A 72089-nucleotide genomic window follows, 5' to 3' on the forward strand; every position below is an offset into this window, starting at 1 on the left:
CACTGACTGCTGTGGACAGGGTCAGCAACAAATCATATATTAGTCACCTAAAAGAGCTCCACCTAAAAAAAGAAAAAAAAGAGAAAAAAATCAGTATCAGTCAAGTTGCGCTATATTTACAATATTTTCACTTCTTTACCTTGCTGTCAGACAGCCTATTTCGACAGGAAACCACCATTATATAAGCTAAATATCACTCTCTCCAAACCAACTAAATTCTATGGGCAAAATCTCAAATTTTACCTCACAGGACATGGAAATTGTCACACAATAACACAAACTAATAGATTGAGACAGGAGTCACTCCCATTACATGCAAGGTAAAGTGATTTTGCCTATGGAGTTTGGTTGGTTTGGAGATAGGAATATTTTGGCTTATATAACGTCAGTTTTCCATCAGAAAAGGCTGTCGGACAGCAAGGTAAAGCAGTGAAAGTACTGTAAATATATAGTGTACACCTAAATTGATATAGATTTTCTAGGTGGACATTTTTAAGTGGCTAAAATACTTTTTATTGCTGACCCTGTCCAGGGCAGTTCATTGTTTAGCTTCTGCGCTGGTGCCCCTCTCTGCTTCTCCTTTCTGGCAACATGCTCACCAAAGTTAATACTCTGACTATTAATAGGTACTTCATAAAACCCCACAACAAATAACCTGAAAGTGCCCCTTTAAAAATGCAATACATCCTCTAGTCCCGACTCCTCAAATGCTTTTCTTTATTACAAAAGATACTGAATTGATTACCGTTGGGTTTTGTACTGTTGATTGAATAAAACAAAAAACATTTGAATTCATATCTGTAGACTCTGGGAAATTAATAACTGGCAATTTTCACAATTTTCAATTTATCTATTAATATAAAAAAATAAGTGTCAGATTAATGAAAACAATCACTAGCTTCCAACCACTGGATTTTATACAATGGCTGTCCAGTTTGAAACTTTTCCTAAAACAATGTTTTGCTCCTGAAGCCCAGTAGGTGTGTCAGTCCACTCCACTGACTGAAAGCAAACATATCACTCTGTGGCTGAGAATAACACTTGAGCTGCACAACAGAGTATTTAGACAGGCCAGAGCTCTCCAGCACAGAGATCATGCAGCCACTTCACTTTTACTTATATGTGTGAGGGCTTTCCAAAATGCCAAGAGCTAAGGGTGGGCAATCTTGTCATCAAAGTAGTAGTTTAGAGTGTAGGCCTCCTCTGCACCTCTCCAGTGATGACTATATAGTACACTACAGCAATACTGAAATGAGAGCATATGCTGGCAGGAAAGCAAAACGTACAGTGTTTCCTAATAGTGTGTGTGATGTGTATGTGACATTGAGTTGCATTGCTCAGATGATGGGTAAAAATATGACCTTTACGACACACTGGTCAATCTACTGTGGCTGAAATGTTGAGGCCACATTAGGATACGTGTCCTGAAGAATACATACACTAATTGTAGATGCTTCAATTCAAATTATTCAAAGCAGTCTACCAGAATATGGATAACTTTCATCATGATGGATGTGTTTATTTATCTAAAAACAGATAATCAGGGACCATTATTTTGGTTTTGTGTATAAAATAGAAGTTTGTTTGGTGAAAATGAAAATTGTGATCCAAAAGTTAACATTCCCTCTAATCATGCATTATATTGCCAATGCAATTGCAATCACCATGTTTTGTTTTGTTTTTTTTACCATATGGTGCAGTCCTAATTCATAACCACTTACTATTTTACAGGTAAAAATGAGAAATAAAAAACAATAACGCCAAATTTATTGTGGTGAACACCATCTGCAACGTGAACATTAAGAGGCTTCGCTGATTATTGTCTATTTTTTTTAAATCTTAAAAAAAAAAGATTAATTTTCTGGTCTCTGAAGTTATTTTTTGTTTCAACCCTATTTTTCCCCCTAGTTTCTATCAGCAGAGATGATCCAGTTCACAGTAAAGTGAACTGCACTTCTGATGCAGAAAACAAGCAAGATGCATGGGATTATTATGAGATTACGATTAAAATGAAAATAAGTTTTTAAAAAAATTAGGTATTTTTCCGTGAAAATCTAAAAACCTGTTAAAACACTGTTTTTCCAGCAATAAATGATACAAAACTACTAAACTTAAGGAGGACCTCTGATTTATCAATCTACTTAAGATGCTAATGTTACGTAATACTTGATGCGGACAGCTGCAGCTTTAAAAACCTGCCAACATTTAACTACCATGTGAAGATATTCATGTTCATGGGAGTTTTACAAGGTATGTAAAGAAGTAAAGCGTCAGTCACAACAACCACAGACTCAACAAACCGCTTCAAATTCAAAATAATCTGTCATGAGGGTTTGCTGCAGAGGCCTAGAGTAGCACCGTTAGCCTAGCTGACCGAGTTAGCTTGATTTGATTGTTGATTTGACGTGAGTCTGGATAGTTTCAGTTCTTCAGAGTTGCTTTGAAATGTATCTGGAGCTGTTGTCACATAATATGATGTCAAACACTCACCGACTGAAGCCGTCAAAGCTGCCTGTTGTTGGGTTTCCTTAACGGAAGCTTCCGTTCATGTCGGATGTCATGGGCCGCGATGGTGACATCTCTTCAATCAGGACGTCCATAGAAATGCGTCAAGTAGATCAGTATAGATCAATATATGATAGAACGGATATAATGTATCGACTAATAACTAAATTCAGCACTTTTGTGCTTGTGCCCATTTGGTAACTCCAAAGAAGAAAACAGAGGAAGCAGCATTAATCAGTTTGAGTTTTTTTTATTATTATTTATTTATATATTTTTTTAAGATAAAGTTACAATTCTCTGATTCCAGTGAAAATATTTTCTTGTTTCTTTAGTCATCTATAGCAGTAAACTAAATATTGAATTTTAGATAAAAAACAAATCATTTTGGTGTTTTATGTAGGCTTTTATGTTGTACTTTTACTCAAGTACAAAACAAAATGCAGGACTATTACTTGTAACATCAAATCCGTTATAACATCCTTATCAAACTAAAGTGCTGTGGTTACACTAAAGTTGGGTAAATATTGAAGGGTATTATAAGGTATTTTTCTCCCCAGATAACGGGGGAGCGTCTAAGTGGCAGTTACTAACATATGGCAGGGTGTGGCTGATATTTTTGCAGTACCAGTAATGTAGCAAGCACAATGCAAAAAGTTCAGCTAAGAAGTTAGACTGAAAGTGGCATATTAGCTAAAGTGTGTCATTATACTTTGGTTAAAATCCCTGGTTGCATGTTTTTGACTAATTAATCCATCAAATTAGATAAAGTATTCCATAAGTACTGTATGTTCTGTATGTAAGAACCACAGCTGTATTTTAAATTTACTCAAGGTATAGATAAAACTTTAGTATCCTATTTTATTCAGCCGTCCCAGAGAGAACAACAGACAAAGGCCTGTGCAGTAAGTAATATTTTGCTCCTAAACAACATTTATTACATGCTGTTCAAACAAATAAAAATCAACTCAAACAATAATTGATGACATAAACTGTTATAAATCCATATTAACTATTAATCCTCCTCTTTTAATTCAGGGTATGTGATCAAGCTGTTAATCAGATTTATATTTTAAAAAAAGATATCTTACAAGTAAACAAAGGGGCCAAAGGGAAAGCCAGCTCCCACCACTTTAGCTCAATACCACCATTTCCTCTGTAATTAGTCATGTCGCTTATACACCTCCAGCTGTGCCTTAATCAAAGAATGTGTGTGGAAATATAATTAGCATGTTAGCATAATGCACATAATAAAGAAGTACAGTACTTGCAGTTGTCTTGATCTCAACATCAAAGAGCATGTTGGTTCCTTCTCAGGGCATTAGTATCATACAAATCTTATTACTCTGGGTATTGAATTACTGGATTTTAGTGGCTACTTGGAACAAGTACAAAGGAATGTCTCGACAGTAGTCTCGCCTTCCAATGAAAAACGGCCGTTACATAAAGGGCAGATGCTGTGAGAAGATGGTGAACCAACATATACTGATAATGTGTGGCCGTCTGCTCCTCGGGACACATCAGGGGGAATTTAGTTTTTTCGGCTTCTCGGCCCTCCAGCCGCCGTGACACAAACCTGCCCAGTGCAGACAGTCCCTTGACCTCAATATCTAAAATAGCATCCAGTCCATTACTGTGTCCTCACTAAGCTCTGAGACTCCACGGGGTGAAGTGCAACATCAAGTTCTTGTGTAGAAAGTCCTGTGAACATCAGTAGTCTGAACACAGCAGCAGAAGCAGCAGCGGCGGCTGTGGCGGCAGCAGCAATCCAGCCTAATCCAAATGAATCCGGGTCTCCCAGGTTTGTTCATCCTGGTTGGAGGGTGATGACTGCTCTGCTCTGCTGGGGTGCTTATCTGCTGTCAGTGGTCGGTGGCTGTACAGGCCTTGTGTTATCAGGGCTCAGCCTGCTCAGGGATTGGAGGGCCCATGGAAAGTAAACATAGAACCTGTCCTTTGCTTATCTATCGCAGGAGGGAGAGTGTGTGTATTATGTGTGTGTGCATGTGTGAGGGAGGGAGAGATGCACAGAGGGAGAGAGAGAAGCTTGTTTCCATGGCAACCTCCTCCTTTAACCCCCACCACCACCGCCACACACCCCCTCCCCTCTAGAGGAGAACCCTGGTGGTCTTTGTGTAATGCGATTCCACTAGAATGCACTGTGGATTAAAGCTGCACTGCCTTCGGGCCCTAAGCAGGGCAACAGTGAAGACATTATTACCCAGATCAAATGCTGTAATCACTAGGCACTGGGGGCTTTCACATCCATTGCAGATAAAACCTAGGACTGGCAATACTCAGGTGATTAGGGGATTATTATTCTGCATTTCAGCACGGTGCCAGTCCCTCGCTGTTGTTATAAAAAAAAAAAAAAAAAGAGAAACCCTGATTCTCTGTGTGATGGATGGGGGAGGGCGGAAAACAGAATACCAGCCAAAAGAACCAGCCAGGATTCTGGTGGACTGTGATCAATGCCTGGCAAGTAAAGCAAAAATGAAGAAAAAAAAATCACACAGTGGTTTGCATGTGCAAGAAGAAGCCCACATATTGGCATTGCAGCCCCCCTCCTCTTGATTTTCTGTAGGGTCTTTGGCTCAAACAATCCAAGCAGCAGAAGTAGAGAAGTGGACTATGTTATTATGTTTAGAGCTGCTGTAAAACACTTAGGCCATTCTAGTGTCTTAGTCTACACTGTAGCCCGCTAAATAGAACAGAGCAGCATGGGCTTTTGCATGAGAACCCACTGAAAGCCCTCCATTGAGAGGTAGATCAGCGGAAGGCGAGACAATGACCCCCTCAGTGTCCAGCAATAGGCACTCGGGAGGTACAACCTTTCATCTGCAGATATTCCACTGTTTGATTAAGTGAGGAAGAAAATTCTACTTGAGCGAGGAGCTTAAGCTACAAATGCACAGAGGAAGTACACACTTGAGCGATGTGGGAAAAGAAAGACTATAGCCTTTAACAAATGAGCCCGTGAGAGCAGAGCATGGCGGCTGGCTCCATGCTGAAAGCATCCGGCCCTGCTTTTATAATCTAACAATAACATCTCTGAAGAGGCAGCCATATGAAGGGCTCACAGCTTCGTGCACAGAGTCCTACAAGAGCCTTGCTCTGGAGTGCAAGGACTGGGCCATTCACCTCATCCTGCCCAAAAGTACTCAACTACCAAAAGACCACTCAAGAGAACTCGAGAGCAGTGTTTGCGTCATATTTCTGAAGTGGTACTGCATAAAAACTCGGCCTTATTGTATCACTCTGAGACAGTTGTGTGGTTTCAGCGTTGCCACCATACATGGATGCAACCCCTTAAAAAAAAGTGACGCCTGACAGGGACCACAGTCGATTATAGTACGCCATGACTTTGAAAGTTCATCCCTCAAATATTAATGCAAGCTCAGTAATTTTCTGAGTTTAAGCCACTGCCAGAGGTCCCTAGCAGCCTTCCTAACAGCACCCAGAATGTCTGCCTCTCATGTTTGCGGATCTCCTGAGACAGTTGTCAGCTCCTATCTGGATGCATTTACGGCCATTTACTGATGTACTTCCATTTGCTGTCAGGGAGAGCCCATGAGTAAGTCTGTATGTGCTGTAGATGCAGAGTAGAGCGAGGGAGAGTCCTCACCAGCAGTGCACAGAGCTTGAACACTTTGAGGACACATTTCTGGTTTACAGTAGAGCCAAGAGACATTCAACATGTTAATACATGCAGTGTATTTCCCTCAGTTACTGGTGCAGCCAACAGCTTTAGCTGGTTTACACTCCCTGTCCCACTGCTGGTTGTACCACAAAGCAAATATTAATCTGTATCTATTAATCTAAAACTGCCTCACTTAAAGGAATAGTTAAACATTTTGGTAAATAGGCTTACTCATTTTCTTGCTGGAAGTTGGATCAGAAGATTGACACCATTTACCATATTCACATGATAGCCATTTACCTCGTACGTCACACTCAGAGTGGAAAGCTCAAATACTGTTATCAAAAGGATAAAGTTATACTGCTGTATTCTTGGTTGTAAGCCATATAAACACACAACATTTCTTTCACCACTTCTTGACTGATCAGCAACTGTGAAAATCATGTTTTACAACATATTTGTTCTCTCATTTGCTACAGCTACATTACTTTCAGCCACTTCCTAGCTAACATTACTGTTTGATAGTGTTATACAATATGATAGGAAAGGTGTTAATTCTGAAATGCCAGTGGTTTAAATCATTTACACCATTCCTATCACATCATGTTACACCATAAAATGGTAATGTTAGCTAGGAAGTGCTAAGGTTAGCTGTTGGCTCAACGTAGCTAATGGGTTAGCAAATATGTTGTTTCAGCTTGAAATATGGCCCAGCGTCCCTCCAGATTTTCACAGTCCATTGTCTTTTCAGTTGCTGATCAATCAGAAGGTGGTGAAATAATAACGATTTGTAGGATTTTGTACATTTATAGGACTTGAAACCTGGAAATCAGCAGTACAGTGGTATTCTCTTGACAACAGAGTTTGAGCTTCCCACCCTGAGCGTGACATGAGAGGGAATATAACATGAATATAACAAATGGCTCATGTACAGCAAATATGAAAGTACAGCCCCCAGCCAGTTAGCTTAGCTTAGCATAAAGACTGGAAACAGCTTACCTGCCACTGTCCAAAGATAACAAAATGTGCCAATCAACACATACTAATTAACTGATTATACCTTGTTTGTTTAATTAAAAAAATGTGTAAAAATGGCACATTGTAATTTTATGCTAGGTTCTGTGCTGGATTATTTATTGGCCAGGAGCAGTGACTTTACTGCTGCCAGACAAAAAGCAGAGTTCCTGGTAAATTACTAAACTTACTTATAGGCAGATTTCGTTACTTTCGGACTTAGAAGAGCTAGGTTTCCCTCTGTTTTCAATCTTTATGCTAAGCTAACATGGCTGCTGGCTGTAGCTTCATATTTACTGAACATGAGCCATGGGATTAGTGTCAATCTTCTCATCTAACTCTTGGCAGGAGACCGAATAAGCATATTTCCCAAAATATCGGATTATTCCTCTAAAACATGCAACAGTAGTAAGGCACCAGCGGCACTATACAAATTCAGTCAAGATGATTTTTATATAAAAACAGTTTATTGATTTATCAACAACTGCCAACTGTACAATCCTTAGGGATGATGAAACGTGTATGCTACACAGTCTAACTTGTGTTTATGCAGAGACCATTCCCGTCTATGAGAAGATTGTAGTTGAATATTATGAAATACTGAAGAAAGCAAACAGAGCATACCCAAAATGTCAGATGTGGTAATGGCTTTGCCTGCCACCTTTATGAGTAACCATGTAAGTCCTGCAGATCAGTCACAGAGAGTCAAACGAGAGAGGCAATAATTAACTCCTGACTGATGACTAAACTTTGCTGAGTGGAGAAATGAAGATTCATACAATAGTCGAGTCAAGAGACTGAACTCAAGTCACAGCTGCTTCTCCATAAAATCCATCAGACTTCTGTTGATAGTTATCCATTTTAATGTCACTGAAAGCAGCCAGTGTTCAGCGATAGGTCTTCATTTCAAAGTTGAATTTCTGCTGACTGGGGCCAAAGGATAGACGCAACTGGAAACCCTGATTTTCTCCTCCTTCACGTCTGAAAAAAGGGCCTTTCCAGAATTCTCCACTGCTAAAATCCATGGGACAAACGTCTGTGTTCTGTGTTACAGCAAACAGCGAAGAAAAAAAAAATGCCGTTGTCAGGGAGAAAAAAAAAAAATCCAAATTAGATTTCCGAAAAGGTCATTCTGGACAACGAACATGAAAAAAAAAGCAGAGGAGGGAAAAACTGAAATAGAATATCCTCTTACAAAGTCCTAATCTAATTTCCATCCCCAGAGGGGACAGAAAATCACGGAGAGAACAAGAAAGAACCATCACAAGCGTAACTGGACACCAAAATATAAATCTATAAAAGGCCTTTTATTACTCCATTATGTACACTTTTCACAGGACCTCCAAGGAGAAGCTCCAGAGCGAAGCGCCGCTTCTTGTTGTGTCATGGAACTTTATCTCCACATTAAAAAGGACGAATAAAAAAGAAATATCCAACAAACAGAAAAACAGCAAGACATTATTTTCTTCTTAGTGCCTTAGGGAACTGCACTTGCTGTACAAGTGTTAGTTGTATGAGTGAGGAAGGGCAGAGCCGAAGGTCACAGCATCCAGGGGCCACAACAGCACCAATAACGTCCATTTCAGTCTGGCACTGCCAAACGTCCTGCCCATCCACCCCGGGGCTGCAGGCAACATCCATGCTGTCTGTGTGAGGGAAGGTAGATGGAGGAAGAGTCTACTGTTCCTGAGCACGAGCATGCTCCCATCCAAAGCAGTCTGTTCTAGTAGATCACTTCATATACAGTGGCCTTCTTGTCACCAGAGCCTGTCACAATATACTTGTCGTCTGTCGAGATGTCACAGCTCAGGACAGATGAGGATTCCTTGGACTGGAGAAGATAAAAAACAGTTTAGTTTTGGAGGCAGTCAACATTTTCATCTACATTTTGAAGTTAAATGGAGAGGATTAGCTGACTACAGGGCAAGATTAGATTGCAATGACATCAAGTTCTGGCTTGATGCCCCTCAAAAAGACTTCTTTGTCAGGTCAATAATTCAGGTTCAGTTTTCACTGATAGGAGAGTCCTGTCAGACAGCGGTCGCTGTGCCCTTCCTCTCAGAGACAACTGTGCATACTTTTGGACTGGCTGCAGACAGAGTGTATTGATCTGCATACCTGGAATATGCTGGCGCCATAAGGAGTCCTCCAAGCATTCAACAGATTGTCCTTCCCAGTGCTTACGAACCATTTACCTGCAAAAAACAACAACCATGCAATCAGACCTCTGAGGACTAAGAAGTGGGGGGAAAAATTCAGCAAATCAAGAGTTGTCAGGTCTGTAACTTTGAAAACACAACAGGCGTTCAGACTATAAAGAGGGCACTGTAGTTTTAGCGTGAATAAAATAAGACAGGCTAAAGCTGTATTTCACTTTTGGTACTGCAGCCTTTATTCACTGACAAACTAACCTACACTGTAGATTTACTACCAGAGTGACAACTTCTCTGCACACTTTTTCCTCTGCTTCCACTGTAGTCTCCATCACTCTCTAGGCCTGTTTGCATTGGACAAAAACCCACTAAAACTCACTAACATCTGGCCTTTGTCTTTCCCAGTTAAAATGACTTTGCCATAGTCAAGGCTAATTATCAGCTCCAGCTTATCAGATGGAAAACGGTGAATAAACATCCTACTTTATAGCCTGTATTATGAAGCAGCCAAATCAGGAAGTGCTGGGTTTTCAGCAGCAGTAACTTAACATTACTCCTATACAGCTGAAAGCAAACATGAAACACTAAAATAAAGCAAAAACCTCAAAGTACAAATAGCGATGTAGGAGAGAATCTAGACTTCAAACCAAGAGATTCAGTTAGAAGCTACAAACACAGTCTTTTAAAAAAGTGGTCTACAGTGTTTTCACATCATTGTATAGTATCGGCTTGCTTGTAACCTCGATGCACGTGATACTATCCATGATGGAAAGTTATTAAAAAGCATATAGGGTCAAGTTGAGCCATATCATGGACTGGAAGAGTGGCTTTATGCTGAACAGTCCCTCATTTAGTGTGTGTGTGTGTGTGTGTGTGTGTGTGTGTGTGTGTTCATACCACAGTAGGCGAACTTGAGGGAGAGGACACAGCTCTCATGCAGGTGGAGCTGATACTTGTCGGGCTTTGAGTGGTGGAGCACCTCCACGTTGCTGCTCTCCATGCCCACAGCAAGCCACTCTCCAGTCGGACAGTAGCCCAAGGAGAAGATCTGGAAATGGGACAACAGAACAGTAAATACTGACAGTTCTGGGGCTAAAAGGAAGCCGTTCTCCACAGTTTTGGTCTGTGGATGTGTGTTATCCGTCTCCTCTATGTTACTAGACTGTACCTGTGAAGTGAAGTCATGCTGCTGCAGCTGTCGACCCTCCCTCAGATCCCAGGAGCGAACAGTGTTGTCGAGACCGCCAGTCCAAAGCTTAGTGCCATCATGGGATATGTCAATACAACTTGCACCATCCGTGTGACCCTGGAACTGCCTGCAATCAAAGACAGAAGGCATACAAACATTTATTGACATCTCTTTTTAAAATGACTTGCACAACAGCAAAGCCCACACAGTGTGAATAAGTGTTTTCTTCCGACCTAACGAGAGTCTGGTTGTGCAGATCCCAAACGGCAATGTTTCCATCACTGCAGCAGGAGAAGCAGACTTTGGCGTCGGGGCTGATGGCCAAGGCGTAGCATGCCGGGGCTGAGGAGGTGAGCTCAGCCTTGATGCGGGGTGTCTGAGAAGCCAGATCCCAGATGGTCAATGTGCTGGCCTCGCCTCCAACAATCAATGTGCGGCCATCAGGCAGCAGCTTACAGGAGCGGATGTAGTTATCCCTGTTCTGTTGCACGGAGGACAAAGCGAATCAATACGTGTTCAAGGCAGTGGAACTAGAGAGAGATTTAGGAACAAGTCAGTGGGAAAGAGGATGAAAATCCTTCTGTCATAATAAACCAACCTGAGGGTATTCTCAAACCTAAAGCACAAGATGTCTGTAGTTTGTCGCGTTTACATTTTCAGGGCTGCAACTTAAGATTATTTTCTCAATTAATCAATTAGTTGTTTGGTCCATATATCAGAAAACGCAAAAATATTCAGACCAAAAATGCTTAATCGATTATCAAAATAGTTGCCGGTTAATTTAGTAGTCGATTGATAATAGAGCTCTAATTTTCGTTATCAACAGTGATTATTTGTTTAGTTCATAGACTGTCAAAAAAATCTGAAAAATGATAATTGCAGTTTCCCACAGCCAAAGGTGACACCTTGAAATTGCTTCTTTCGTCCTCCCATCAGCCCAAAACCCAAAAACTGTTCACTTAATATCATAAAATGAAAATGACTCATAAAAAGTCTGGATGGGCTCAAGATTTCTGCCTGTTAAAAGGAAGTTTCTCCTCAACCACAGTCGTCTTAGTGCTTGCTCTTGGTGGGATCTTTTGGTTTCTAAAGAGTATGGTCCAGACCTGCTCTGTTCGTAAAGCGCCATGACAAACAGTAACTCTTATGATTTGGCGCCATGCAAATAAAACTGACTAGAACAGCAAATCCTCATGTTTGAAAAATTACAAAAAGTTATTAAAATAGCTGGCAATTAATTTTCTTTCGATCAACTAATCAATTAATTGAGTAATCTTTGCAGCTGTTTAGTCAGTAATGTTCACATTTCAAGCCAACTGGAATTTATCTGAACATGTCATGCAAAGTTTATCATTTTCTGTCTTGGTTTTTGGCAGAAGTCCTTTCTTCTTTTTCACACAAACACTGAGTAAAAGCATCAGCTGTGTTTGTGTACCAGTGCATTTACTGTAAAACTGTCAGTGGGATGTGTGCCTGTTGTGGTCCTCATGTATAACAAAGGATTATCCCAATGGAGGTTGTGTATAAACAGTTCATTACCTTTCAAAACAACTGCACAAAAACAATACAGTGTAAAAAAAAAAAAAAAGTTGTTGAGATGTGAATCAGCGGCAGTCCTCACCAGACAGTCCAGTTGGGACACGGGGCTCTTGCTGCCAGGTTGGCTGATGTCCCAGATTTTGACACAGCCCTTGCCACCAGTGTAGACATGACGTGTAGGGTTGCTAATGGTAACGGCGCACACAACCTCGCCATGACTGAGCGTGTTGATCTGACGGGCGTGGCGAGGGATACCGGGGCCGATCAGGGCGTCGGGCGGGAAGGGCACAGGCTGCATCTGACCGTCTGCACTAACGTGGAAGGAGTAAGCCCTGATCACAAAGACAAATGTGTTAGTGTTTTGTAATAGGAATAATTTCACAATAATTATAAAAAGAAAACAAGAAAAATGAAAGAAACACTCAGACAAAAACAAATAGATCGACTAAGGCAAGCAGACAAAACATAAAAGAATACAATATAAAAATGAGCAAGAATAAATTATAAACAAATCAACACGGCTGCATCTGTAAAATAAGTACAATTTCATCCATCCTTTACAATATATTCTTCAGACATCCAAATATTATCAAGAAAGTAAAATCCATGTGGTAAATAAGTAACTGAAGTGTTCAACCCTTATTTTCACACTCAGATGATAAGTAAGAATAAAAAGAGCATTTTTATTGATTTTTTTTTAACAAAGTACATTTATTAAGTCTTGAGAGATTAAGATAATACACCACTGGTTTAATGTAGGTGGTTGTGGTTGTAGCTATGCAGTTGTGAAACATGTTTTTGTAATTAGAAGTAGGATTTCTATTAAATATTTCTGATTTTGGACACTTACGGTTTGCCACCAGAAATGGATGTGAGGCTGGCTGGAAGGCCTGGAGCTCTCATGTGGGTGTGAGGATCAAACCCCTGAAAAATGACAACAAGCAAACCTTTAAACAACAGATTGTTACTGACCAGTGATCACAGTCAAATCCACAAGGTGTTATTCTAAAACAGAATAGTCTGACATTTTGGAAAATATGACCTACTCATAGAAAAACAGCTCCGTAGCTCTACTAGAAGTCTAAAACTCCACGGGGAGTTTTTAACTGACAGATACGAGAGAGGTATCGATCTTTTCATCCAACTCTCGGCAAGAAAGTGAATGAATGTGTTTCCCAAAATGTCAAACTGTTCTTTTAACTATGTGCAGTGCTTTTACTTGACCCCAAATACAGCTATATAAAAGGGCAGGAAAGGGTGTTACCATGGGGGAGCGTCCGTAGGCTGCAGCTGCTGCAGCACTCATCTGAGGGGAGATGTGCAGACCAGCGTACACACCAGGACTAGTCAGGCCTCCATTCATTTCATGATGGCCCATCATGGCGAAAGGGGTGGGGTAGGAGCCTGCGATGGACAGAGGGGTGCGCAAAGCTGGGGCTGCTACAGACAAAGACAGGAGAAGGATACTGGTATGTGACATAACCGTACATTGGGAGAGGATGGAAAAAGATTATCTCCGTTGCTAGAGAGGAAAGAGAGCGGTACCAACCGAGAGCCTCCATGCCTGGTGGTTTGCCCAGGATGGGTCTGAGCCCGGGAGTGGAGCTGGTGCCAGGAGTGGGGGCGTCGTTGCGGGGGGTGGGGGTGTTGGACTTGAGGCCAGGCGTGGAGGATTTGTCATTCTGTCGAGGGAACGAGAGAGCAGGCACATTCACAATCCCGGAAACCAGGCACTGTGCAGACTGACAATTTGAGAGCAAACTGAACTTAATCCAATCTAATTCTGACAACCCTCATAGTCCTGCAGAGCCATAAACTGCTATTTATTCTAAAACCTATTATGGCCACAATGGAGATGGGGCCGTTTTTATCCCCTTACTGCTTTGGCTTTAATCTTTTAGTGAGGCAGAGGGAAAAAAATCCTGGAATAGTTAAATACATTGAGCTATTAACAGAGAAGACCTGACTGATCCTGATGCGGGACAATATTATCCCTGACGTTTAGTCATGCACTTAAAGCACCGACAGCCATTCCTAATCCACTACAGAAACCGTCCTAGATTTATTTGCACATATCCCTTTGCTCTCTCCGCAATTCTCATTTAAACCCTTTCTGTCCTAGTTTGTGCGTAACACTCAGTGTCTTACATGACTGAGCTCCTTGGCCTTGGAGGATGGGGTGCTTCCAGAGGACGCCACCGATGCAGGGCTGTTGGGTGTGTCCTTCTTTGGAGGGCGCGGCTTATCGATGCCATTTTCAGGTGGCGAGTGGGCTGGGCTGGCCCGCGGAGTGGCAGGGTCCTGGAGAAACACAGCGATAGATTTTGATGATCATTTAATGGCTTCATCTCGGTGCTTGTCAATATGCCATTTACAGTTACATGCTGTACTTCTCACCTCATTAGACACATCTACCACCAGGTCATCACTTTTCTCTCCATCACTGTCCTGTAAAGATAATTGGCAAATTAGTCACCTTAACAGATCTTTTTTCCAATGAAACCTTGAAAATACATCTCTGACCACAGCAGGGTCTAAAGGATACTTTGACATTTTAGCAGACAGGTTTATTTGCCTTCTTGCTGAGAGCTGAATGAGACCAAGAAAACTAAAAACATTCTATGCTTTGCTTGGTGCCAGACTTCGGTGCCAGTTCTACTGAAGCAAATTAAAACCAAACATCTCTATGTTGTATGACCTTTGCCTGTAAACAATTCAAGAACACTATAATAGTTTATTTGCTGTTGGTCTCGAAATAGTATCCAAATATGAAAAGTTACACGTGAAGTGTCCTTAGAAAATACTGAGTTAAGATAAATAGGTATTGCGAACAAAATCTGTATTATTCCTTCTCTCTTCCTTGTATTTCGATCTGGTGGTTGCTTTACTGTGATTGAGAGGCTAATGATAGCAATTTTATTTATACACAATATACTGTATGCCTGTTGTTTTATAGCTAAGGCTTAGTTTATAGAGTATCAATGCACAATTAATGATCAGAGGAGGTTGATAAATGTCTCACTTGTGATATTTTTAAAACATAAGCTAATTGGATACTACTTGGAGACCAACATCACATAAGAGATTGTGCTTCATTAGAAAAAAACAGTATGCTATTTTGCTAGGCATTTTGTTTAATTTGTAGAAGTATTTCTTCATCAAAGTTCATACAACACAGATATGTTGGATTCTAGTGTGCTTCTCCATGCATCTCCCATAGGCATTAATAGAAATGGCACCAAGCAGAGAGCTGCATTATTAGGTTAAGATGTAGTGATGCTTCCCTCTTTTTTCCTTAGATGATACTGGAGCAAAGAGCAGTAACTTCCTAGAGTCCTTTTGTGATGGCGAGGTTGCCAGGCCAACCATCGGAGACTCAAGGAGGTTACTTTTCCCAGCCAAAAAATTGTCCTGCACATAACCCCCTATAAAACCCCTATATAACTTGTTAAATAGCTTTAGAGCTGTTTTTTTAACCTTCAGTCATTATGCTAGGTTAAGCTAACCAACTCCTGGTTGTAGCTACATATTCAATGGACAGGCACAATATGGTGATAAGGACCCTTTTATATTACTCTCAGCAAGAAAGTAAATGAGTCGACAATTGACTCTACCAAAGTCCCGCCCCCTTTTGGACAATTAGTCAACTTTCTCCTTTTCTGTTTGCTGTACTCAGGTATGCTAAGTGCTAGGCTAAAATATGCTGAAAAGAAAAACATTTTTTGTAGGTGAGTGACATATAGTCACATCTTATGTTAGCTAATGTTAGCAAAATGAGAATAATTAGGTAGCTAATCTACATCAGTCATTATTTAGTTTTGGCCCGATATGTTGCTTTTACAAGAAAAGGAGAAAGTTGTTGAAGTTTGCTTAACTGTTATTGGAGTATGGAGCAAAAAGAGGCGGGACTTTGTAAGAGTCAGTTCTTTTCATGACTTACATATCTGCTCATGCTGTCCTTCTCTTCCACTTTGCGTTTCTTAGAATCCAAACTGTAGTCAGAGGAGCTGCGGTGCTTCTCACTGGATGTGCGTAAGCTTTCTGATGGGGATATTGAGTTATTCTGCAAAGAGAAAACCCAGATATATTTTATTACCATCGTAAAGGGGAGCAATGAGTCATTCATCAGCTACAAATTCACAGTGAACACGCTGGGCCAATCCAAACAGTAAAAATGCCTCATTCACACAACCATGGATGCTGCGGACTCTTAAAATGCAGCTGGAGGCCAGCTCCAAGCAGTACCCTGACACCAGCCAAGCCCAATCTCACACACAAGCCCGTCCCTGGCCAAACAACAGAATGGGCCGTTATCTGAACTGAAAAGGAGGAGGGCTTGTTTTCTGAGCTGGGCTCCCTCCTCCTCGTAACTGGACAACAAACAGCCTCACAGGGACATGAGCAGTGTGTTGTGGCCGAACAGAGGGCCTTTTCTCCGGAGGCAGTCAGGCTAAGCGCGCGAGAGAGGAGGGAGAAAGAGAGAGAGACTGTATGTTGTGGGCACTGGGCATTGATTGCCGCAGCGCGCTTGGGCACCATGTCAGCTCAGGCTTTGAGCTCTGATAAAGAAAGAGAATCTATATCCTGCCAGTGGGCACGGCAGCGTGGGACTGACTGGTGCTTCTTCATGGAGCCTGCCTACCCACACAAGCTGGGACAGCTCACTCCAAACACCAACAGAATGGGAGGAACTAGGCAGGTGTCCAGCGGCTTTCACAGGAGTTCGCCATTTGCCTGTAAACTGCCAAGTTCTCCTGATTCCCTCTGTCCCCTCCTCTGAAGACCAAAGCAACAACATGGACTAAGTCAGTGGCAGCCCGGAGAAGTGAACAATGGCCGATGGACTAGCAGTCTGGGCAAAGGGCCACTGTCTGCATAATGGCTGACCTTTAAAGAGATGCTTAGCGTGACTCATTAACCAAAGTCACCACTCTGCTATCAGATGACCTGGGACAAGAGCACAGAAACAAAACAGGCCTGCTAATCGCCCCAGGAGTTCCATTTCTTCAGACATGACTGCACCCATTCAGCTGGCCCAGCCTGCAGAAACACAATCTCACAGGCCCATCACAAGCCATCAGAGATCGCAGCCATTCAAATAAAACGCTTTAGCAGGTCCAGCCAGACGGGGTGGAGAAAAAGAAAACAAAACAATTCTCCATTTGTGTTCATAAATATTCATCACATGCCAAGGAGGAGAAAGAGTGAGCTGGTAAACAAGGGAGACAGTAGAAGGGATCAAATAAATCCCTTAAGAAGGGGAAGTCCAAGTCTTTCTTTAATTGTGATGAAATTACAAGGCTTCTAATCTCTCCAGCATGATACCAGTCATTTCCCTTCTGGATTAGAAGCACAGGACTTATATTCCAAACCTCATTTCCAATTAATCATTTTATTGGAAGCAGATTACAACAGTGCATGAAATCAGCGGTGGCATGCTGTTAGCAGGAATTTTTACGTGCCACAGTGGAGATGAAAATGTGATGAATTATGAAACCACCAAGCCCTGTAACAAAAAATAGTTGTGGGTTTGGACACTCACCGTGTTCTCTGTATCGCAGATATCAACAATGGCGGCCGAGGCGGTGATGAAAGCAAGTGGAGCAAAGAGAAAAACAAGTCAGTTAGCATATCATAACAGATGCTTCTGGCTGAACGTGTGAGAATCAACTGCAGGGCACAAGGCCCCTCTTATCACCGCCGTGTGTTGGAGCTGTTGAATAGCTTATGCAGTCATGGGCTGGGAATGTACCAGCTCATTACCCAGACAGAATGTGAACAGACAGGATGTGCTCCTCACCTAAGGGCCCTACGATTCTGCTCTAGAGAGTGAGAAACGCGCTGCACTAAATTGGTTTTTCCCTGTTTAACATCTATGCAATAATGTTTAAATGAATATACATTTCAATTCTTCTAAATAAACTGGTTAAAGGGATAGTTCGGGTTATTTGAAGTGGGACTGTATGAGGTACTCATCAATAGTCAATATATTAGCTGGAGAATATGCAGGTCAGCACACCCTAAGTTTGGAGAAGCAGAGAGGAGCGCCAGCACGAAAGCTAAGCAATGAACTACTGTGGACAGGGTCAGCAGCAAAAGGTATTTGAGCCACTTTAAAAGAATATTAGAATAGTTTCACTACTTTACTTTACCGTTTGACAGCATTTTCTGATGGGAAACTGCTGTTATAAAAGCTAAATCTTGCTCTCCCTTAACCAACCAAACTCCACAGGCGAACTCATTTGGGCAGCTAATGCATACTGAACACCCCCGAACTGGGGGTATGTCGACCGGCATCTACTGTAGCTGACTTCTGACTATTAAAGTACCTCATACAACCTGACTTCAAAGACGCCGAACTGCCCCTTTCAGCACTTACTGCCTAACTGGACAAGAACATGCTTGAACTCCTCACCTCTGTGTTCCAGATCGTGGTGGTTCTTCTCATCCTTCACTGGGAGGTGGGCTTGACTGCCCAGGGCGCCTAGCGCCAGCAGGCCTGATCCGGAGCCCGTCACAGGGGGGATGCCAGGCGGCTGCAGGCCCGAGGGGTGAGGCGGCAGCTGGACGGGAGGCCCGTGAGCAGCATGGGAGAGGTGCTGTGCCTGGAGCTGCTGCTGCTGTAAGTAGACAGGGAGACAGACAGACAGACACCAAGTGGGTCGGAGGGAGAGAAGGCAAGGAGAAACCACATACTAAACGTGAGGCTGATCATTTAAAGCCTGGATGATATTAGCACATTCACACATCTATTACTGTCAGGATCAGACAGCAATCCCCCTCAGTGCTATTTCCATACCAGGCCAGGGTGGCATAAGCCCCAGATCTGTGCTGAGGAGAGCAGACGTTATGACTAACGATCAACTGCTCAACACGTCTAATGCATGAGACGTGCAATCACACAGCATTAGTACAGCATGATGAGTTGAAAATAAAATGAAATACAGTGAGAACCTCTCATAGTGATCACGTCTGTCAGGGCCAAATTGATCACTGTAAGCGGATGATAATTATAACCATTTTTTCTCTTTTTCTCCATTTCTCATGGAAATTATTGATTGACATCACACAAATATAATGTAATAAAACTGACAGTGTCGCCATTTACTGAAATTTACTGACCTTTTCAAAATATAGTACAGCACTTTTGAAATGACTATAGTCTACATTACAAATTCAATTAAGATACTGTAAAAGTTGAATACACTGTAACAGCAGTTCTTAAATGTTTTCACATCTAGGACCCCTAAACTGACACAAATTAGACCACAGAGCCCTGTTTGATAAGATTTTGTCCCAGGGTCTCTCATCTGATAAAGTTTTTGCTTTCAGAAGTCTCATTACAGACAGTGAGCAGAGTGTCCTCTGATTTTTTAACACAGCTGTGCTGCTTTGGGCAAGAATTCTAGTTTTGTCTCATATCTGTCACTGTTCAGGGTATTAGTTATGCTCAAAGTTAAAATCGCTTTACTTCTAACACTTCTGCACTCCACTTTGTTTAGTTATAGAACACATAAGTAGAAACTAGAGAGTTTATACATAAATTAAAATTACAAAATTACAGTTCCAAGGGATTCATTAAGAAATTTTAATCCTGATTCTGCTTCCTACACATACTGCACTAGTTTCAACTTAAACCGTGTACTGCAAACACCATATATACCATATATAAACCTGGCTATCTATTCATGAAAATGAAATAATCATGTGACCGGTTTTTGACCTGGCCCCTCAAAGAACCGAAATCGAGAATTGCTATGAAGTGAAATCAATAAGCAGAATGTGAATCAGAACTGTTAAAATGCGAACAACACTGAGTCTTAAGCAGCAGCAGCCTCATGCAGCAGCTGGAATTACAGTTGTTTTAATATTGTTTTCCATATGTTGACGTACAAAAACCCTCAAAATGAGCACTCGAAGCAGACCACTGTATTACTTTAAGCAAATTATTTAAACAGTAATTGTATAAGATTTATTCTCTCCCAAGCTTTTTCATCCACATAAGTGGTTAATGACTATAACTGTGGTCTCTGTAAGAGGTTTCCACTGTAATTTTCATTCTAAAATCAACAATAGACAGCAAATCAAAGTTTTATTCAATCACCGTTTAACACAGATGAATTTATTTCACATCAGGTAAACATTTCATACTGCAGCACCACAACACTCCTATGCCATCAGTGAGTTGAGCAATCCTCTTAAGGAACATGAAGCTGTGTAGGAATCTGTCAGCCTGTGGGCTAAACAACTTCCTGCTTTTTAAACACTTGGAAAACACAACCAGCGTCTATTTACTCCTCTCATATTCATGTTGCTGGATTAACAGAACATGAATCATTTGCACACCCAAACTTTAAGAGACCGAGGGAACACTAAGTGCCAGAAGCTGGCACTCCTTCCCTCTCACTCTGAGTGTTCGAGTGTGTATGTGTGTGTGTTTGTGTGTGTACGTCTGGAAGGCTGCTCCGGGAGCCAGGACCAGGGGTCCCATGCTGGCACTCAGTCAACCCTCCAATATTCACCATCAATATTTGAAAGGCACAGGGAAATGGATGGGAGTTAAAAGGCACTCAGCATGGAAGTAAGCAGTTTAAAGCAAGGTTAAATAATACTTAGCTGAGACACCAATAAAAACATCAGCAATTTATTACCCGTCTACGAGCCAGCTGAATAATTCAGCTGCTGTTACAGCATGCACCTCCTCTCTTTTACAAGACAGACTTCAATCAGTGACCATTTATGGCCATTTCAGGAAGATTATGACTGGGGAGGTGGTACAACACACAGAACAACGTGGTGGAGCTGCCTAACACATGGTTAAAAATACATTAAAGGAGCAATATGTAACAATTGTGCATCCAGAAATGAGTACTGCAGTCTTAAACATCGAGTTAGAGCCATAGATGGTATATTAAATAGGTTGAAATCCTATTTGATATATGATCTAGTTTCCCTCGCCCCCTCCTCAGATGAAAGGAAGCTGAGGCAGGCTACAGGAACAATGCAGGAGTGCAAGATGAGTGCAACATTGTAATCCGACAACTACAAACAAAAGTCCACTGCTACAAAAATACACACTCTGGAGAATAGATTTGAAATTTCAAAAGAGAATCTGATGACATATTGTGGTCATTTTATGACTTATTGTAGTAAATATATTGCAGATTTCTCTGGTAACTCAGTAAAAAATCTACTCTTGAGTTCTTACTTATCTCTTTTTAAAAGAGAGATACTCAATCACAAGGCGCAGACAACTGAAATATGTCCTTAAAAATTATATCTGGAGGGTAATTTTAATTGCTTATTGCCCTCTACTGTATCTGCCCTGAAGGTAGGGAAGACCAGATTGGAAAATAGTGAGGTTTTTAACTTGCAGCCTTGTCCTTCGCTCCATAGTGCAGATGTCAATCCAATTACAAAATGTACAAAGGACACAGAGGGAGAGAGAAAGAGAAAGAGAGAGCGAGTGTGTTATAATATTGTGTCCATGAGGGAAATTAAGGAGCCAGTTCATTGGCAGGGGAGAGCCATCCTTGCTCATTGTGTTTAATGAGGCACTGATGGGTAATATGCATGGTTGATCAGCAAGAGCCCTCATTAGAGGGCCATAAATGAAGACAATAATAAATAAAGAAAGGAGTCTGGCCTATTTCCTCTAATTTAATATTCCAAGATAAAGACCTACTCTTTGCCCCTTTTTTTCTCAGACTGAGTGTAGCTACAGAAAAAAAACACACACACAGGCAAAATTGAGCAAATGTATTATAGTACTCTCTAGTGTACTAAATACACTAACTATTGTGAAACGCACAGCACTTGGACAGAGGAAGTGCCATGCAACATGCACAAGCCCTTCAAGCCCAGACGTGTGCACACACCAAGTACTTTGACAACAGCATGGCACATACAGATATGTGTGAATGCCACTGACCATGAGAGCAGGGTAGGCAGCCTGCTGCTGCTGAAAAGGAGGACAGAAAACGGTCAGGGCTACAGCTGCTCTACATGTCCGTTCTCTATTAATATATACTGCAAATGATGGTGTTGCAGACAAAAGGAATCTCATTTACCTTAACACCCTGCAAAGGGATAGTTCAGACACCTATGAAGTGGGGTTTTATGCAGGCACCAGCATGGGAGCAAAAGCAATGAACTGCTGTGGACATTGTCAGCGGAAAAATTTATATTAGCCTTTTAAAAAAGGTTCACCTCAAAAAAAAGAAGAAGAAGAAGAAGAAGAAATTAGCATTATTTTCAGTGTATGTTATATTATGGATATTTTACTGCATTACTTTACTGTCAGACAACCTTTTTATAAGCTAAATATCACTCTCTCCAAACCAACCAAACTCCATATGCAAAATCAGTATTTTTGCCTTGTAGAACATGGGAGTTGCTGGTCTATTGCTGCCTCATTATGTTTGTTTGTTTGTGTTATTGTATGACTTAAGTGTTTTAAAAGGATAGTTTGGATTCACCAAATTCACACAATAACACAAACAAGGTAACAGATTGAGGCAGCTGTAGACCAGCAACTTGTGTTTTGCAGCTTAAATTACTGGTTTTGCCTATGGAGTTTGGTTAGTTTGGAGAGTGATATTTGAGCAATACTTGACTTAAATATTATCATATTCTAAATATACTGGACACTAAACTGATATTAACTATTTTTAGGTGGACCTTTTGTAAGTGGCTAAAATACCTTTTGTTGCTAACCCTGTCCACATACATCCATTACTTAGCTTCTGTGCTGGTGCTCCTGTCTGTTTTTCCAAACTGGGGGCGTGAAGGTAACACACCGACCATGAATAATTTCCTCATTCAACCTTACATCAAATCATCTGATCTGTCTTGTTAATGCAAAGCCACTGGGTGGGGTTCATCCAGAAGACCACTCACTGAGAGGAAGCAGGGCTCATCTGAACTATACTCCTTGGCTGCCTTGAAGATTTTGTGTTTTCTAATCAAACAGGAAGCACCACCTGTCAGGTTCATCTCGACGCAAGCAGATGCCCTAGTTGCATCCTATTAATGGCCCTCAGCCCCATCAATAAGGCATGCAGCTGGCTCCTGGATGCTGCTGCCTGTCTGCCTGGCACGCTCTTTCACCCCACCTTGGTTTACAATATGCATGAGGATTTTGGCATGCCTACAGAGCTTCTCCTCAATGAATAACTAATGGAGAGGTATTCCTAAAACATACAGTAGCTACATTTCCACCTCCTCTGACATGAGCAACCAACCAGCATGACTTGGGTCGAGGCTGGGTGCCAAATGGGACCATATACTGAAAATCATGAATGGGCTCATCCAATATTTTATAAAATGTAGATTCAATTTAAAAATATATCCAACAGAGAGCTACAAGTTCAAAAGTACAGCGATATTCCAGTGTTGTATTGTTCTCAATGAGACGCATGAAAGGAGATTCCTTCAGACAAAATCCTCTTAATGTGGGATTCTGTGGTCTAATGTGAATCTTTTATGGGGGTTGTTGACATGAAAAAGTTTGGAGACTCCGGGATTTAGTTAATCAATTAGTCAGTTGAAAGAAAAAGAATTGCCAGTCACTATTTTGATAATAAATTAATTGTTTTTTCAGCCAAAAAATGTGAAACTAACTATTTTCTTTGTTTTTTATTGAAGTAAATGAAGAGTCTTGGTTTTAGACTGTTGGTTGGACAAAAGAAGCAACGTCAAGAAGCAAAGTAAGATTAACATTTTTCACACTTTACAGGCTACACAATGAATCAATTAATTGTGAAAATAATTGGCTGATTACTTGATACTGAAAATAAGAATTAATCGCAGCCCTAGAAAATCACAAACACAAAAAGGAGCTACAAATCAAGTCTTTATGTACAACATCTGCTTGCAGCTGCTCTGCCCTGATGAAAGTGTAATAATGCATCCTCTTCTGTCCAACAGATAAAAAAAACAAAACAAACCACTCTCAATCACCTACTAAGACACCTTCTCAGAAATGTTCTAGGGAGCAATTATCCTGGAGAAAAGGTCACAAAGGGGTCATTAATTGAATTCCAATATGTGCCTCCAGTCATCAAGTCAGCCTTTTGGGCCAGCCTCTTCTGCATGCTAAAGACTGCAAGATTCAACTGTAGTAATAAGATCACCGATCGCCTGAGCGTTGTATCAGGGGTGACACCAATCACTTCTGCTTTTGGAGTGCAGGGTTAGTCTGGCTGATCAATGAGGAGCAGATGGTGTTTTGAAGCCATGATGAACGCCATACTTTACTGCTCGGTGCTGCGGTGAGCAAGAGAACGGCCCAGCAGAGCTGTGATGGCTGACTGCTGTCTGTACCGTCTCAGCTAGCTCGCAGCGCTGGTTGTGTTCTGCTAACCCTCAGCCTTTTAATTCCCACAGCTATCCAGGTCAGCAGTGAGGGATGAGGCTCCTCGTTAAAACCTTAGCCAATTAAAGCAATACAGGCTGCGAAGGGGATCTCAAGAGCTCTCAGGCTCGCATTTATAAACACACAACAAGGCAGTGAAGACGCCACAGAGACCAAAGCCGGAGCAACAGACCAGCTCTCTAGAGCCACACATGTTGTGTATATGGTTTGAATATATTGGTGAAGAATATAGCAGAAAAATGGAAAAAAAATATATATCAACACATTCAAGAAGAGGCAAATCTGCACTACAACTTTGGTTGGTAGTGTATCACATTTTTCGGGCGCAGATCCCAGGGGAGACTTGTCCACCCTAACTTGTAAAAAACATGTAGTTACCCCCCCCCAATCTGTTTTATAAAAGCAGCTTCCACTTTTGAAATAATCCATACATAAACACTACACTTTGTCACTTTCATCTGGTGAAAACAGGCACTGTGCCACATCAGTTCATTACGGGTTACTTAATGATGTTACTGAGTGAATGTAGATCGAAGTGAATCAGAAAAGAGTCTTAGTGATGATGTAACTAAGAATTCCTTTTAGAATGGAGTTTGGTTTAGCAGTCAGCCCCTTGAAAAACTGCCAGGAGCAGAGTGTATTTTAATGTGAATAATTCACATAAACTGAGCTGACCTACCATCTAATAATGAACCTTGTAAACAGCATAAAGTAGCGTAGGATGGAGCCAAAAACTGACCTGTTTTTTACTTGTCTCAGTTTGTAGTTAAGGGTAATATATTCTGCAAAAAAAGGTGAGAAAATGCAAAATTTCAAGCCATTTTTAAGGTTTGAGCCCAACTCAAACTCTTAGGTTTTACCAACTAATGTTTTGGGTTTAAGAAAAGTAAATCATCTCAACAAAAGATTTTACATCAGTAGTTTAGTTTAGTTAGTTAACTTAAAAACTTCAGAGTCTGAATTTGATTTAAAACTCAACAATCTAGTGCAGCAGTCTAGTGCAATCGGCACCAAAAGCAATCAAAATAGAGACAGCGACTCTTTTCCACCCCAGGTCCGAGAAGATAAGTCCAGGACTAAATTTTATCTCTGCCTCCCCACTAGATTGTAATGAGATCTGCGCCCTTGATCACATCCTATTCACTTAACAGTTCAGACAACTTGCATAAAGAAGACATGGACATGAAAAAGCACTATCTACAGTGATTATCTTTGTGCAGGTTTGTCCCTAACCAAGGTCAAATAAAAGAATAAAAGGGGGTATACACACGGTGAGAGGCAGATTGGGAAGTCCACGTACCCCGATGATAGCATTCAGCTCGGTCATAGTCACCTGCTTAGCCCGCTCCACTGCCTGAGCAACCTGCTGTTGGTGCTGTGGGAAGACATTTACAAAAAGATGATTGCCAGCAGCTATCACACACACCCACACTCACGTATCTGTGAGTTTCACACTTAATTTTAATAGTGCTGCTGCAATTTTAAAAGTGAGGGCAAACTGCCACACACTGCACAATGTACAATAAATAAGTGACTTTATTTCAGCGCTAAACTGTGACACTGTTTAAGAGCCACATTCAGAACTCACCTCTTGTGACAGGAAAGGCATAATTTGAGCCAGAATTGCGTTGAGCCGTTTGGCAATCTCCGTCTGTGAAAACAAAAAGAGGAGCAAAAATGAGAGTGTAAAGTATGAAACAGACAGTGACTTCATATAACCCCGCCTTTAATGTTTACACCGATTAAGTCAATTACTGCGGCAATCAGAACTGCTTGACTCAACATCCTCTAAACAGCGTGATATTGACATTTGAAATATTTAAAACATTAGGAGAGCCCAGGGGGATGGAGCACAGCTGTGCTGAGAGTGCACTCCATGCTAAACGGATATGAGCAGGCAGAGTGCTGCTGTGTTGAGAGGATCCTCTCTCACTCTGCCCTCCTTCCCCTCATCTGCAACTGCGGTGTCCTGCAGTTAACCTCGGAGTTAAACCACACAACCACACCCTACTAACCAGACAGCACTGTTTACTTACATGTGACGGTTTACATTAGGGGTTATAACTGCAGTTTGAGCAAACTTTACAAACCGTAATGACCTCGAGGGTAATGCACCTCAAATCTATGATCAATACCATTAGAGGACAACTGCCAGCCTGTCAACATTAAAGGGATAGTTTGGATTATTTGAAGTGGGGTTGTATGAGGTACTTAGTCCACAGTCAGTGTATTACCTACATTAGATGTCGGTCAACATGCCCTCAGTCTGGAAAAGCAGCAAATGTAGAAAGCTAAACAATGGACTGCTGTGGACGTGATCAGCAACAAAAGGTATTTTTGAAGTCCATTAAGCCACTTGAGGTCCACCTAAACAAAAGTGCAAGTGTACACTGTATTTAAAATATTTTCAGCACTTAATCTTGCTGTCAGACTGCCTTTTTTGGACAGGAAACTGCAGTTTTTTACCCCAAATATCACTCTTTCCAAACCAACCAAACTCCAAAGGCAAAATCAGTCATTTTACTTCACAGAACACATGATTTACTGGTATACCACTGCCTTGATTTATGTATTTATTTTTGTGTGGCTTTGGTGATTCTTAACTATCCTTTTAAAACACATAAGTCACACAGTAACACCTAACTAATTGATGCAGCTATAGACGAGCAACTCCTGTGTTTTGCGAGGTTGGTTGGTTGGTTGAGTGATATTTGGCTTATATTATGCCAGTTTCCGGTTGGAAAAGGTTGGAAAAGGTTGGAAAAGGCTGTCTGATGGCAAAGTAAAGTGGTGAAAATATAATAGATATAAAGCACACTTAAACTGATGTAGTTTTTTTTTTTAAGTGGGCTTTCTTTAAGTGGCTAAAATAACATTTGCTGCTGACCCAGCAGCAGTTCATTGCTTTGCTTCAATGCTGGTGCCCCTCTCTGCCTCTCAAAATTGGGGGAATGCTGACCGCCATCCACTGTATCCAATACGCTGGCTATCAAGAGGTACCTCATTCAACCCCACATCAAATAATCTGAACTAGCCCTTTAAGAGTGCAGAATGCTAGAGCTCTGCCTTTCCAAGACTGAAGCCTGGGCCATTTCTCAGTGCAATCAGCTGCCCAGCCAACCACCCTCCCAACCTCCCATCCATCCACTGAGCCCTGCCTCCATTCTTCTGCTTGTCTACCAACTGCCATGGCAACGGCTGCAGCCCTATCTTGCTGGGATCATTATGCAAATGGCACCTCTGCTTGACCGTAACAGGCTTTAAAATCATATTACGTGCTTGGAGGCAGGTCATTAAATTGAATTTTCAGCCTGTCGATCACATGAACGGAGCAAATGAATGGTGGATAAAAAAGAGCAATGGGAGGAGGTGTGATGATACACCCCCTCTCCCCTCCACCCTCCTCCCCTGTAAAAACACTGCACAGCCGGCTTGTTCTGCCTCCTTCTTCTTCCAGGGGATGGGGAGATGAGACTCTCAGGTTCAAGCTCTGCGCTGGGAGCAGAAAAATAACAGTGCCAAAGCTACATCATCTATGGAATTTATGAGCTGCAGTTCAACCCAAGGCCACTGCGGAACACAAACACATCACAGGGATTTTCTCCCGATTTTTCATTTGGAGCAGCACACACAATGTACTTTGCAGACCGCCAGCTTATTTATTACACATGGCAGAAATGCCAGGCCGTTTTGGCAGCCCAGACATATTACCTCTGAGCAGAGCCAGAGAGATTGGAGAGTAATGTCCAACAGAACGAGACCTGCTGACCCAAGCTGCAACATGGATAGCCACTTAGCCGCGCAGGCCAGCAGCACAAACAACAAGCTGAAGATGAAATATTGCATGAAACAAAGTAAAGCCTGAGATCACAGGCAATAATGTGAAACAAATATATGGTAGTGTGTAGGGCTGAACAATTAATGGACATTTTATTGAAATCACAGTACAGCCTACTGCAATTTTCAAATCGCAGGAGGCATAATATTTGTTAAAGGCCAGCAATGTCCTGGCCTACACATCAAATTCTACAGACTGAAACCTCCTACAAGGAGTCTTTAACTATTTATGAAACGGTTTCAATCTAATACTGATGCCTCTGTATGACCTTCATAAGCGAACGAGACCATTTGTGAGAAGACTGGCTGTTTCTGTATAGTGATTCTTAATGATTCTCCATGAAATCAGATGAAACAAGCCTGTTTTTACATTTTTTCAGACAAACCTACAGTGAACAGTACATTAGTTAGTTAAAAGGAAGAAGGGGGATAATTTTATTTTTAATGTTATGTTTCGAGGCTATGGTGGAGGAAACAGTACCACTTTTGTCCACAGAAGCCTCCACTGTTGTAGCTTTAAGAAGAATCATTTTATTATGTTTGTCAATGAAAATTATAGTAATGATGTGGCAGGTATCATTCCTTTTAATATCACAAATTATATTGCAATTGACCAAATTCTGGTTAAAACATGAGCTAAGCCTAGCACACAGCATATCTAACTACAGGAAATGGGAAAGGAGTAAGTTGACCGAGCTTGCTTAACTTTTATTGGAGAACAGAGCAAAAATGGGCAGGACTTCAGAACGGTCAATTGCAATATCACTCAAAATAATCACAGTTAGATACTGTTTCTAAATAGTTCAGCTCTTGTAGCATGTATTTTAAAAGTACAATAGTTCATAGTTGATTCTGACTTGATTGCTGTCTGCAGGCAAAGAAAAACTCTGAACTCCTCTGACATGCAATAAATGTGACCTACAACCAATAAAGCAATGAAAGGGTTTTATGAGCATTAGTATTAATACAAAGCAGTAAGTGCTCTTGCAAGAGCTCAAGAACGCCCTCAGAAATGGTTGAAAAGCTAGTGAGCCTGTATAATCCATGTTTGTTGAGATAAGCCATGTCAATAGCAGTCGAACATTTGACAGGATTTGTGAAAAGGCCTTGAGCGCACAGTCCATTCCTCTGTAGCTTAGTGTCATGGTGACAGCTGGCTGGGAGAGGTCAGGAGGTGGCTGATCTACTGTGCCCTAAACAACTGGCAGCCTCCACACTCTCACAACACAACATGCAAATACATGGAAAAGGCATCAACTCAGCTCACCGCCGCTGCTGTCAGAATAGATACAGTGCAGTGCTGGGAGGATTTTTTTTTTTTTGTTCTGCTGGCAGATAAAAATGGGGCTGTTGTCACTTTAAGTAGATGACAGCTTGGCCCTTGAGAGGCCAGCTTTGCGCTGCTGCTACACAATTACAGGTACTCGGACCTGTGTAGCACCACTCTAAGAGCACTCTCAGGCTGGCTTGTCAATGGTGTGCAGAAAGGTATTCGCCTGTTGCTATCAGCAGCGGGAAAATGGAGTTGAGACACTGATGAGTATTAAATACAGAGGGAAAAACCACTGGTAGCTCTGGTCACATGATCCATCTATAAACAATACTTGACTAGTCAGATTTAGAGGGCCTCCAATTTGTCCAAGATGACAGCATCGCACCTTTCTTGATTTTTCTAGTGGGAAGAAAATTAGACTAGTGCTTCAGCGGCGGCTCATCTAAACCAGAAAATGAAGCGTGTTTCCACTAAACTGAGAGCTGCACGAAGCCTCGGAGCCTCTGTTAATGTGAAGCAAGTCCAGAACACATTTCTAATTGGTGTTTGAAGTTATCTGTATTGATCTGGCATAGGCCAAAAGCCTGCCTTAATGGACGCATGAGTCATTACTATGATTAACCTCATCAGCTACGGCAGTAAGTCAGGTGATTTTCTTGGGTAAAGGACGACTGCGATCGTAAAACAATAAACTTATTCTAACAAAGACAGCAAAAGCCATACTGCTTATACTCTCAACAAAACTATAAATGCAACACTTTTGTTTTTGCCTCAAATTTCCACGAGTTGAAGTAAAAATCTGAGTTCGTCTTTGCACCCAAAAGGTTTATTTCTGTCAAATTTGTTAAAATCCACGCATTAGAGATTAAACAGCCTGATTATGACACAGTTGGACTGGTCACAATAAAAGGCCATTCTAAAATGTGAAGTGTTATCTTATCTTGAAAAAAAAAACAACACATTTATTAGGCACTGAACTATGGCTATCTCAAACAGGGCAATAGATATCAAAAGCATACATTACAGCCTCCCAGTCATGTTTATTACTGTCATAAACTTTAGACTCTTCTACTTTGGGGTAACTGTTGACTCTTTGCCTCCACCTTCTAATGGATGTATTGCTTGACATCCAAGCCACCATAAAGGATGCATGGAAGTATGTTGGCAGTGATGGTTACATCTTTTGAAATGGATGTATCTAATTTAGTAAAGGTGACATAAATGAGCCTTTACATCTTTTATTTTAGAAATACGCACAAAAACAAAAGTATTGCATTCATATTTTGTCGAATGTGTAAGTGGACCTGACACCCAACAGTTCACAAACTGTTATTATCACACTCCAGTCCAGTCCCACATGACAGACTGGGAATATGGGAGCAGTGATGGCTTGGAGAGCCAGTTCCTCCAACCACTTTTCACAGCACGCCTCTTTTGTATGAACACTGCAGACAGTCCGCTGGCTGACCGAGTTTGTTTTGGCCCCGGGTATGGCAGATAGTTTGCTACTTAGCAAATGATTCCCACTGCAGCCGCGGGTCTCATGTCTGCGTTACGACTACAGGTAACAGCCAAATCTGATGGAGCCTCACTAACCAAAACCCCGTGCAGCAGCAGCAGCAGCTCTTAGAAACAAGCACCAGATGATGGTAATTACTGGCTGACATCACGCAGCAGAAATTAGCCGTTTGTATCTACATACTGTCACGGCTGATAGAGAGGGATCAGATAACACTGCCACATCAGTCCGTCGGAGCTGTGCCGGTGTGTGCATTCTGAAATCTGAATTATGTCCCTGCACAGTAATGAAAAAGGCACAGTTAGAGGAATGGATTTCCTCACTATGGAATAAATCTCCTGGCAGGAAAATAATATGCCTATGTGCATCCAATAATCCATCCCAACCCTGCCTGTTAACCACTCCCCATCTTCTCCTCCTCCTCCTCCCCTGTCTGAGCTGTGAGCTGGGGGGAGCTGCACGGACGGGGCCCACACTGTTTGCTCACAAACATGCCGTTCAGCAGGTTAGGGCCCCACTGATGAATTATTCAAGCGCTTCCATCAGCTCTGTTGAGGTTCCTGATAAAAGTCAGGCGCTAAAATGGATCAGTCGATTAACCTGTTTACACAGAGCCGGGCTGCTGCCCCTCCCCCAGTTCTATTCTCCGTCGTGTCTCCTGTTCCCATCCCCCTCCTCTCTTTGCTCTGGTTGGCGATAAGTGCCTGACAGAAGCTATCAGAGCAGCTCGAGGCCTGACAGACATGTGGCAGCGTGACACACAGCCCAGACGCTGATGGATCACCCCACCACACCAATCCACCATGCCTCCAATGCCGTCATTAACCAGGCTGGGCTGTCGCAGGAGAGGGGACAACCTCACCATCTTAAGAGCAGCGTGCAGGGGAATGTCAGGGTTACTCATTCATACAATCTCTGTTAGCATCAGTGTGATTGATCTGTGGAGCAATACAAGATAGTATCTTTCGATAAAGATAAGGGGACAATAAGTGACTAAAGGACTTTTACCCCCCTCTTGTAATTACTGTTCATCTAAAAAAGAAATACTGGCCCATCAGCAATCCTCTCCCTTTAATCATTAAGTCAAAGGCCGAGCCTGCCAAAGTCTACCTTTAATCTTATCAAAAGGCTGAGACAAATCCAGGCTTTACACAACTCAAAAAAGGGCCACAGTGATTGTACAAGTGTAGGTACAAGTTTGCGATTGTATTGCCTTGTTTGTGTGCAGTAGATCCGTCTGTTTACAGCCTATTACTGATGCTCAGTTCAGTTCACAGCCTATGAGCAGCTCCTCCTGGGTCTCACATCCCCTGACGCTGTGGAAAACCACTGAGCTGAAAAATATGGAGGAACATGATGGTACCTACCTGTTTGTGCATCTCTATGTTCAGCCCGTAGGACATCTCGTAATACTGAAATGAAAGCAAAGATTTGATTGCAATTAATGAAGTCAAAACAGTCGCGTTCACAAACAAGCTGTGCAAACATTTCTTATATTAATGCAATTACTGTAAAGGGATAATTCAGATTATCTGAGGTGAAGTTGTATAGGGTACGTATTAATAGCCGCTGTATTACCTACAGTATATGCTGGTCAGCACGCCCCCGGTTAGGAGAGGCAGCAAGGAATACTTGCATGGAAGCTAAGCAATGACCTGCTGAGGACATGGTCAGTAACAAAAGGTATTTTAGCCACTTTAAAAGGTTCAACTAAAAAAAAGAAATCAGTATCAGTCAAAGTGTATGCCATATTTAGAATATTTTCACCACACTACTTGGACATCAAACAGCTTTATCTGACAGGAAACCTCACAGCACATACTGTAATGTATGTTTTAAAAGAATAGTTTGGATTCAACAAAGTCACACAATAATGCAAACAAAGTAACAGATCGTGGCATCAGTGGAGCAGCAACTCCTGTGTTCTGTGAGGTAAAAGTACTAAATTTCCTCATGGAGTTTGGTTGGTTTGGAGAAAGTGATATTTGGCTTATATGCCGGTTTACCATGAGAAAAGGCTGTCTGATGGCAAAGTAAAGCAGTGAAAAAAAATCTAAATATAGTGTACACTTAAATTGATATTGATTATTTTACATGGCCCTCAAGTGGCTAAAATACCTTAGTTGCTAACCCTGTCCACAGCAGTACATTGGTTAGCTTCTGTGCTACTTTTCCAGAGGGTACTGATCAACATCTACTGTAGATAACTGATAAGTATAGATAAGTACCTCATACAACCCTCCTTGAAATAATCTTAACTATCCCTTTAAAAAGTGTATTTGGTGTAGCGTTTGTTTTTATTTCTATAATGATAATTTCATGTAACTAACATCACTGCACTAATTACATCATCAAATAGTTTTTTAACATTTTGACTGAGACCTAAATACAATCCAGCTCCTGTGAAGCAAATGTAATCAACTAAGGTCAGACAAAAAAAGGAGTTCTTTGAGCAGCGGACAGCAAATAGCCAATAAATCGATATTTGGTTGTGTAAAGTGTGGGGGCACAGAGAAGAAAGGGGTTAGATTTATTGATCACGACACCATCTCAAGTCCTCAGATCTCCAGGATGTCTATTTACTTAGCGTAACGCGATTGCTCAACACTCTTGATATTTCAAGCCAGGTCAGTCTGTCTGGCTGAAATGTAATCCATGGAGCCCACAAGTGGCAGCCGGGGCAGAAATGGCTTTCCAGTCAGCGTCTATTTGATGAGGCCAATGCATTATTCAGTCCATTAGCTTCTTCGAAAATTACTCTCAAACAAGAGAGCCATTCTGTCTGAGATCAGAGCCCCACAGCCGTAGCGTAACCCGACACCCGGTGCTGGCTGTGGGATACTTCCCTACATGTTTACCTAACCTCCTCCCTGTCAGGCTGACATGTTGTTTTCCTGTGAAAAGAATGTTTAACTTAAGCCTGCATGTATTGGTTTAAGTCATCCCTGGTGTGTTTACCTGGGACAACAGAGTACACTTCCACAGAGGAGCCCTCTGATTGCGTCATGTCTGAACTGAATTCCTGTGTCATATAAGCAGTACACCTATGTTTTTCTAAAGGGCTGCTAAAATAAAAGCTAACAATTTTGGTTTGCACAGAAACTCAGTGCAAAATAAACTGCAGCGTGCTCCACATCCTCCATTTTGTTTGCCATGGTGCATTTTTCCCACACACTGGCTGCCCCACCATCAGCTCACACCTAATTTATGGCCATGCATATGTCTGAGCGTGGAGTCTCCTAGGAGAATAATCAGATCAGCACACACAGAGGGCAACGCTGCAGTCGACCCTTGGAGATCAGGGGCGCGCTATAATGGAGCCTCAGCCCACTGCCGCCTGCCTGCCTGCCTGTCAGGAAGAGCTCCTCCTTAACAACCAGCTACATCCCAACTCCCCCGGGGGCTTTCACAGGCCTGTACCTGACACTCAACCCGCCCTAACCACCACACAGGTGATCACAATGGCCTGTCTCACTCCACCCCAACTAGATCTCCAACAAGCCTTGCAATTTGGAACCATAATTGCTCCCTATTGTAACGTAATCTTACCATGACATAGTGGCGCTGCATCTCCGTCTTCTCATTGGCCAGTTTGTCGTACTCCACCTTAAGACTAAAATAGGAGACAAGGTGTCAATTTCAGACACTTAACCAATTGAGAGCGGTATCTTTTTTCATTCCTGCACAAGTCAACAACTAAATATTAGCCAATACTTTAACTATTGACACCGTGTCATGCTTTGGTGATGAGGGTTGCAGCTAAAGATTATTTTCATTATTGACTAATCAAGACATTAATCGATTAGTTGTTTGGTTCATAAAATGTCAGAAAATTGTGAAAATTGGTCATCTAACATTTCCCGAAGTCCGAGCTGATGTCCACAAATGTCTTGTTTTGTCCACAGTCTAATTCAGTTCGCTCTCATAGAAAACGTCACATTTGAGAAGTTGAAATCAGAGAATTTTGACTTTTTTTTCCCTTAAAAATGATCAGTTGATTATCAAAATAGTTGCCAATTGATTCAATTGTTCCATTCCAGCTCTAAATATTAGCCGTAACTTTAACTATTCAATGGAGAGTAAATGTGACATTGTGTCATACTTGGTGATTAGGGCTGCAAAATAATGACTATTTTCATTATTGATTAATCAAGAAAATGATTGAAAAAATTAATCAATTAGTTAAATGTCAGAAAACAGTATAAATGTTGATCACTAAATTCCAAAGTTCAATGTGATGCCCTCAAATGTCTCTTTTTATTACCTTAAGAAGACATTCAGAATATAATCACATTTCAGAAGCTGAAATTATAAAATTTGGACATTTTATCCTTAGAAAATTACTCAAAGTGATTAATCAGTTACCAAAATATTTGGTGACTAATTGATTTATCGAAAAATTTACAAACTGTAACTTTAACTATTCAATAGAAAGTAAATGTTGACACTTTGTCATACTGTGGTGATTAGGGCTGCAACTAACAAATATTTTCATTATTGATTAATCTGTAAATCATTTTTTCAATTAACTGTGTGGCCATTGTTTCCCAAAGCCCAAGGTGATGTCCTCAAATGTCTTGTTTTTTTCCCAAACCAACAATGTTTAGTTTACTGTCATAGACAAACTAAAGAAACCAGCAAATATTCTCATTTGAGAAGCCGAAATCAGACAATTTAGACATTTTTACTTTAAAAATTACTCAACATGATTAACTGATTATCAAAATAGTTGCAGATTAATTCAATACTTGACGGCTAATGGTTGCAGCTCTACTGGTGATCCACTCTGTAATCATTACCTGTGATACTGGGCTTGCAGGAACTGAAATTCATCTTTAATCCTGTCACAAGACTCTGCTACGGTGAATTTGAAGCCAGGCTGGCCGGGCTGATGTGGAGCCTGAAAGAAGATTGTAACAAAAAAAAAAAAAATCACATCAGTCCAGTAACAGCAGAAAGTTTTATTCATCATTTTCTTCCTGTATTGTGTCCCATGCTGCTGAGGGGAGCTGAATAGTCCTCACACATTAGGGCTACTTTCAAGGTAATATCTCCTCCTCTGCAGTAAGTAAGACATTTCCACACCAAAGACGTGGCTCTGCTTCACACCTCCACAAGCTAATAACACAACATGAATAGGCTTTCACATTGAAAATGAAATGTAATTCCAAAAAAATGAATTAAAAACCAGCACCACCTGTCCTCATGTGCAGCACAGTCATATGTTAGAGTATGGCTGAGTAAATATCTCCAGGCATGCAAACCATCTGCATCCATTTACCACTAAAGTGCATATTCTGGTGGTGAAGCTTAAATGCATTGTAATATATAGAAATCTGATGGTGGAAAACGCTTGTAAGGCAGATTTCAGGGAGAAGCAGCACAGTCAGGCACCATGTCAACATCAGTGTTGTCAGATAAATATGTGAGCTGTAGTACAGAGTGGAGAGGAAGCGCTTCTTACCGGATGTCGGCCTTGTGGATACATCTTGAAATGTATCCTTTGTTTATCTCTCCAGTGTGCAGGTCCTTTGGCAAAATGGTTGAAATGTGCTCACGGCAGCCACACCAGTCTCAGCAGACAGGGGTGGGGGGTAGGGGGAGGTCGTGAAAGCCCTGTATGTTGAAAAATGACGCGGTTTAATCTATAGACGACAAAAACAACAAAATACAGCGCATGTTGTTTGCTCATAAAGTAGTCAAAACACCAAAGTAGTTCCAGTCTGCGCGTGTAAATTGAGTATTTGTAGAAAAGCAGCAGTAGTCCTGCGCTTCTGTCTTCTTGATGACCTTATTCGGTCAATGGTCAGCGATAGACGCGATATACAAACAAAATGTACTAATCAAACTGATGCAAACACACCACAGACTGAATAAAGAGGCTACTTTCTGTGCGTAAAATCCAAATTCTCGCGTAAAATTCGCTTGTTTTGACTCTAATCTTGACTGATGTTCGTCAAATGACCAAAAGCCCGCTGTAGGACGTCTACAGGCAGGCCACAGCCGACAGCAGCTGGCTTCCACCTACTGTTTGACTCCGCGGAAAGCGATGGAAGCGGTGCGCTGTTGTGCGTACGTACGCCCCCAAAAAACTCAAAAAGAAACCGTCAGCTCTGCTAGATACATACCCGTGCGTGCGTCCTAGCCGTCCGTCCGACTTTTGTTCCTGGAGAAAAAACAGAGCGGGCTATAATTCATGCGTTTAATCCCTCCTAATGTAAGCGTGGTGGTGGACGCAGATCTCGACAAGCATCCTCTCTTCTCTCTCCGGAGCGCACCCAGCCAGACTTGGGAGAAAATTTGGTGCGGTCGGGCTCGATTAAACTACTTTATTCTCCGCCGAGGAATGTGCGCCTTTTGTGGCTGGTTAATCCCAAATAAAAAAAAAGAAAAAAATAAATTCCAAAATCTGTCTTCCGACTCGAAGAGGGGTTGGAGATTCTTTAAAAGCGTAACATGGTACTCTCCACAATCTCGCATTTCCCCCAGTTGTCCAGCTTACCCCGGTTGCCACACACAGGCAGCAGGGCTGAACTGCCGTGAAAGCGCCTATCTGTCCAATCGGATTACTCGGAAGGAATACGGCCACATCTGCCTATCGGAGAGCGACGGCCCCCACGTGGGGTGCAACGATACATGACATCATCCCGCGGATCCACAAGGCATCATCCGTCCGTCCGTCCCACCACCACCATGTACAACAACAACAGCAGCAGCGGCGGCGGCATTGATGCGCCGACCATGATATCCAAATTTGACAGAGACAGCGCAAATTCCACATCCGCGCTTCATTAGGAGGGGTTTTTGCCTCCAAAATAATGATTTTTTTTTTTTTTGATGGGACCACCACCAGCGGGACGGTGAAGGAGGGAGGGAGGTGTGAGGTGCAACAAGCATGGATTTTTATCCCCTCAGAAGGAAGAGGAGGGAAAAGGGAGCTTGTTAGTATATAGTTAAAACATCAAAAACATCACAAGTAATGACCAAAATAAAAAATGTGCCTGCCATCTGCCTCAGTTTACTTATTTTATCATTATATTGCCGTTTTACTAATCCAAAACGTATGTATTTGACGTCCTGGGAATGAGATTCACCAATTAACTATCTTTCTTGGTACGTTTAGAAACATCTCTGACAAATCCTACTGATTCCACCTTTAAACTCCCCCCAACACACATACATCCACCGTGAAGGACACAATAATGACCAATCGATTGATCCACCAAATTGAAGCTGCCATGGCTCGCCTCGACGTACATTTTTAGCCTTAAACATCTCTTGCACAACACTCCCGTACGCCTACCTATCAGCATTTGTGTAATAGTTGCACTGCGGGGAGATGAGAGATGATTGCCTTTGTCTGATATGAACATCAGCCATGTCTGAGCGCAGCCTCTATACGCCTTGTTTTGAAGGTTCAACTCAGCCCCCACGTGGGACTCCTCTGCGGCTTTAAGGCCTCTCGTCCAATGGCAGCGCGGTGCACTTACTCCCTGGCTTCCCATTGGCCGAGCGGCATCGAGCCTGTCATTCACGCAGCAGCGTTGTCAATCAATACCACGCGGGGTCAAGCGCTGACAAATGCCTGTGCTCCTCGGTCCTCTGCCTGTGAATAGAGCCTGGAATGGCTGCTTAATTAGCTTCGAATGGCTTTTCTCTCCAGTTCAAACAATCTGTTACCACCACGTGGTAATGAGAGCCTACATTAAACAAAGGAAGAAAGGAAGCATGCAAACAGTTGTAACATTACAACCTGTAGTTTTCCTTTACATATGGGCCCATGTAACGAGCAGACAAAAAGAAGCTTGTTTACCTTGATCCCAAAGGCCAGTCGACCTGTTCAACATTAAACATGAGTGACAATCTAATATTAATGTTAGGGGAGACCGGGGGCCATTGTAACATTTCTTTTTTAAAATTCCTTCATAACTCACAGACTACTTGAAATAGACTATTCATCTTTTGATATGAGGAATGTGTATAGGTGCACCAATCAAAAATACAGGTCATATAAGAAGGACAATGAAATTAAATTTAATGCAAAAAGTCAGAGGAATAGGGGCAATTATAACCGTGGTTGAAGGCAATTAAACACCAGCGCTAAAAAAACACCACCAGCCCATCCTCACCAGAAAAACATGCATGTTGGGCAAATGCGCATGCAGCTTATTCCGACTGATATATGCATTTATTGTTAGGTGGCAACCTCTAGTGGGCATAGTAATTATGACATGGAAAGTATAAGGAGCAAAACAGTCTAAGTCAAAATCTACTTAAGCAGTTTTACTGCCTAAACCTAACCAAGTAGATTTTGCGACTGAAGCTAACTAAACTGCAACGTTTTACTAGTTAAATAACATATGTAACACAAGTTATATTTTGTGGTTATGGCAGTGGAAATAATACCACTTTTATCCACAGGGGCCTCCAAAATCAACAAAATAGAAAAGTTCCTTATAGTAGCTTTAATAATTTATATACTCTCACTAATAAGGACAAGAGTATAAAATTGAATTTACTGCAGGAAGTCAGAGCCCCCTTACTACTACTACTACTACCACCCAGTGGCAGGCATTAAGAACAACTATACATCTATCTTCTTATGGATGATATCGTTAACTTATTTAGGTCATATAGAGGCACCAATAATAAAGTGAGTTATACCCAGTTAAAAAAATGCTGTAGTAGTTTTGCTTTTTGGATTTAGATGTCAAGCATTGTATGCATTCAAAACAGACATCTACTTTTATTTTTTGCAGAAGACTGGGAAACTATTGTAGCTGTAAACATTATTTTACATTCAAATTTTGTAAAACATGTTAATTTTGTAACTGAAAAGTATGTCAACACAGACCAACAAGGTCCTTACACTGGTGCAAGTGTTATGATTGTCCCTGATCTTGCAGGAATGATAAAAATCTTGCATGTGAACTGACAACACCTACATTACTACAGTTAGTTCATGTTAACTTTTAACTGATGACCCAGAGATAAAACAGATATAAGTATAGTTATTGTTGTTGAAAACGTCTGCTAAGGTGAAGTAAATTGGCTCCAGAACATCTTACCGAGCATGTGCAGAGCAAGACATCACTTTAGCTCATTTGTGATTGGAGGAACTGAGCATGCTACAATTGCCCCCGGTCTCCCCTACAGATGGATGTAGTACTTCCACTATCAAAAGACCACAAATAAGACTTTTGTCCTCTTGTATTTTATGATGGATACAAAAGAAGCTACTTAAATCAGAAGTATGTTATTTCTCAGCTGTGATAATGAGTCTGTGAAATGAAGAAAAACAACACCAGACGCATAAAAATGGCAGACTAATTATATTATCTCCAGTCTTTTAACATGTAACACATTCAGAGCTGCTAAATTAGCAAGAGACGAAACATGTGGAGGCTGTACACATGGAAAACATGTAATATTATGCAATACTGAACTTAATTATGGATGTGGTGATAATGCAAATTTACATAAACAAGTTTGGTCTATATAAAGCTTGTATAAATGTATAAATGTAAAAAGTAATGCTCTGAAGGATATTTTTACCAGCTGTGTCTGTCCAAAGTTAACAGAACCTCACTTTTTCTCCATGGTTGAATCTTTCACTTTTGTCTCTTCATCTTGTTACATCTTTTTTTGTCTTGTTATAGCTTTTTGTCTTATGTTTTTATTGTCATCTTACACCTTGTAAAGACTTTATCATCTTTTGACATCTAATATGTCCTGTTGTGCCTTTTTTTTTGTCTTGTTACATCTTTTACGTCTTGCTATGTCTATGATGGTGCAAAATGATGCAAAATAAAAATCAGTAATTGCCCTCAAATGCATTAAAATTAAAATAACAAGCCTGTTTTGAAAATGTAAGGAGTTGAAAGTACAGCTATTTGCTTTAAAATGTAGGGGATAAAAGTAAAAAGTTGCCAGGAAAATGAAAACTCAAGTACAATACTTTATTACCTCCCACCTCTAAAAAATTGGCGCAAACCGTCTTTGGCAATGAATGTTTGAATTATATTTGTACAATTGCAAAGTAAAAAAAAACAATGCAGCAGTCAGTAGCAGTCATCATATAAAATTAAAAAAAAAGAAATAATTAATACCACAGTAGATATCGCAATGTTCGATATATCTCTACATCCCAAACACTGAGTCTAGCAGGGGCTTTTGGGAATGCTGAGGTCATTTTGTCATGTTAAGGTCTGAGCTTGCCCAGCAGTCGTCTTACTTGTCATTCTTGTCAGCCACCTTGAGGATGTGGGATAACTGTGTTATTTCCAAAAGTATGGAGGCAGTCTGTGAGAAACTCAAGCACACACAAGAGCTGGCGGGCTAATCTCAGCCAGGCACCCCCTCATGCTTTTCAATAGAGAGTGCTTGGATTAAAGGCAACAAAAGGACGGGCCAAACCCCAGGGAGAGGGGGCCCTCCGCCCACTGAGACCCCCACACTGTTTATTTACACGGAAACCCCAGCCTCAGTGAAACTCCCACCCTCAGGCGTTACACACTGGCCTATTTGCAGAGGTGGCTCTAATTCTTGACAGAGCAGGGATTGTCCTCACTGCTGCCACTTTGAACTGAGGAGCAAGTCACTCTGCACATAGCTCAGATATATAGTCCGGAAATATTTTGCTCATTCTGCAGAACAATTAGGGGAGACCGGGGGCATTGTAACATTTTCCACATTTTCCTACATAACTCAGAGACTACTTGAAATACACCAGTCATGTTTTCATGTAAGAAATGTGCACTAATGAACAATTGATATATTTTCACCAATAAGGACAAGACTAGCCTACATTTATAAAGTGTTACAATTACAACCTTGGTGGGAGCAGTTGTAACAGTGTTTGAGGGCAACTGTAACACTAAAAAATCATATTAAGCCACGGTATCTCAAATAAATCCACATCTCAAAGTAATCACATTACTGTTATAATATCTCATAGTGTTACTTAAAGCTACTACAAGGGACATTCATGTTTTGTTGACATTTGAGGCAACCTGTGGACAAAAGCGATAGTGCTATAGCGTCAAATCTAAATTTGTCTAAATAAACAAACTGAATAGTTGTGTCTCCAACAAAAGCATACCTCAGAGTAATCACATTACTGCTGAGGATAAATTTTTGTAGTGGGTCATATGCATTCAAAGCAAACATCTATTTCTGTTTTTTTTTTTTTTTTTAGAAGACTCTGCAACCTTTCAAGCGGTAACTATATTTTAATTATTTTAATTATCTTAAAAATAATTTTAAATATAAATTTCAGGGAATCAAGGTTATTTATGATCATTGCACAACACAGGGTTGTACTTTGAAATTAAAGTCATAGTTCCTTCATGCTACACACAAAAAAAAATAACATACAGATAATTAATAATCAAAACAGGATAGAATAAAAAACAAACATAAAATAAAACAATATATACAGCTACTTACATCTATGTATATACATGTATACACCCATGAAATAATTCCGTAATGCATTTTTTTTTTAAATTTGTGTCAGGTTGAATGTAAGCAGCAGTTGATGATGTGGTTGACATCTTCACAAATAAATTTAATTTATTATTTATGTTTAGTTAAATATATTTATTTTCTAAAAGTGTGCCAGTACAGACAAACATGGTGCTTATATCGGGCCATATAGTAACAGTGGTACAATTGCCCTCGATCCTGCAGCCATGATAAAATCTTGTATGTTAGCTAGCAACACCTATGTTAGCATAGTTAATCTTCACTTTTAACCAATAACCTAAAGATAATTTTGGTTTAAGTTTAAATTTGCAGTCATCTAAAAGTTAGATAGCAGAAGACAAATACTGTACACTGAAACTTTCATACATCAAAGTATGAAAAGTCCGACCCAAGAGAATCCTACTGAGCATCTGCAGGTGACATCACTTTAGCATGTTTCTGATTGGAGGAGCTGAGTCTCCCTTACTGTGAGGCTTATTGTCTGACGGCAGCTATAACTGTCACACTCAGCATGTATTTCTGTGGAAAATATGGCATTACTGCACTAAGCTACTGTTTCGAAATCATGGTGAACAAGGCAAAGATCAACGACACAGTGGAACCATTAATCATGACCCTATACTGGATGTATTTGGAGATTACACAGTATTGGCTCATTAATGTGACTTGCAGTTAATAAACGACTTGGCCATTTTTCTTTCTCATGCAGGCGGACTTTGTTGTTCATGGAGCAGAAAATGAGGGCCCTGTTACTGCAAAAGGCTCACGTTTGTATTGCACTGACTTACACTTCAGGGTACTGGCATGCTGTTTACATGGAGATGCACGCAGACATACTGCACATTCACAAGTAAACACACACACGCTGTGTGATGCAGCCGCGTCATTCACAGGCAGGAGGCAGAAATTCACAAAACACACACATACACACACACGCACACACACACACACACACACACACACACACACACACACACACACACACACACACACACATTCCAGGCAACAAAGGGCCTTCAGTGTGTGGTAGAAAGATGAATTGCCTGTACTGTATAATCAGGATGAGTCATCAGACAGTAATCAATGAAAACAGGATGAAAGTCCTTATCAAAGGAGAAAAATGCAGACATGAAGAGTGTCTCAAAACAAAAGATGAGATTTTTGGCAAGAATCTGCGCTTATAGCCCTCAGCAAGGGAGGACATAGAGCCAATCGCTGTAGTAGAATTTAATATTCTCTGCTATCAACAGTTCCACACTGATAAATTTAAGTTCAGACATTAATAACAATATATAGTATATAACTATGCATGGCAGAGTTTGCTTCATGCAAGATTAATGTTTCAAATTAATACATTTGCAAAGAGAACAATCTTTTTTTATACTATATTATGTTTTCAATTCTGGAAACAAGACTTAAGTAACTTGTTTGGCATCTTGTTTCATGTGAATGATCCACTTTTCCAAATTTCTGTCAGAAATATTTCCTTAACTCTCAAAGGAGCTTTTCTCCAAGTACTTTTCCTCAACAATATCGGTCCATTGCTGTTTTCCTGGAGGATCAGCTTTACACCAATTTCTTGCAATAACAGAAAACAGTATCATGTCTCAAGAATGTGTCACGGTTTGACGGGGTTTTCCTTTCCATAACATATTCCATGTTCCACCGTTATGGTTCAAAGTTAATTGCACTCTGCCGGTTAGATTATAACACATTGCATAGAGTCTTGCATGTATGTACTCTTATAGTGCATTCAATTTAACTCAAAAAAGGCGTAATTCAGGAGAAGTTGCAATAGTGATGTTTCATCGTTTTTTTTTTTTACTTATCCTGATACCCGCCTGCATCATATATTAAAAGTATGACTTCATGAATTTGGTGGAACATAGGTTGAAAGCAAAGTTTTAAAATTTTAGAGTGACATTGTCTGGGTAAAATGTTAATATTGGAGGGTTTATGTACACCTATCCAACAAATTTGGATATTTGTCCTAACTATACAATGGTATACTACTAAAACATCCACGAAGTTGACAATAAAAAAAAAAGCTTAGGGTAACTATAAAATTGTCTTGAGCATTTATTGGCTCTGATTGTTAATCTATCCATGTTACAAGCAACCATTATGTCCACAAGTTTAAACTATTTCATTATCATATTCACAACAAGTACAGCCATTGACTGCGTTTACATGCACATAAGTATAATGGAGTCTTATCTTGTTTTTGATCATGTTCAGGACATGGTGTTTACATGTTAGATGAAAAATGTGGTTATTCATATCTGTGTCTACATGATCATAACATTATCCAGGTTTCTGATAGTCTGCCTGCAGCTGTGTTACTCTGTTCTGTAACAAGAGAGTGTTCAGAAACCAGGATAAGGTGTTTGCATGCCACAGTATCCTGGTTTCTATTGGAGCACTGCAGGTAGCATATTCAGGTTTCTCAAAACTGGGATAAGGTCCTATCTGAAATCTGATGTTGATATGAACAACAGGTAACTGAGATACTCTAAAAACTTGATCATAACCAGGATACTAGTGTGGATTTAATCAAACTCAATGACAATGAAATTCTAAATTCTTAGGCTCTTTCCAACAATGCTTAAACTGTAGGCTTATGCATATCCTTATTTTTTAATTAAAGTTTAGTGACATAAATCACAATTTTAATTCGGCAAACACACTGTTCATACTATTAATTTCTGAGTCCATACTGGTGAAAAAAAGGGCTGATCCACGGTGCAGCTAAAACACAGAAATCCTCAGATGTTCTGCTCTTGTGTTCGATCTGTAACACGTCTCACTGCTGAACCAGCAGGACTCACACAGCTGATACATGAACACCTCTTCCACTTACTGCCTCATTCTTGTACACAAAGTTGTTGCCATGTTGTTATTGTTCTGCGTCCCGCACACACAGCAGAGCTGGAGGGCTGCCAGTTATATTCTTATCCACTTAAATTCAGCAGCCTACTTTCAGAGGGGTGATGGTGGCACAGCGGTGGCCCTTCTAAACTTCATTTTCCTTCATACCCTTCACACTGCATAATCAGGAATCAGAACGGCTGTAGTGAGGGCTTGTTGAACAGACCCTCAGCTCAGGAAATGCATAGTTGCATTGTTTCTATTTTGACAACAAACTGCAGATTACAGCCGGTTACAGGCTGTGTATTGAATTATTCCCCGCTGACGGTCGCCTCCTGGATGTGCTCCATAGTTCAGGACACAATTACTAAGAAAAGATTCAACATTAAACTGATCAGAGGATCAAGTGGTACCAGTTGATTGAGAAGACCTTGAGCTGCTCAACAAAGATTTTGTTCCTCTAATCCAGTTTGCTAAATGGCTAATGTGATTAAAAAGATTCTTTAGGCCTAAATTCAGTTATGGTTCGTGATTACATTCACATGGCATGGGAATGACTTCACATGACTGTCTCGAAAGAAAATATGTTGTCAAGGTAACAGCCCATGCAAGAAAAGTGCAACTGCTACTGAGGTCAGACAGAGTCTGTGAATTGTTTAGTTAAGTGTCTTAGGAGAGTGAGCATTATATTCACTCACATAAAACAGAGATGTAACAGTGTAGGGCATGGAATAACTTCAACACTGAGAATTGTGATGAAGCAGCTTTGCTGAGATGAATTCATCACAGAGTGTAATAAATGGTAAGCAGAGCCTTTTAACTAGCTCCATAACGATAATGTGAGCGGTGTAGTATCTCAGAAATCTCCTTATGAGGCCACAAGCTTCTGTCCTCCTCATATACTGCATTTCACCACTTCTGCCTCACTGAGGAGCATTTCATATTCCCTGGCACACAGTAATATAGCTCCACTCCTCCATGCCAAATTGACTCCACAAGTGCTCCTATACCTGCTGACTGACACATGCTCGCTGAAAATGATTCCTTCAGCAGCAGCCAGCATTGCTGCTTGCTCTGGAGGGGTACTTGATTCCATTATTAAGTTGAAAAAGAGAGACAGAGCGAGGGGATGGGGAGTGACTGGGCTAGAGGAGAATAATAGAGAGCTGAGGAAGTTATCAGGGCAGGGGAGAGTGAGCCGGCCGTCTGACAGCAGATCAGAGAGCTCCTCCAGCTGGAACTCCTGCTCATGAGCCCGGCGGAGCAGAGCCCAGCAGTCCACCAGGATGATGAGAAGCAGCAGCACCTATATACTGAGGATCAACTCAACCTCTACGCCACAACACTTCACCAGTGTTGGTGCAGAGTAACTAAGTACATCTACTCAAGTATTGTAAGTAAATTTTGAGTTATTTACGTTAGTTTATGCTCAGTATTTCAGTGGGAAATGCACTTTTTACTGCGCTACATTTATGTGACAGCTCGATGTACTAGTTATTTTTCAAATTAACACAAAAACATTTGGAGTTAATAAAAGATAATGTTTTGTGAAGGTAAGTGTTCTTAACCTTTTTGGCTTATGGCCACAACCAGTGTGTAGTATTTAGTGGCATCTTACTCTTCCCTTAGAGAATGTAGAACCTATGGAGGCTGCAAAGGGCAGCATCCAAAGTGTTTAAAACATCCAGCTTTAACACCCAGAAAGTTGACATGACAATTTAAAAAAGGGCTCAGGGTAACAATAAAACTATCTTGAGCATCTGTCGGCAGTGTTTGGGGTAACACGCTATTTAATATATGACTTTTAGTAGTAATTAGGTCATTTAACATGGTACTAACAGTTTTTTTTCAGATATATTATTGCATGTACTGTGTCAAGTATGCATGACCAAGGATGTATATTTTATAATGCCTTCTCATACATCTGTGGTTTGGTTAAAGTAACACAAAAGTTGTGTAATATATTACTCTACACAGACAGTAATACAATAAGTAAGTAATACAAGTACCTTATTACTTTCAAATGAAAGGAATTAACCATATGTAATAAATATACTAAATTTTGAAAATAATTTGCCTCACACTGTTTATTGATCTAAAATGTTTGGTTTGTTTGTTCTGGGCTGCTGTAGAAACATGGTGGTTCAACATGGCAGCGTGGAAGAAGACCCACACCCTCTGTGAATATAAGTGGCTCATTCTCAGGTAATGAAAACACAACTATTCTTATTTTCAGGTGATTATGCACTAATAAAATCATACTTTGAGGCCCAAAGAGGTAAGATTAATTAATTGATATTTCACAAAAAAGCCACTATTCAGTTTAAACACAAAAAATTAATACATAGTTGCGCAGTATAATTTTTTCTTCTTTCCTCTTATGATCTTATTAATGGTCCTTCAGATTCATCTTGTGACCCCTTGAAAACCACTGAACTAAACTACAAAACTGTATATAAAATAAATCAAATCCACCTTGAGCAGTTACAAGAGTAAAATGCCCCCTATAAACTGAAGTGTCAATATTAATAATGTAATTATGTCTTGCATGAATATGTGAGTAACAATAGCCATTTTCCTGCAGGATAAGTACTTTTATGTTCATACTTTACAGTATATTTAGGTGATAATCTTGGGTACTTTTATTTGAGAAGGATTTTATCGATAAGACTTTGGCTGATCACAGGTCGGTAAGATACACAAAAATGTAAAAATACTCCATTACAAGTAAAAGTCCTAGAGCCAAGAGCAGGAGCAGAAGTCTAGTTTTCTCTCAGACTGCTTAAATTACATTATGGAACTTTTGTGTCTTTTGTGATGCTAAAAATAAACTGCTTGCCACAGATTGAATCTGTAACACTGCATTGTCTTTTATAAACAGATCATATGGTTTGTATATAAAAACTTTATACTTTATATACTTTATATAAACTAATAAACTTTATATATACTATATATATATATATACTTTTATATAAAAACTACAGCGGACACACAAATGTAGAGGACTACAAAGTGACAATGACACAATGGAAATACTCAGTTAAATTACAATGTTATCAGTGTAGTTTTGGTCCCTAAACAAGGACACAAAAGGGTTAAAGAATTATGGAGACAGAAGCCCTGTGAGAGAAAGCGAGACCAAATCAACAAATTAATGCCTGTCCTATGAGAGGCTAAGCCTCTTATTTTTATTTCAAATGAGGATAGAAATTGACTTCCTTATTAAATCTAATTATTAGCCGGTGCCCTCCAAAAGTCTTCTGAAATCGCCTGGAGCGTCCAGGCTATTAGCATAAACACCACCACTGGCAAGCTTAAAACAAATGGTATATTTAGTCAGTGTTAATGGGATTAAAGTGTGCTGGATTCAGGAGCAGTTCTCCTAACAGTGAGCATCACATCTTCATTATGGATGCCCTGACTTCTCCATTTCCACTCTCTTTGTTTGCATTTCATTCCACTCTGCTGCCTCCCGCTCCTCTCAGTTATTCAACAGATTGTGTTCAATCTTGATCCAAAAATCCCAGACAATCATAAATAATAAAGGATTACACCAATCTCTGAAAAGCTAGTGGCTCGCCAGCGGCAATGCGCACACAGAGAAATAATTGTTGGCCATCTGTGCACCAGATTGGTAAGAGAAAGGGTAAACAAAGAGCACAGTGTACCTGCTAAAGCTTTCTCCCCTCTACTCTCTCTCTGTCTCCTTTTAGCCAGAGAACATGAAAGGCTTTGATGACGCTCACCCCTGCACAATCCACTGGCTCGCTCCAAGAGATTTTTTGATTAGGGAGGTTTCAGAACCACAGACTGACAAGCTGCGCCTGTCAGGAATCTAACAAGGCTTGGGGTTATCTCTCTATCAGCAGCCAAACAGCGCTGAAACTCTGCACAATGCCAGCCAAATAGAGTAAGGATGGAGGATAATTGACCAGGGAAATGATCACATTTACATGTCATATAACACAGCGCTCCAGAAAAGAAAGTGAAGTCATGAAAGCTTAGCCTCTGCAGTCTCATAAATCACTCCTCTGTGGGCTAAGATTGGATTTACTGGCACAGTGTTACTAACACACTGCCAGAACCACTGTTAGGGATGCATAAACCTGCTCTGAACACCACAGATCCTTATTAGGGAAAATTGATCTTGTTGCTAAGGATTGTGTGGAGGTCAATCAATGCATTTTGATGTGAGCTGTAAAGTTAATAGTGATATGCTGTAGATTTATGGGTCAGAAAATAAATCAATATAAGATGGATTTCACGTGGCTTCCAACGTGTATCCAATTGCCTTATTGACTTCAATTTACTGTTGCATAATTAAGACTTATTTGATACAAACCATCATGTTTGCAGTGTAAAAAACATCCACACTGTAAAAATGTTTTAACTTTAAAAAAGTTGATATAAGGTTTTAATCATTCAAAGCATATTAAGTTTTTGTAGTCGCATAAACTTGATATTAATTCAGTTGTACTTGAGAAAACATTTCAGTAAGCTTAATATGTTAAGCAGAGCCAAGAACTCTTCAGTTGATTGAATTTAAAAAGTCAAATTGAGGTAATTTAGTAAGAAATATACTTTTCTAGTCAAATAAACTTGATATTGAATCAGTTGTACTTGATAAAACATGTTTAAGAAGCCTAAGATATCAAGGTGAACAACCAACTCTTCAGAAAAAAAAACAGGAAAAACATTTCTGATCAAATAAACTTGATATTATTTCACTTACTTGAGAAAATATGTTCAATAAACCTAAGACATTAAGTTGCACCAACAATTCTAAAGTCACACTGAATAAGAAGGGTCTCAGGAGAGTTTTAATTCTCAAACAATGCATGTTGGGAAATCTGCTAATATGCTATTCTTTAGAAACTTAATTTAATTAGTTGATTGAACTCTGCACAGTACCTTTGTTCAACTCATCATTTCAATTAGAAAAACTTCAAGTTAGAACAACTCATGTTTATAAGCTCTGAAAATAAATACGAGAAATATTTGTCTTTAATTAACTTGAATAGATAAAACATATATTTACATTCATTTAATGAGAAAAAAATAGTTTCCTGTATGATTTTTTTTTTTAAATGCACAAGCTGCTGGATTTTCCACTCAAAGCACAAAAGCTGTTTCCACCTTTAAAAGGGAAACCACAAAAAAGCTGGGGTTTGCATGCTTTTGCTGCTTCACAATATGCATAGGGAATAAAAAATGACCTCACAGCTTCCCATCCATCCCAACTGGAGGACCCTCATTATGGTGTGAGATTTATATATGTATATACAGAGATAGATAGATAGAGATAAATAGTGTGGGATTCTGGAGCAGAGAGGAGACAAAAGACAGGGCAGAGTCATAATGAGCTGTGTTTATGTGTAGCGTTGCTTGGCCTGTTGACAGCGGTTAATGAAGTTACAGTTAGTGGGGGGACCTGCTGGCACTAATTAAACTTACTGTCATTAGCAGTGTTGGAAAGAGGAGGCGCTGCAGCAGGAATGGGAGGAGAAAACACAGGCAGATCCATCAGAGCAGCAGCAACAGCAGCAGCACACAAAAACATGAGCTCACACGGGAGCATAGGTGGGAAATATAGTATAAATATATTGTTACTGTACTGCACTGAAAATTTCAACAGAGGCTAGTTACTTTAGTTTCAATTCATTTGAGAGGAATTAATCATTTTTATTTTGCGTCATTGTGCGTCGCCTCTCCAATATCAAGATTGATTTCAACCTATAGATGGGACAATAACACAGAGAAAAGACAATTACAAATATCAATCACTGCATATCATGCACAACAGATGTAACAAGATGTAACAAGACAAAAAAAGACGTTACAAGTTGTAAAAGAATAACAAGATGAAAAAGATGCAACAAGATGTAAAGGAAGTAACATGTAGAAGATTTAACAAGACAAAAAGGGCATTACTAGATTTAAAAGACATAAGGCTAAAAAGATGTAACAAGACAAAAAAATGTAACAAGATGTAAAAGACGTAACAGGACAAAAAAGATGTAACAAGACATAAAACGTTAATATCTGCACTTTTGACTCTTTACAACAGCCTTGTAACTTTAGTTTTAATGTATTTGATGGGAATTATTGCTTATTTTTATTTTGCATCATTGCACGCTAGCACAGTAAATTGATGAGATACTATCACATAGAAAAGAAGATTCCTTGGTTTATCCATCAATGCATATCACAGACAACAGATGAAGACACAAATGATGTAAGAGATGTAACAAGACAATACAGACATGAGAGGAAGTCTCGACTTCAGAGTAAAGGTGAGTTCAGTTAGCTCTGCACACAAACAGTACAAATGTCAATCAGAGGGCTAATTTTTTTTTACTGTTATACTTGGACTGCCTTTCAGAGCCTGTACTTACTACATGAGTCTCTTTTACGCAAGTATCTGTACTTCCGCTTGAGTAAAGAATGTGTGTATTTTTGCCACCTCTGCACAGGAGCTGTAGTGACGACACAGACTAACTTTATTGTAAACAGGGAACTCCTGACTTTGCATTTAAGTTTTATACGATAATACAAATCCTCTTAAAAGCTGACTTACTCAAAAACAGAGGCTCAGATTAACAATATATAATCTACTCCTGCAGGAAAAAACAGTGATATGAGATATGGGGTTTAAATAAATACAGAACAGTCTATCAAGTGCCTGGAGAAATAAAGTCAACAGAATTTGTATTAAACAGCAGATTTTACACCTAACTGAGCCTACAGTGTGGATCGGCTCCTGTAGAAGCCACAGCTCTGACATCTGGAAATGTTGCAGCCACCACTGAGCTGTTAGAAAGTGGGAGAGAGCTCGATTGACTGTCACAGAGTCTGAGTGGAGCTCAGTGTGTGCCATCGTAACCACAGCTCCATCGTAGCCTGTAATCCAGCTCACCACCAAAGCCAACCGCTGCTGGCTGCCTGCGCAGACCGAGCCTCACTGTTTGTTTATGCAGCACGTAGACCCGGCCATTAAAAGTGGGAAGCCTGTCAAAAATAAAAAGAGACTTTTCATGTTTGAGGGCTGCAATTGTGGCTCTTGTGTGATGTTTTTCCTCCACACTGACCCCTTGCTTTGAGGTCGGGAAGCCGCTTAACCCTGGGCTGTAGAGCCAGCCGATTGGCCAGGACAAACGCAGTATTTTTGAATGTGGTGGCGTAGTGGGTGCCTCCGGCAGAGGTACTGTGGTTGCGTGCAATGACTATGGCTGTGTAACCAAGTGAGCCTACACATCATTATAATGGCTCCTCAGGCAAAGAAGCCAAAGATCCTTCATAAATGTGCACATCATTTTCATTATTACGTCCTAGTTACCTTTCCTCATGTTCCCCAAACCTCACTACAAGGCAAAGTTTACCATGCAACAAGCTGAGCAGAGGCTAGAGATCATACTGATGGAGATATAAAGGTAGAACAACATTCATGTACTGAAATATTTAAAGGGGCGGATCACCTCAAAATCAAAAATACATATTTTTTCTCTTAATTGTAGTGTTATTTATCGATCTAGATAGTTTTGGTGTGAGTTTCTGAGATATTTGAAAAAATCCACAGCAATGTCTCTTTCCAGAAATCATGATCCAATTACTCAAGATAATCCACAGACCTTGTTATGTGCTATTTCAAGTAGTTCCAGTAGATTATACCATACAAAGGAAGTAGTTCCGGTAGCTTCAACCATTGAAAAGAAGTAGTTCCAGTAGACTGAAGTGTTGGAAGAAAGTAGTTCTGGTAGAGTCTACCATAGAAATTAAGCAGTTCTGGTAGTTTCAACCGTAGAAAGAAAGTAGTTCCAGTCATAAAAAGAAAGTAGTTCCAATAGCTTCACAATGAAAAGAAAGTAGTGCCAGTAGCTTCAACCATAGAAAGAAAGTAGTTCCAGTAGCTTCAACTATAGAAAGAAAATAGTTCTGGTACCACGCGGCGAAAGTGGTTCCAGTATCTTCAACTGTATAAAAGAAGTAGCTCCAGTAGATTCTATTGTAGAAAGAAAGAAGGAAGAAAGAAGTTTCAGTACCATCAACCGTAGAAATTTTTGGTGCTTTGATGTTCCATTTAGTCCCATTATATTCCTGAGAAACTCACAACTCACATGAAAATAATCTAGATGGATAAACAGCACCACAAACCAGAGGAAACATACTTATTTTTAATTTTGGGGTGAGCTGTCCCTTTAAATAATCTGTATGAATACCTCTGCACAACATGCAACCCCGTCCTTACACAGAAGCTGTGTACAAATGATACAAGCTGTTTAAAATAGCTGTTCCCAGGTCTCAGCCATTCAAATACTAAAGCAGCGCAGGGAGAATGTGGAAATTTGCTATGTAGTTAACTTGCGACAGCCACCAATTAGGTTTACGATTCGGGCGCCTTTGGGCCACTGTCGCCAGGCCTCAGTCTCCCTCTGATGTCATTACACAAATCTGCTGCAGTCTGACAGAGCAACAGGGCTGTAGGACACAGGGGGAGAAGGAGAAGGAAAGTTGGCTCGGCTCCTCTCCTCTGATAGCGGCAGATAAGCCGGCCTTGGGGCCTCTTATCTCATCTGTGGATCCTGTGTAAATGTAAGTTTCAGTCTGGCAGATTACATCAGCAGAGCCTGTTGGGGACAGAGGCCGGCCGCCGGGGGACCGTGATGACTCCCCTCATGCGACAAATGTATCCCCCCTCCACCCTTCGTGGACTAACAAAGCAAGACTGGAGTGTACTGTGGGAGACGGCTCCTCTCAGCCAGTTAAAGTGAGTCCCCAAAGGAACCGGAATTAAAACTGTCAACTTCCATTTAGTCCAAAACGTTCAGCCCATAGCATTTGTTTTCACTGTCAGCTGCACACTGTGTGCAGTGAGAGTGATATTAGTGGACAGCGTGCCTCACTTTGGATAAATGTCTGTATTACAGCTGTGTGACGGTGTGTGTCCTGACAGGAGAAGAACTAACCAGCTGACGTGGGACGGGCCCTTTGCGGTCCAGGGGCCACAAAGGTGCCATGTGACTGTGAGAGGTTCATTTTAGGATACATAAACACACCCTCCCTGTTTGCCTAAATGTCTCTCTATCCGTCTACTGTATGTACAGCACATTCCAGCCAGACGGACAGGCGGACAGACAGGCCACATCTGGGGAAGGCCGTCCCCCTTTTCCTCCTTCTTCTCTCCCTGCTCCCTGCGTCTGTCATCCCACCCAGAGAGGGGAAGTGGTGAGGTTGGAGTGGTTGGCCAGACGGGGCCAGCTGTGTGACCACAGACCTCTGAGTGTGTGTATGTGGGAGGGAGGGAGGGATCCACAGGCCTTATTACAGACCCGACTACACACTGGGCCTCACAAACAGCTACTTCACAGCCAGCGGCAGCCGCTGAGCAGCAGCAGAAACACTGCAGGATTTGTACTGTGACAGCATGAGAATGCACAGTATGTTTGTGTGTGTGTGTGTGTTTTAAATGCATAGTTAAAGCTATAATGTGTAACATTTTCACAGTAAATGTCTAAAAACACAAGACATATGTCATATATTAGACTGAGTTGTATACTTACATTATCCCAAATGTTTCCAACACTGTTCAAACCAAGAAAAAAAATCCATTATCTCTTCAAGGTCACACTATTTTTCCTACTAGCTGTTGCAAGCTAGTTGTTATGACACATCAGAGAGTGAGGAAGGAAGTCGGCGAACATGACTAAATGTAACATGAATAAAAGTCACATCAGATTTTTTTCAGTTTTGATGGCTTTTTAACAGTGAAGACAACGACTTTCATGATCCCATGGTACTTCATGATGTCATCAAACTATGTCTTTTGTTATTTTTTGATGTGGGAAAAACCCCTAGTGGCAGAACTTACATATTATGTGTTTAAGGAGAAATATGAAAGATCCTAGTCTTCAGAAATGAGTACTTGCAGTCCTAATAGTGGTTTGGAGGCATAGCTGGAATATCAAATAGATTGAATAATACACAACCTACATTGAAAATGGCGAGACCAAAACACCCTAAAAAAAAAAAACAAACAAACAAAAAAACAGAGGCCAATTTGATGACAGTGACTAGGCTGCAGAACTGTGGTGTTTTTTTTTCTTCTTTTTTTTGCCAACATTGGCTTCCAGCACCCTGGGGCTGAGTCTGTGCTAACCAAGCTAACAGTGAGTTAAGTTACTGGTCATGTTCACTGGGAGGCTTCTGAGCCTGGTTGTGTTGCTCGCTAACAGCAGCTAACGGCTACGACAAGCAACTTTAGCAACTAGGAAGCTTAAGCAATCTGTCCATCAGGAAACTCTGTAATTAAATAACTGAGAGTTGAAGCTGAGCAGCTGGAGGACATCAGAGAGGAACCCAAAAAATACTTTCTCCATAAAATATGATCCTTTTTCACCCAATTCAGTGAATAAAGTTGTGCTGTTGTACTGTGACGCCTGGCCTCCGGGAACACCACAATCTGCTATAGTGGACAGATGTATTCTCCTTCTAGCCTCCACTGCGTCATAAACGAGAAAGTATTTAATTGGACACAAATTTCATAACACCCTTGAGTGCAGGATGAGTCATCAACAGTTTCAAATTGTTTTACAGGAAAAACAAGAACTCAAAAATACCATTAAAAATACATTAAAGTATCTACAAAATGACGTTTTTGTCATTGTGGAACAAATATCTGCCTATAGTTGGTGTATATATTTGTGATAAAAACACTTAAACATCGATTTTGGCTTCATGGGAAGATTATTAATGATTTCTTGCGACTCATAAATGGACACTTAGACAATCTGGATTAATTTTAACTCCATTTAGGGTAATTAAACGTGAAAAGAGCAAACAAAAACAGATGTTCAGCACCAGAATGGAAGTTTCAAAGGAGAATATGTTGGCTGTACCATTGCTGTCAGAGAAACCAGTATTCCAATTTAGCATATTTATTTAATCTCTGATGACATATCATAGTCATTTTATGATTTAATGCACTAAACATATTACATATTTCTCCTTTAAATGTATGGCTGGTTCATGTCTACTAGGAAAAATAAAAATAAACTATGCTGTTTCGCAGTTAAAATAAACAGATTAAGTCACTGAAATGACAAACTCACTGAGGTGATACAGATGTTAAACAACCCTGGCAGTTTGGGGAGGAATGTGTTGTACCAGAGTCTGCTGCCGACTCATATCAGCTGAAAGCGACTGTTGCTGGACTGCACCGTCAGCCAGATCACAGGACAGAAGGTCTCAGAGTGATGATGTCACTGTTTTGCCTCTCGGTCCCCAGGGCGGTGATTTATGAGCTAATCTGGGTCTGTCTCTCCAGATTCCAGGTCTTTCTGTCCCCGGGGAGCTGCTAATGGTACAGTGGGACAGAGCCACCATGCAGCAGAAGTCCTCTCAGCTCACAGGCCCTGACATCCATCTCCATGATCACACACCGAGAGGAAAAAAAAGAAATAGAACAATGTTGACTTCATTTTGCAGCACACGTACAAGCATGCACACACACTCATACACACCAACACACACACACACTTGCACAGAAGCAAATACAGAATAAATTAAGCATTGCATATATAACCTTGGCTATTTGCAATTTGTCATGCAGCCCAAGAAAGATAATTGAGGCAACCTCCCAGTATGCAAATAGAATGATAATCAGCCTGCGCCACTCTACCAAACACATATGCACAAGAAAAAAAACACAGTTACATTGTTAGCAATTTCTAATAGAGGACACCTATTGACCCATTTTCTCTTGGAAAGCAATTTGTCCCTCCAAAATAAAACTAATAGGTGGCAAGATGAATGGATTAGAGTGGGCTAGACTGGGTGCACCGTGCCACGAGGCACTAAATCACCAGATTATTAGTTTTATGAGCCAAGCCCATGAGAGAATAATTGCTAATGTTCCCAGAGTAACCAAGGGAAATAAAGGTAATGGAGCAATTTATAAATTCTGATTGGTATACATAGAGAACTTCCAGCCCATCTCCTTTGTTATTTTACTGCTCTCGATAAAATACGCCCCAAGCCACACAAACACTAGGGCCAGCTATCAAAATCAATACAATCACAGAACCACGAGTGCTGCTTCTGCTCCTTTGTTATTTTTAGTGCAATGCAGCCTGACTTGCAGTTATAAATCAAGCTAATGTGGAAAGGGGAAAAAAGCAGCTACATCAACTTCCATTTCTTAACTTCATTTAGCCTGTCTGAGATGATGATTCCCCTCCAGCGCACTCTGCATACTGTAGGTGTGTGATACTGATCACAAAGACAAGCCATGACTAAAATCATATGTAACAATTTATAGTGAGGCCACATGAATTATCACAAATTCATATGTGACCTCATACATGAAAAAGCATGAATTAATTCATGTGGCAGTTTATATACTATCAGGAATGCACAAGAATTAACAGTATCTCATGCATGATGGTTTCTGAGTTATTAAAGATGTTCATGTCTTCTTCATAGGAAAGATTATGGGCAAACAAGGACAGGGCAAAAAATCTGACCAGTTACTGTTCATGTATTATGTTGAATTCCAAGTGTAATCATGATTAACTAAGCATTATATCTTCATTATTTCATCATTTTTGTGACCCTACAAATAAAGTCAGTCCTTCTGTATATTTGGGCATTATGTATTTGGAACAAATCAAAATAAGAAATAAGAAATGATTATGATATGATATGATGATATGATTTCACCATTATGCTTTATTTAATCATGTCTTATTCATCAGGGTTAAAGAAATCACTTAATTTGAACGGCCATAAACATGACAAAGTAATAAAAAACTAATGCTTGGTTAATAATGGTAACATCTGATGCATATGCATAGGTCGTAGGTCATAACTACAGACCTACCTATGAAGGTGACCTATGGAATGACTTTTTTCAACTCCAGTTAAGTTTTACAAATATAAAACTTGGATTAAAAATTCATCATTGAAAGAGTCATATCTGATCTTGTTTGCAGTGTGAGATGTCCTGTCAACAGTTTTACTCTTTTATAATGGAGGCCTGAGAAGAGAAATGCCTTTTAGGCCAGTGGGGAATTTGTTTTTTGTTTATTTGTTTTTGCTGCAGTACCGTGGGTCGCCACTGGGAAAAATCTGCAACAAGACTGAGCGGCAATTGCCCTGTCTAGTTCTCTTACATGACGTTGATAAGCTAGTTGGTTATCCAGTGTTTTGCTAACATTAGCTCACTTAAGATGTGACTATATACAGTTGGCATATATGTCACTTTTACAGATCTCCAAGCAACATCTTTTAAGAAGGTGCACGCAGTTTATCCACCTTTGAAATGAGGCTGAGAGTTTACTCCATTAATTTCAGATCAACTATATCAATGAATGAGGGGGAACTGGGTGGTTTCCCAACCTCTAAATCTACCTCCACACTCCTGCCTTTAACCGTCTTCAAAATCTGTTTTTCTTTTCAAGATGAGCCTATCACATAGCATATCTAAGTACAGCAATTAATGTTAATGTTTGTTTTTACTATAAAGTGTTACCAATCATACATCACAAAAGCTGGATTGTTGTACAGGCAGAGAGAAGAAAGGCAGGATGCCGAAGCAGGCAGGTGTCCTGTTTAATCTACCCAGCTCAGATGAATAACCGCTCTTCACTCATCCTGTTTGTGTAACCACACAACTTTCCATCATGCAGACCCAAATCCCTAATTTCCACTTCTTCACAGCTCTCTGATGTTTAAATTGTAAGTTGCACTAAGTCCAAACGTCGTCTGAAATGTTCTGCAGATGTACGGCCTTCTCATGTGGTTCATGAAAGCAGAGATTTATCTGGTTAGAGAGGCCTCGTTGCTTTGCGGCCACAGCCTCCCTCCCTCACATTCAAGTCGAGGTGGGTGGTCTTTTAGCGTCTTCCCATCTCCATTTCTCAGGAGGATAAACAGCACGTAGTACGCTGCAACAATCAACTCCCGGTGTTATGTTTTAAACAAACTGCCCAATTATAATTGCATTAAAATCGAAACAAGACTGCATGCTGTTTAAACTACACTGTAAAAAATTATACAGGAGCTTAGTGGAATCGACCAAAGTTATCTAATTAATTTAATGTAAATATACATGTTTTACTTAAGCTTATTAAAATGAAGATGTTATTTTTAGAACACTAAAGAACTTATAAAAAAGAGTTCTACTAACTCAGTTGAATGAATGCATTGCACAGTGTTATAATCAACTCATTAAATTAAGTTTCTAAAGAAACATGATCAGCATGCATTAGCAGATTTCCCATCATGCATTGTTTAAGAGTTAAAACTTTCCCGAGCCCCTTCTTTTTCAATGTGACTTTAGAATTGTTGGTGCAACTTAATATCGTAAACTTATTGAACACGTTTTTCAAGTACAGCTGAATTAATATAATTTTTATTTGACTAAAAAAAATTATTTGTTTTGAATCATTACAAAATTACCTCAATTTGTCTTTTCAAATTCAGGCAACTGGTTGGTTCAACTCAATATTTATTGTTTATTGAACATGTTTTCTCAAGTACAAGTGAATTAATAACAATGTTATTTGACTAGAAAAGTTTTGATTTGTTTTGAATCATGAAATTAAATCATCTCAACTTGTTTTTTGAAATTCAAACTACATAAATTTTCAGGCGGCCCAGACTAGAACTTTTTAAAGTTAAAACAAATAGTTTATTTTTACAGTTTGTGGCTATAGGCTCTAATGTCATTTGATCCACTGCCTTATTGAATTACACATTCAAGTCAGGGTGAGAAAAGGTAAAACAGATTATGTGTAGAAAACAATATGGAGGCAGGATTAGAGTGTCATATCATCTCCAGCCCTGAGCTGCTTGTCTGCTGGTGGATCTGTGATAGATTTGCTGCGCTGGAGTGTTTGCAGTCCAGTAGAGCTGATGTCTCCACATGCAGACACAGTATATGCGTGCACACACACACACACACACACACACACACACACACACACACACACACACACACACGCACACACTACTTGACCTTTCAACAGCAGTGATGACATCTGAATAACTGAAAATCTCCTCATATACTTTCCACCCACTTCTTCTTTTTCTGTGGTGCAACTGCATTGCTCACTTGTGCTTTCACTTCCTTGTCTTGCAGGTATGAAGTAACACCATGAACTGTGACAGCACTATCTGTTCAGACTTGTTGGGTTAAGGTAAGTATCCTTTCTGTGTGTATTTAACATTCACTCCTAAGAGGGTGATTCAGATGAGACGATTGAGCTGTCCTCGGGCCAAAATGTATAAATCTCTCAATTCCAGACTCCCACATATCTGCACTTTGTCATCCCATCTGTACTCGTGCAGTCCCACAGAGAGGGTGTTTTTGGGTCAGATCGTTGGTTCATCATCACCTCACATTTCCTGTTATGAAATAGCATGACACCCGACACAGTGTAGAAACAGATCTTAACAAGCCATGAGAGCGGAAACTACGTAGGATGGAAGTTTATCTCGACTCTGCTGCATTTCTTCACCCCAATTTTTTATGCTGACGCCAAAGCATTTCATTCTGGCTTTATGGTATCATTTAAATTGAAGCAGGTTTTAAAGCAATTCACTATCAACCTCAAATGTCAATTTAATTCCACACACAGCTTTCAAGAACCACTGACAGCAGGACGCTAGCTCAGACATGGAAATTGATTTTCCGACGGATTGATTCCACCCCGGATCTTGTGCTGATCTACAGAGAAAGAAGCAGTAATGACACATTCTGTGATCCCACAGTTTCTATACGATGCGGTTAGGTTTTATCCAAATGCGACAAGGCCTGTAGTAAATCTTGTCTTCCTTCCATCAGCTTGCCAGCAGCTGGGAGCCGTCAAGGGAAGCCACCCCAAGCAAAATGTTATTCCAGCTTGTTAGTGTTTGAAGTCACAGCAAGCTGGGCTGCAGAAGCTGCTGCCTGTGGTTTATGGCTTGTGGGGTTGCTCAAGATATGGAGTCTCACTTTCCAAGTCAGGATGTCTCACCGCCATTGAAGCCACAACTGTAGCTGTGAGATAACGCAGGCACGTTGAGAAGAAAGGACTTCAGAGCAGACATGTGGTCTTGACTCACTGAGTGACAACACTACAGAATGTGTGTGTGTGTGTGTGTGTGTGTGTGTGTGTATGTGTGTGTGTGTGTGCATGTGCGCCTCAGTTCATGTTGTTTTTCCACATCTGCCTACGGATGCAGTGCTGCAACCACTTGCTGAAACACTATTGCTTCCTCTTCTGCTTTCACATACTTCGCTTTCATCCCATAACATGCCACTTTTTATGAGTTTATAGCAGGCCAGGGCCAGATTTGAAATGAGTACAGTGCCAAGGGGCCGGACGTTTATATTTTCTATGTCTGACATGTGAAGTTGGGAATTTAAATGTGTTTCACAATTGAAAAAGAAACATTTAGTACAAAAGTACAGGAAAAAGCAATGCACCTTTGTAATACTAGCCCACTATTGTACAGTGTTGCCTCTAAGTATCACACCTATTTTTGGCACTTTACATTCACACAATACATCCTCAGTGATACTTAAAAAAATCAGGCAGGACCCTAAGGAAGCTAATAGCAGTGTGTTTTAGATTGTCGCAGGACTCTGGAGGCCATGTTGAATCCCTTTTTTGTGGCCTTCCTTATATTGGTCAGCTCCACAAAGTCTGAAAACATCTTTTTCTGTCATTTTACAAAATGAAAAAATGGATTCACATTAATAGATGAGTAAAGTTAAATCTGTACTGGTTTAATGCGCTTTATTTGGTGAGGGATGAAAAACTTGGTGCATCTTACACCAATACAAGGTGTAAGATGCACTGATAACTATTTTATTTTACTTTAACTAATAAGCAGGGAGCCAAAGATTGCAGCAACACAACAAATGGTGACAACATATTGTATGTCAGGAAAGACACTCCCCAGGAAACAAAAAAGAAGGCATTCAAATGTAACACAAGTGATCAAACATTGAAATGTGACTCACTTGTTTTGGGGTGGGTTGTAATGGTTTGGTCTGATAGATTGTTGATGTAAAGTTTGCTTAATTATGCGTCACTCTTTAACCCGTTCATTTATATAAGTTGTTCTACAACGGTACAGTGTTGCCTAAAGGTGATGTCCAGACAAACAAACGCATCAAAAGACTAGACAAAAATCTTTTTTAATCATTTTCAGTTTCAAATGGCATAAATTTTAAACTGGCAAGGCAACTGGTGAAAAATTAGTATGGTGATAAATTGTATTCATAGTTTAAACAATAATTCTCTTGTTTCATTCCTGGTCATTATGGTACTGTGTTGCTTTAAAGTAACACATCCTAGAGAATACCATAAAAAAATGTCTTTAAATTATTGTGATTCTTTGGTGCAAACCATTTATCTCCATATTTTGACTTTTTTTTTTCATAAATCAATACTATTGGTCACCCTTTATGTCTGTCTGTTGGTTTTGCATTTGTTTTAACAACTGGCATCATAATGTGTAATAAACACAAGTTAAAACTTCTTAGAATAATAACTGAGTGCTGAACACACATAACCAATCAATAGGCTAATTAGCTAATGATCCGCTAATTAACAATGGAAAGACCCATAAACTTAGGATGCTAGTAGTATATTTAAATGAAATCACAATTATATATTTTTTCATATTTATATTATATAGTTTATATAAACTTTCATATTTATAAATGATCAAAAGGCCAGATTAGGGTGGTTAAAGGGCTGGATTCTGCCCACAGGCCACCAGTTGAATAGGTTTGGTTTATACACTTTCCAGGTTCTTGCATGACAAAAAAAATGTTATGCTCCTTTTCATTGTAACAATAAATGGATTAGATAGTCCTTACAAACTAGCAAAATTAATCTATTTGTACTGAGACAAAATGAATAATGAATATATAAATTGTATTTCATATTCCACTATAAGGCCACTAACCTTCATACTGTAGCTCCTTTGATTTCTGAAATTCAATAATGTCTTGGAAAGCTTGGCTCAGATCAGTGTTTCAGTGATTAGAGTGATTGTATTTCAACCACAGCAGGTCAAAGGTCGTCAGACACCCAGTGTATCCACTGCTCCAGCCTCTGATATTTCTTTCTGTAATCCCTCATTGTTGCCCTGTGGGACTAATCCCTCAGATTCCCCTCGCAGTCACAAGACCCTCAAAGACTATCTGTAATCAAACAAACAACTACCGCTGAACAGCTTACAGCCCAAAGCACTTTAACTGGACAGTTTGAGTGAAAACAGAAGTTGTAAAAGTATAAAGAAAAACAGTGGTTCAGGTTTTTCTGCAAAAGCAGCAATGCTGTTAATGTATTCAAAAGTATATTGAAATACAGGATAAGCCAAATATTCTCCAGTGTCATAAGTAAATATACTCATTATGCAGTCCACTTTCAGCAAATGAATTTATCTGAGGCAGTAAAGTGTAAACAGCATTTTGATGGCTATATCTGGTGGAAGTGGATATTTAATTACTTTATACATTGTTAGGTTGTTAAATATCTGTCTTTGCATAATATTTTATAAGCTTGTCATGATTTTTATTCTGAATATATTACAGAGCTGCTGTAAAAAAACAAAAAACTTCAGTATATAGATGTGTAATGGACAAAATGGACATTACGTTAAGCACCTCAAAATTTTACTAATTGTGTTATTGTTACTTTAAAATGAGCCATTTATATCTAACCCTCTTAGACAGAGGCCACCATGTTGCACCACCATGTTGCTATGGTGGCCCCAAATGGACAAATCAAACACTAGCTCTTGGTATGGCCTTTTGCAATTTGCACGGATTTTGCAGCCACCGTTGTTTCTCCTACAAAGTCCTGCATCCTGTCATGCGGCTCTTTTGCCCAACTCCAGTGGTTCCCCACAGCTTTGACAAAAAAGTATATGGAAATGAACAATGTTTTGTTTTATAACATTTTAATTTTCATTTATCAGAGTTGTACACCTAAAGTGATTCTTATATCCTCCAATTGTAAAATTGTGTAGCCTATACACTTTATCAATGTGCGTAATAGTCCACGTCTAGGGCTCAGTGCCCTTTACTCTAAAATTTTGCCAGTGGCTGTGTTGAGTCTCTGTAAGCTAGGTATGGATGCCAAATAAAAAAAGAAAAGTCTCAGAGGAAATAGTGAATCTAATTGATGCATGTGAAGACAGATTTTTTTTTTCTTTTTTGGACCAAAATGGCTCTTTTGATAGTAAAGGTTGCAAACCCTGGTCTTACATACATGGAAGGGGAGAGTGAGATGAGGTGTTTGCAGTGCAATCCATAATTCACTGCACATCAGTGCCTCTACATGTCATGTGCTTTTGTGTCCCAGTTATTGCTGCAACTAATTTTCTTTTTTAATTTATCTGATGATTATTTTCTTTTGTTTACAAAATGTCAGAAAAAAAAAAATCTCCATTATAATTAAAAGAACACTTCACATTTGTTGTTTTATCCAAAACTCAAAGATATTTATGTTACTATCCATCTCAAAAGACAAAGAAAAGTCAAACTGCATATTTATGACGCTGTAAGCAGAGATTGTTTGGCACTGTTGCTTAAAAATGACTGAGACAATGATTAAAATAGTTGCAGATAATCTAATCTATTGATCAGTTTATCGTTGCAGCTTTAGTTCTAATGTGTAAGAGTAACAATCACCCATCCATACACACTGGGCTCACTGGGATAAAATCTCCAAAGGGATTAGGAGTGCAGGACAGAGTCAGCTGGAATAAAACAGTCTCCGTCTGGATGACAGGGGAGGATGTGAAAATGTCTCCGATGTACGACAATGAATAAACCATTAGAGCTTTAAGTGAAGGACATGCAGATACTAATTGGATATGCTTGGTTGATTCTATTACACTATGAAGATAAGGTTAGGTAGAAAGGTTAAGAGGGCAACGTGATGCTCCGTCTGATTCAGTGATAGTTTTCTCGCAGATCTCCCTCCCCCTGACACACACACACACACATACGCACAGACATATGACCTGGGGGTCAGCTGTCGTGGCTGCTGCTCCTGCTCCTTAGGGACAACGGGCGGACAGGCTATTGATCAGCCGGACTATTATCAGAGCTGAAGCTGTTTATCATGCTGTCTGCTCTCAGCAGGGAGCCTCAGTCTCTAATGGACCATGGTACGGCGCTCCCCTGCACCTGTCCTTGTCACCCCCACACCTTAAGCACCATCGATCCCCACATCACCCGTCCTTGCTCCCTGGTGCCTCCCTCTCTGGGGGAGGGTGGCTCCTCCTGTCCTGTCAGCACTGAAATATGTCTCTCATTGGTGTCGCCCTGCTGATGAGTCTCTCCTCTGTCCTTTTACCAACCACCATCACCGTGGTAACCACAGTTTGGAAACAATGATGGGCATATCATCACACTCTGACCTCTGACATATTCACACTTAGTATAAGCAAGTCAGCCAGTGAGACTGAGCCACAGATTTCTTTTTTAAATCTTAAAGATTACTCATCATGTTTAAGGGTTACTCCAGCAAATTACTGTGTCAATTTGAGTAGGCTGAGGGAACAAAACTACTTGGTTAGGATTAAGAAAAGCTAATGGGGGTTTAAAAGTTAACATCTACATAACATAACTTGTATAACTTACATAGGTTGTGTAGTAATGCATCACTCAGTAATGTATTACTGTAATACAATTGCTTTTCATGAAAATTCATCTTGATGCTAAATATCAGTGGACTGCCCCGTTAAATTTTCCCAGGTTGTGTAGAAGAATCATTCCCAGAGACTGGGTGTCCTATATTGTTTTCCGGATGAGAGGAAATGACATGTTAACTCTGCCAAAATGCATTTATTTCTCATTCATAAATTTTTAACGTGAATATGTTTTCTATAACATGCTTCAAGATTAGGGCTGCAAATAATTATATTATAAATCATTATATTAATAATTATTTTCTTGATTAATTGTTAGTTGTTTGGTCCATTAAATGGGGAAAAATGGGGAAAAATATTGATTGGTGTTGTATAAAGTCCAAGATGATGTCCTCAAATGTCTTGTTTTATCCACAACCCAAAGATATTCAGTTTACTGTCAGAGAGAAGTAAAAAAACCCAGAAAATATTCATATTTACAAAGCTTAAAACAGGGAATTTGGATTAATTTCTTTAAAAAATGACTCAAAGTGATAATTATCAAAATAGTTGGTGATTAATTTAATAATCAGTTCATAATCGATTATTCGTTGCAGGTCTGGTCGAGATAATGCGTGAAAATGGTCAGGAATGTTCATTTATGCACAAAGTCTTCCCAAGATTTATTGATAAGGCCTATTTTGAATTGTGTTGCTATAGTTTGTCATTTTAAAAAATGGGTCCCCAGAAACTCTGGTGTAGAATGTACAGACTAGTTTTCATTAATTTCTTTTCACATTTCCAACCTTTGCCCCGATGACACATAAACACAACAAAAGACAAAGCCTGTAGGTGCTCCTGACGAAGCTCGAGTGTATTTTCCTTTGACAGTGGGTGACCTAGTCTATGTGTTCACTTGATGGGATAAAACCACGTCCAGTCACACACTTGGAGGCACTGGTCAATATCAGTTGTGTGTACAGCAGAGCCGTTACACTGGCCTATTAAAAAAGCGGCAGTAAATGTCACACACCGGGAGCTGGGGCCATAAACAAGCCGGTGGACAGTGGTTATTCAGAGGTCACGCAGAGTGCTCAGTCGTCTGTTGCGGCTGGCCGGGGGAAACAAAGTGATGAGGATTTAATGATATCCAGCTTTGTGGCTATTGATAGTGGAGTCAATGGGCTGCACTGTGGGTGTCTCTCTGATACACAGCAGATTAGCAGCTCTGTGCCAGATGAAAACGTCAGAGATCAATAGGACACAGGGGAGAATCAATAATCGTCCCACTACTCTGTGGCTTTCATTTGGTGGATTGCTCTGGTCCTTTATGGCCTGCCGTGCTGTCAGCGTGCCATTAACTGCATTCATAAAACATGCATCAGAGATCTGTCACGGGCATCATATGTTAATGCCTGCTGCTAATGAATATGAATGCTCTGTTCATAAGCCAAGTCTCTCTCTCATTACATTGCTTTACACCTCGCTGAGCCCGGAGAGCTCGCCTTGGATGAAATGTAAATCACTGCTTTATTGGAGTAAAATGCATGACTATCATACTAAAACGCCATGCAGATGAGAACAAAATATACTCACTTTGCAGTAGATCGAAATGCTTTGAAGCCAATAGTCTTGTAAAAAGTGTGAGAAATGAGTGGGCTAATTGCAGCATCATCAGCGGGCCCGGGATGAGGAAATAACAGAGAATATTCAGTCATGTCCTAAATACTATAATCAGCATTACCTGGCTTGTCGCGCTTCATTATAGTCCAGAAATCTTAGATTAATTAGCATTATTGTGCACAGTGAGTGAGAGAATTGGACAGTAATTACATTAACCTTCGGGATCACACCTTGTCTTTTTACAAGACGTGTCTGAGCAATAAAAGATTGCTACTGCATAGATGATTACTCTTATCCTTGACAGTGTCTGCCTTCCAAATTGATCCAATTAGCCATTCAGGGCTAATTTAATTACTTGGGGCTGTTATAGCCCTCTCTATCTTTCTGTCCTTGCCACCAGGATAATCATAACTCTGAGCACTGGAACAGATTATCTTTAGCACATGCATGAAGAAAGCAAATTTAATCTGATATGGGAAAACATGAATTAACAGTCCCTCAAACAGCAAGGGACAAAAATACCTCCTTTTGTCCTGATTTCTCATGTATTAATGTGCTCTATAGCCAGCTTATTCTTTAACACCGACAGTGAGTCTAGCTTTGTCACAGTTATCAGTCTCAGAAGTCTCAAACTTCTCTGGAATATCAATCACGTTAAAAAAAACTACATTTCATTTTAGACACTAATGAAGGTGAGAGCTAGTTCGTATGAAAGAACATCCTTATGATTAGTATGCATGGGGCGGGCTGGTAGTTGATATTAGGTGAAACCATCTTCATGCACACAGAGTAATCTCATCTGCTTCATTTTGAGCACAGCAGTGGGAGGCCGGGCACGTACCAATCTTCTCTGCTCCGGGGACAATATGGGTTTGAGAAATGAGAGGTGGAAGCCGCTGCGTTGCCAGCCACATCCATAATTGGCAAACCGAACAAGATGAGAATGAACTCTGGGCTTGGCTCGTCTTTGGTGTAATTAAGATGAAATTCGCCAATCATTTAAACTCACAAATGGAGGTTTGACAGGAGGCCAAGAGCCCATTGAAATACCATTGGCTTGCAGTTTAGGTATTTATCTGTCTCTGCAGAGCGGACGAGCCAGTAGTTAAGTTTCTTCAATCAGCAGTCAGGATGGGGGTTCCAGTAAACCTTTCTTTAAGGTCAAATGGTAATATATCAGAGAGAGTGGGAAACATGCACACTGTAATTGAATTTGAAATTAGATGCAGAAGCAGACATGACAAATTAACCCAGATTGTGCAGCTCTGAATTCATGTAAGATTGTTTTCCTACTGTACATGTAGTCCAGGCATGTTACCCAAAAGCGTGGGTCAGCTCCACACACATTGCATTAAAAGCAGACTCATTTTGTGTCTTCAATATGTTCTGAGTGAGAGGGGAAAAAAAAGTCATCATGTGAAGGGAAAGTTTTGAAAATCATCTGAATATGATCCTACCAAGTAAAGGAATTTAGTGAGAAAAAAGGGGTGAATCTCACAAACATTACAACAGAAAACCTAACAATTTTTTTTTTACTCAAAAATCTCCTCTGTAACATATAAAACATACCCTGGTACTGCTTTTACGCTTCCTGAAGTGATAATATAATGTATGAATAATTGAAGATTTATACCAAGTTATGAATTGGCATGTGGCAACTAATTGTCTACTCACACCCGATCCCCTGTTTTAGCTATGAAGCGTGACAAATTCACTCTTAGTATGTGGCTGTGGTGGACTTGTTTTCATTGCAAAGATATTTCAAGAAAACAAATCCACTGTAGGTCATTTGGACCCACTTATGCATGTAAAGGCCCTTTCACAACAGACAGGTTTTTTTCATGCAATAATTCACAAGGTAATAGTTTTCTAACGTGTGACGGTGGATAGATTTACTTTAAGGTCGAATACTTGGAAGGCATGATGTCAAAGAAACCAAAAGAGTTTTTTTAGTTTCTACAAAAAAAATTTCTTTAGTAGCATGGAATGCAGATATTCATGTCAAACTGAAAGGTTTGGCCGCAAAACATCATCAAACAAATATGCCACATTTTCATTTTGTTTGATCGTTTTGTCCCTGGTGTAAAATGGCCTTAGGGTCAAGAGTCTTTTTTGCACATTCACTGTGTTACGTCCAACTCCAGGTCTCATGTAAAACACAATTTCTGGATGACTGTGGACAGCATTGAACCCTTATCAGATAAGATGACATGCATAAGTCAGATTTTTAACATGGGCAGCAATGGTAAATTATGGCATTACAGATTTCAATATATTATCCCCCACTTGGACTTTGATATGTTATAAATGACATATTTATGAGACTAGAAGACTTGCAAGAGTTTTTGTTGTATTTTGTGTGGGATCATGTCATAAAATGCCTGTATGAATATGAGAGAAGCTAATTTACAGACAGTATCTTGTATCTGTTGAGCGGTTTGCTGTGTAGAAGAGATGACAAAATAAAAAGATCCACAGGAAACAAATCTGTTGAACCCTGAAAAATGTTTCTTTCAGTTTTTCTTCTTGTTGTATCTCCTCGTCTCTCTGTGGGCTCGATTCATAAGCATGACATGTTAGATTCAGGCCAAGTTCTGGAGCTAATGAGTTGAAACAGATCCAGAGACTTGGTGTTCACAATAGCCAGTGGGAGCCACATTAAAGAGTGTGTGTTCGCAGCTCTGCTCATCCTACAGGGGCTTTCTTTCTTCAATGCCCGTGTGTGAATCTCACTTGGTCATGAGTGGAGCGTATAAACAGAGCTTTAATCAGGGAATTGTTTGGGGAGAGTTCTTTTTAATCTGTGATTATAACACCAGATCAATGAGGATTCCTGCTCTGAGCCGTGTCAGTGATAAAAAGGAGGATTTACATCAAATATTCATAGCCAGCTTTCCCAGAGGATTCACCAGCACAGACAACCACTGACTTTTATTCTATACAGAGCAGATGGAAAACAATCCACCGAGTGAATTCCCTGTAAAGACCGAGCTGCTCCAAATTGGGTCTTATGTAAGGAAAGTTGAAAACTGCAGTAATTATCTACAAAGTGCTGCTTTATGTTTAGAGAAAACAGAACTTTAAACAGAAAAGAAAAAAAAAAGTGCTTTCTTGCTGCCCTCCCTCTGCAACCAGTGAGCCAACAACATGTTAAACATGGTTACACAACAGTATTATACAGTCAATGAAAGCAGTCTCCTGAGACAGACTCAGCTTCGTCGTCAGATACTGTTTAGTCTTTTCTTCATGATTCCCTCTAAAGAACTGAGGCATAATTTAAGAGTGGACACAGTCTTTTAAGTGCAACAACACAATGAATTATGAATGACTGCTGTGTTACCGAAGTGAGACAATGAAAAAGTTTTAGGGATCAGAGCGGTAGACGTCTCTCACTCGTCCTTCGTGTGCTGTCAGCAAAATTTTGGTGACTTAGCCAGTTTTACATACACAATTATGCAATGATGGAAGAACATGTTTCATTTATTGGCTATATTCACTAATTTCTTCATTATTTACTATAAATTAAAGTATTGGATTGCAGCTGGATTGCTAGCTGTTGCTATAAAAAGAGGTGGGCCACAACGCATTACTCAGTAACTCATTACTGTAATAGTATTGTTTTCACCAGCAAAGAGTTGTGTAAGGGATTATAATTTTTAACATACAGTTTCACAGTTACTAATCCAAGTAACGCTGTGTTACTGCCTTATGCGATTTGTGTGCGCAGATGGGGTCTGAGTTTATCCAAGTCCACATGTCTGCATAAATCATATTTTTTTTCTGATTTAGAGACCTCTACCCATCTCTGTAGGATGTTTTATCTTTTAAAGGATATTGAGCAGTACATGCGTTCCAGATGATTTCTTTATTGAGCGATTTATGTTTTCTTTAATGATTTACTAATTACTGGAAAATCTGCTTTCAGTTTCATTTTCATGCTTGCAATAATGTCACTGCAGCAAATATGTGGGACAGATGAAACTCATTGGAGGACACAGAATTAAATAATCAAAAAAGTTATGCTGCTGTCTTTTCTTGCGTAAAAGCGCACACATCACCTCTCTCTGAGGATTTACAACAGTGTCCGTGGTTGTAACTACAGTCTGTGCATGAAATAGACTTTTGTTTCCACCACAGCCGACATCTGAACAGCTAACAACAGAAGCTGTCTGGGTGTTAACAGTTCACCGGATCAGCAGTACAAATTTGAGCACAACAAGGCTGCAAACAAAGTACAAAAGTAATATAGTGATTTAATGAGTAATGAAATGAATCACTTTTGATATAATAAGTAAAGTAATATTACTATTGGCTCCATGAACATGATTTGTGCCTGAGTTATGTCAGATTTCTCTCAGTTGTAGTGAAGAAAACAACTCCCATGATCCCACACTACAAATTACATATTTTGTTGTTGTTTTCATGTGAAAGA

At 40.2% G+C, this 72089-nt stretch overlaps 1 protein-coding gene and 1 long non-coding RNA gene across 2 annotated transcripts; one reads left to right on the forward strand and one right to left on the reverse strand.

Moving 5' to 3' along the window:
* Window positions 1-7601: 7601 nt before the first annotated feature.
* On the reverse strand, window positions 7602-37577 carry tle3a (TLE family member 3, transcriptional corepressor a). The gene is made up of 21 exons (XM_084734954.1): window positions 37171-37577; window positions 36507-36658; window positions 35842-35942; window positions 34592-34655; window positions 32410-32454; window positions 26002-26064; window positions 25684-25788; window positions 18453-18654; window positions 17580-17587; window positions 15978-16100; window positions 14435-14485; window positions 14186-14338; window positions 13587-13719; window positions 13302-13477; window positions 12888-12961; window positions 12120-12369; window positions 10732-10979; window positions 10478-10625; window positions 10207-10357; window positions 9275-9351; window positions 7602-8987 (listed from the first exon to the last, which is right to left on the reverse strand). The coding sequence occupies exons 2-21, from the start codon at window positions 36528-36530 to the stop codon at window positions 8880-8882; spliced, it is 2304 nt and encodes a 767-aa protein (XP_084591080.1). The 5' UTR covers window positions 36531-36658; window positions 37171-37577; the 3' UTR covers window positions 7602-8879.
* A 15834-nt stretch (window positions 37578-53411) lies between these two features.
* On the forward strand, window positions 53412-55021 carry LOC146316630 (uncharacterized). Its single transcript, XR_014771797.1, has 3 exons — window positions 53412-54164; window positions 54325-54407; window positions 54502-55021. It is a non-coding gene; the product is annotated as an uncharacterized LOC146316630 (long non-coding RNA).
* Window positions 55022-72089: the final 17068 nt, after the last annotated feature.

The sequence above is a fragment of the Lutjanus erythropterus genome, chromosome 13 (assembly GCF_056507025.1).
Source record: "Lutjanus erythropterus isolate fLutEry1 chromosome 13, fLutEry1.hap2, whole genome shotgun sequence".
NCBI classification, from domain to species: domain Eukaryota; kingdom Metazoa; phylum Chordata; class Actinopteri; order Lutjaniformes; family Lutjanidae; genus Lutjanus; species Lutjanus erythropterus.

What these genes read in the sequence shown, in the direction of transcription:
- tle3a (XM_084734954.1), bottom strand. Translation starts at nt 36,530, where the DNA reads ATGTATCCACAAGGCCGACATCCG. An exon ending in TGCCTTTCCTGTCACAAGAG is followed by an intron (nt 25,789 to 26,001) that starts GTGAGTTCTGAA and finishes GTCTTCCCACAG; the next exon opens with CACCAACAGCAGGTTGCTCA. An exon ending in TGGTAGATGTGTCTAATGAG is followed by an intron (nt 14,339 to 14,434) that starts GTGAGAAGTACA and finishes GTGTTTCTCCAG; the next exon opens with GACCCTGCCACTCCGCGGGC.